This window comes from Cavia porcellus, unplaced genomic scaffold (assembly GCF_034190915.1).
Source record: "Cavia porcellus strain 051 isolate PalLab524CR breed Dunkin Hartley unplaced genomic scaffold, mCavPor4.1 scaffold_8, whole genome shotgun sequence".
NCBI classification, from domain to species: domain Eukaryota; kingdom Metazoa; phylum Chordata; class Mammalia; order Rodentia; family Caviidae; genus Cavia; species Cavia porcellus.
The window spans coordinates 19,841,990-19,914,078 of record NW_026947491.1 but is presented as its reverse complement, the minus strand read 5'-3'; the positions used below and the strand labels follow the sequence as shown (position 1 = coordinate 19,914,078).

General features: G+C 39.9%; 1 pseudogene and 1 gene segment (V, D, J or C); both read right to left on the bottom strand.

The window, feature by feature from the left end:
* Window positions 1–3,242: 3,242 nt before the first annotated feature.
* LOC100714837 (oxysterol-binding protein-related protein 9-like) lies at window positions 3,243–13,971 on the bottom strand (annotated as a pseudogene).
* Window positions 13,972–53,650: 39,679 nt separating this feature from the next.
* Window positions 53,651–54,160, bottom strand: LOC101787848 (immunoglobulin heavy variable 4-59-like). The segment is given in 2 exon segments: window positions 53,651–53,970; window positions 54,053–54,160. Coding segments are annotated over 2 exon segments (366 nt in total).
* Between the last annotated feature and the right edge of the window lie 17,929 nt (window positions 54,161–72,089).

The window sequence follows — 72,089 nt, the reverse complement described above, 5'->3', positions numbered from 1 at the left end:
GCATGCCTGGGATGCATTCCACTTGGTCATGGTGTACAATCTTCTTGATGATTTTGCTATATATTATTTGCCAATATTTTATTGAGGATTTTTGCATCTGTGTTCATTAGTGAGATTGGCCTTTAGTCCTCTTTTTAGTTGGGCCTTTTTCAGGTTTTTGGTACTAGAGTAATATTTGCTTCCAGGAATTACTTAGGAAGGATTGCTTCCCTTTCAGTTTCACTGAAGAGTTTGAGGACTGTTGCCATTAAGTCTTCTTTGTATTTCTTGTAAAATTCCGCAGTGAATCCATCTGGGCCTGGGCTCACTTTTGTAGGTAAGGACTTAATTACATTTTCAATTTCACTAATATAAATTAGATTATTCAGCAGTTTTACATCTTCTTGCGCTACCTTGGGTACTTCATATGTTTCTAGGAATCTGGCTATTTATTCTGTGTTATCAAACCTATGAGAGTAGAGGTTTTTTAAATAAGTGTTGATGTTCTGTATTTCTACAGAGTCTGTAGTGATTTTGCCTTTTTCATTCCTTATTGCACAAATTTGAGCTTTTTCTTCTCTTTTTTTATAAGGTTGGCTAAGGACATCAATTTTATTTATTCTTTCAAAGAACCAACTCTTTGATTCATTGATTCTTTGGATTGCTTTCTTAGTCTCTATTATATTAATTTCTGCTCTGATTTTTATATTTTCCTATCTTATTTTGGCTTTGGGCTTGAATTGCCCTTCTTTTTCTAGATGTTTGAGGTGTGGCATCAGGTTATTTATTTGTATTCATTCTGTTTTCCTGATGTGGGAATTCAGTGCAATAAATTTTTCTCTGAGGACAGCTTTCATTACATCCCACAGATTCCGGTAAGATATATTTGTATTTTGGTTTGCTTGTAGGTACTATTTAATTTTGTCTTTAATTTCCTCTGTGTCCTACTGATTGCTCAAGAGTGTGCTATTCAGTTTTCATGTGTTTGTGGTACTTTTGCAGTTTCTTTTATCATTGATTTCTAGTTTCACGGCGCTATGATCCAACAACATGCATGGGAAAATTTCAATTTTTTTCCATTTATTTAAATATGTTCTGTGGGCTAATATATGGTCTCCCATTTTTAGAGAATGTCCCATGTACTGCTGAAAAATAGGTGTATTCTGATGTTGTTCGATGGAACACCCTGTATATGATTATCAAGTATATTTTTTCACAGGTGTGATTCAGTTCTGTTATTTCTTTGCTAATTTTCTGTCTGGTGATCTGTCCCTTGAAGTCAATGGTGTACTAAGGTCTCCTGTTACAATTGTGTTATTGATAATTTGATTTTTCATTTCTATTAATACTTGCTTTAAATAACTAGGTGCTCTGGAATTTGGTGCATATATATTTAAGATTGTTATCTCTTCCTCTTGAAGTTTTCCCCTAACCAGTATGCAATGACCTTCTTTATTTCTTCTGATCATTCTTGGTTTGAAGTTCACAGTGTCTGCAAACAGACACAAAACCCATCTACTGCCGCTTTTCTTGGGGGGGGGGGGTTCCTGTTGCATGAATTAGTGTTTTCTATCCTTTGACATTCAATCTGTGTGTATCCTTTTGGTTTAGATGGGTTTCTTGTAGACAGCATGTGGTTGCATGTTGTTTCTTGATCCATTCTGCCAGTCTGTTTCTTTTAATTGGTGCACTGAGACCATTTACATTAATGGTTATAACTGTTATATATTGGTTTATTGTTGACATGTTATCTTTCTGTTGTTGCATCTTTATCTTCTGTTCTACTTAATTGTCTGCTTGTTTAGTGGTTTTTTTCCTAAGTGTATTTAAACTGTCATTTGGTATTCTTAGCTGGGTTGACTTGGTGATAATGAAGTTCTTCAGCTGTTCTTTGTCATGGAAGTATCTTATTTCTCCATCAATTTTGAAGCACAGTTTTGCAGGGTACATCAGTCTAGACTTGAAATCATTTTCCTTTAGGATCTGAAATACTTCACTGCATGCTCTTCTTGACTTTATTGTTTGTGTGGAGAAGTCTGCTGTGATTCTGATAGGTTTTGCTTTATAAGTGATCTGTCTTTTCTCTCTGACATCTTTTAACATTCTATTCTTATGTTGGATTTCTGGGATGGTGATTATTATATGTCTGGGTGTAGTTTTATTTTGGTTATGGCTATTTGCAGGTCTATATGCTTCACTGATCCTGATGTTAATTTCCATTCTCATGTTTGTGAAATTTTCAGCTATTACTTGTTTAAATATCCACTTACATCCTGTATATTGTCCCCTTGCTTTTCATTTATCCCGAACATATGTTATTTTTCTTTGCATCATTGGGCAGCTGTTGAATTGTTATTTGCTGATTACTTGTTATTTTTAAAAGATCTTGCTTTTCCTCTTTACAAGCTGCAATCTTTTTTTTATCTTTTTCCTTTTTTTTTTTATTGGTACCAGGGATCGAACTCACGACTGCCTGCTTGCAAGGCAGGCACTTACGCTGCTGAGCTAAATCCCCAGCCCCACGAGCTGCAATCTTGTCTTTGAGTTCTGAAATTCTGTCTTCACTTTCACTTTCATTGAGGCAGTTTTTACAGCTTTCAATGGAATTTTTGATTTCCTGTATATCTCTTTGCATCGGCTCCATGTATTCTGTTTGTTTCTTATATTGTTCATCCAGGGATTCTACCTTTTTGTTTATTTCCTCCAATTTTTTTTAACTGTGTCTTATTTAAATATGTTAAACATCTCTTTCATTTCTTTTATCAATTTTTCTTTTACCTGGGAGATTATTTCTAGTTTGAAGTCCTTTAAAACTTTCCAGAGTTGCTTCTTTATTTCAGTTGCTATTATTGCAGGTATTTCAGGTGTATGGCACATGTTGCTTCTATGTACATAGCTCCTAATGTTTCCTGGGATGAGCTTGAGGTTTGAGGTTGTACTTTGGTCTTTCATTTTGTCATTTTCCTATATTTCTGTGTTTCCAAGACTTCCCCTGGGCCTGTGGGAAATCCTCTTCTATTACCTTGGCTCCTGAAACTCTGACTTTCCAGTCCCCTAGATTGAGAGAGGGTCACTGGAGGTGGGCCAGGGAGGCCCAAGCTCTGCAAGGCTGGTCACGGGTGGCAGGAAGCCTTGAAGTTCCTTGGCCATCCAGGAGCAACTAAATTATACTCCCGGGGCTTGGAATGGTGTAGGGATGCTCACCCCAAGCCACTCAGCCTCCAGAAATGATGGTGCAGGCAGGTGCAAAATCCAATAAAACCCTATTCTATACTGTGAACCCCAACTGACATCCTAAGGATCTTTGATTTGGCCCCGATAGGAGCACTGCACTGTATCTTATTTTTAAAACACTCAGCATAAAAGACTGAGATTGGTGGGTGAAGGGAAACCTGTTCAAAATGAAAAGTTATGCCAAGTTAAGAGACCCAAGGAACTGGTCCTTCTGAAAATAGCTCTGTGTTCTACTCGGCATTATTTGGTAACATCCAGTGACCCTGAAAGATCTCACTGCAAGTGGTATTTTACAGCTTTTTGGAAACTGACCCTTTCCTTCCTACATGAAAGGCCAAGAGGTACCATTTCAGGCCCTCAACCATTCGATTCCTGGGATACATCTGCTAACTAACACTAATAAACAGGTTTGATGTTTGAACAGTCTATACACATTTCTACAAGAGATCTTATATCACGAATACATGTTGGAAGAACTACCTTCATAAGGTCCATTCCAAGCATAACCTGTGACAGGAGGTGTATAATAACACTACTTGTGCTACTCCATCAATGCGGCCACACCATCTCCGTCTGTCATTGGGTGAATCAAAAAGGTCCACATCACTTGTTCCATTAGATAGGGAGGAGTTCTGTGGCTTTGGTGTGTCCAGGTGATTTGGACTATTTCCCAGGATGCTGTGGGTCAAGACTGAGGCAAATCCAGAAGAATCTTCCAACCTCTCTGAGGATGAGCTGCTTTGATGAAATTCAGCAGACCTTCATACTGGAGCATGAGAAATCTGGGAAAGTATTTGTAGACAAGTTGACATGGCTTGGACACCTCAGACTGGTACTAGGGGTGAATGTCCCCTGCCTGGAGGTGAGAGAGCCTGGGAAGGCATGGTACTGATCACAGGTTCTGAGGGAATAGGGTGATACACTGCATCCACAAGGCTCATGGTACTTACCGATCCATCTGCATGCATCTCTACATCACTCTGCTCCTTAGCAATCTGCAGCAGCCCAAAGCAGTGTTTACTGGATTCTATCATGCTGTGTTGTCTCTATGAGAGTATAATTTTTTTCTTTCTCTGTTTATTAACTTTATAGTTTTGAAACTTGTCAAAAAGCTTTAGTTTTTCTATCCAAATCTAGAGGTAAGCATCAGCCAGTTTTTGTCAAAGTATGGCACACTAGGAACAAATGCTGAATCTAAACCAGTCTTTGGAGGTTTTGTTACTCAGAATCAGCTGGTTCTCAGATGGTGGTTAGGCAGAGGTGCAGCAGTTTATGGCAGCATAGATTACAAAAGCAACTATAGCAAAAGCAAGAAAAGAAAAAGAAGTTGGATCACGTTCAGATGATTACTGTGATTAGACATTCAAAGGAAAACTAACTTAACAACTTTATAATTTATTTTCACATTGGTACCAGTCGTGTTTACCCAGGAAGTGAAATTCCTATGCAATAAAATGAAACAGATGATCTTTACTTGGACTAAAATACTTCATTACCGTTCATGCATTGTCAGGTCTGCTCAGGTGCTATGATTTAACACAGAAGGGAAACCCCAGAGGCCCCCAGAAAGCCCTCCTTCCCCTGCTTCCTTCTAACCTACTCTTTGGCCCTGCCTGCTTCCCTCGGGGTCACAGTGACCTCTCTTGGCCCTGAAGGCCCCTAGAGGAAGGTTTTTATCTAGACTTAACCTGACTTAAACTCACCATGTCTCTCATATAGTAATACATGGCTGTGTCCTTGGGTCTCAGGCTGCTCATCTACAGAAACAGCATGTTCTTGCCATTGTCCCTGGAGATGGTGCATTGGCCCTTCACAGAGTCTGCATTCTACACGTAACTACTATACTCACTGATAGTTAAGATCCACTCTAGCCCCTTCCTATGAGCCTGGAAGTTCCAGTTCATTCAGTAACTATGGAAGGTGAATCACAAGGCTATGCAGGAAAGTCTCAGGGAACCCCCAGGCTGCACTAAGCCTTACCATACACTACCAGGTGCTCCTCACACAAGACACCTGCAAACAGAGAGACATCCTAGTCAGGAAACCATCTCAGACTTCCCATGTTTATCGTACTCATGTACACTGACAAGCTCAATAATTTTTCTTTCTGAATAAATTACCTTTCAAAATTGCAAACAGCAGAACCCAGATCAGCCCAAGCTCCATGACGAGCTGCCTACCAAGTCTCCACCAGCTGTTCCATAGCCTGGACTCCTGCAAACACAGAGGCATCCTACTTAGGAAACTGTCGCATATGTCCCCTGTTTGCCACACGCACATTCACTCACACACTCAGCATCAGCCCAAGCTTCATGTGAGCTGCCTATATTCACCACTGATCATTAATTAACAATATCTGGGCATCTGAGGCTTCAATCTAATCCACAGACTCTGGATCAAACTGGGCTGGTTTTCATCAGCACAAGGAGGCCCTATTTGCATGGCCTCCTGCTATAAATTCAGTTCTGCAAATGGAAAGATCAGATAAGGCAGTGCTCAGCTCTGATGTGAAGGTCTTGGGGAAGTTTGGTACCAATGATCTGATTTAAAAGAATTTGAAATCTCATTATGAGACAGTGCAGTGGTATATAACTATGTGTTTGCCCACCTTTATTTTTCATATACAAATGACATACAGTTTTGTAATAAATTGGTCTGCTTTGGAAGCAAACATTTATAGAATGTGACAAATTCTGTACTTTTCTTTAAAGGAGCTGATGTGCTATAAATGTTTCCCCAGATACGGGGCCTATACTACCCTAAGTTTCAATTGACTTCTTCCCATGCCAGGTCCTTGACCATGCACACACCTGGTGATGATTCTCTTCCCTTCTTCTTGTAATGAGAATATAGGTGACTTTGCTGCATTCTGCTGTTTGCTGAGAGAAATTAGAACTTCTTATTTTCACCTGTCATGAACTCAGTGTGTTTCTAAATGGAGAGTTTTTTGCATTCGGGAAGACTAATGCAGGGCATGGGGCTTGCCAAGCATCAGCTCTGAGCTATGTTCCAAGCCCTTATTCTAAGGTAATGTTTATCTGAGCCTGGTATAACACAAAGATGCCCATATACAAAGTTCACACATGTGACAAGTGTGAACACTTACACCAATCAAGCAGGGAGAACACGTATCATCTTCAGTCTGTCCTGTGGCTCCTCAGTAACCCCTCCTTCCATTACTTCCTCCCACTTTGGTCATCTTTAGCTTGCTTTACATAAACTTCCCTATTTTGACATTTATTTAAAATGTACATACCCTATCACTGAAGTCATGTTAAATATAGGATACTTATTGGAAACATTTATGTGTCATTATATGATTCAGCATTTTTAGATATTTGTGCTGATTAATTACCCAAGACATGAAAAGTGATCTGGGACACAGCTCAGTGGAATGCTTTTTCCCCATTGATTCCCCATTGATTGTGAGGCCTTTTAATCCCCAGTGAGGGAAAAACAAAAAGAAAATGAACAATCCAACAAGAGCAAGCTAGAAAATATTTCAGTTTAATTCTTAAAATGGTTTCTTAATGGTTATTGGAAAGTTACAAGCTTTGATTAGTAAAAACAAATCTGCAGACTATCTTGCAAATCTTTTTAAAAGAAAAAATACAACCATAAGAAAAATGGATGAAATATTTAAAACAAATGAATTTTAAAACTGGCTTTGCATTCAGGCAGAACTGCTCCATAAGCTTCATGGTTCTCGAAATGTTTTGTCTGATTATTTTGGCTTCATTTATTGAAATGGATGTGGACATAAATGATTGATTTAAATCTCCTCATACTGTGAGCAAGCTGAAAATGACAGCAGTGCTGTCCCATGCCAGTGCTTCTGGAGGCAGTTTCTGCATGATTTCTAGCCAGTTCTGACCAAATCCACAAAGCAATGTGGCCAGGAGAAGATGGGCCAATGCCCACAGTTTCTCTGGGGAAGGGCAGGCTCAGAAAGAGCAGGATTCAGGGAGAAGGGGAGGCAGAATGTAAAATTAGCTTGGAGATGGCCAGGAAGCTGCTCTGAGTTACAGGTGAACCTCTTCATTCTGGGTGATCTGTGATCTGTGTCAACTCCTCAGAGGAAGATAAAGCTCCTTTAGCAATGTGTAGACAACACACCCACATAGAGATTGTTTCCCAGACATTCTGAGCATATGGCTTTTTGTGAACCAGCACTGGATAACCTGGAGATGCATCTGATGGTGGATGATGGATGTGCACCTAACAAGGGGATCACTCATCATAAAGTATTTTTAGACCAAACAGTGAGTTACAATGATCAGTCACCTGGCTTGTACAAAACAATATCATTGAAAACTACTAAGTGCATTTTGTCATGAGCTAAATGTTAAAAAAAAATAAGTCTAGTTCCATGAACACACAATGTTTTAGGATTACAAACAGAAAAATTCCCTGAAACTTTTATGCACAAATGTTTTGGGAGAGAGGACAATCAAGTGGACAGACAACCCTTCAATTTTTCTCACCTGCTCTAAAAGTAGATTTCTGTGCTCCATGTGCCTGGGCACCACCTTCTGGTCCCAAGCATCTCTTCAGTTTATTTTGATAGTGGGCTCACATGGAGGAGCCTTCTGTGTATCTCACAGAGTAATGTCTGGCCCTCTTCCCAGCAGTCATTTGTAGGAAAACCACTTCATGTCTCTGTTTCTTTAAGTGAAGATGCAGCCAGTAAGAGAAGGACTGCACTTTCTGACACCATCATCAGCTACTTGTCCAATCCACTCAGACCTCTTTCCTGAATTCTGGCTGATCCAGTAAAAGTGGTAAGCACTGCTTATGATGGGGAATCCAGAGACTGAGCAGGCAAGGAGCAGAGTGGTGAGGACTTCAACAGGCCAGATTCACACTCCTATAGCTACATCTTGGATGTCAAACATGCAGACAAGTATCATTCATATGTATTCGTTCCCTGCTTTCACTCTGACCATCTGGGTCCATTGGACCACACTGATGTTAACCTCAGAAAACTGTTCCCAGGCTCAGGAAATCCCTGGCAGGCTCCTTTTATAGACCAGCGCTCTACTTTTTCCAGCCAGATCTAAGCAGAGTTCTATGAGCTCCCATCGCCCAGAGGAGGTATTTGAACCTAGATCTTGAATGATAATTTGCATATAAAAGTTCATTAATATAAGGGGACAGAGTGAGAATTGCTCTTATACTTTCTCTGTCTCATGAGACTAATTCTCTTAAACGGAAGTTGTGTTTAATTCTGATATGACATTCTAAACTTAGTGTTGGAAATTAGTTTAAGCCAGATCCCAGCCTCATGAGATCAGAGTCTCTTTGCACACCTGAGAACCTTGTCAGCTCTCCAAATCATTGCCCTTTCTGATCCTTCTTTCCTTGGTGCCAATTCCAGCACAGCTCCTGCCTCTTCTCTGTTCTCTACCTGTTATGTTTGATACATTTTCTCAAGTAGAGGTCAGAATTTTGACTATGGGATTCAGCTCAGCCAAGGTCCTCCTTTTATAAAAGGCTCAACCCATGCAGGAGGAGAGCACGCAGATGGTGTGTTAAATGTCCACCCCTGAAGGGAGAAACCAGTTATTTGCCTGAGATTTCTGTCCATGCCTCACTGAGGCTCAGCCTCATAGAGAGAGACACAGGTTTTCAGGTTGTCAGAGAGCTTCCTACCCACTGGACACTCATCATCCCATCTCTCACCCACTGTGGGGTCTCTGACTTGTTTCCAAAGCCTGTGGAAAGCAGGGGTTGTGGATCCACCCTGAGCTGATTCCACCCCTGCACGTTGCTCTCTGATCCCCACCACTACATCAAGGCTGAGGAGATGCAGGAGTTAGAGCAGGGGTCATTGGGGCAGAATCAACATTACCCTGGGCCAGGGCTCACCCAGGCTGTGCCAAGCCTAGAGCAGTAGATCCCAGATGGCAGCATGCAGAGACCGGGGACAGGCAGGTGTGGGGGAGGTGGGATTGGTGGGCTCCCTAGGAATGTATTGTGTTAGAGTAAGAATTTAGGCAATGCAAGCAAGAAAGGGTTATTGTTAGAAATGTTTATTTAAAGTTCCATCAGCACTGTCAAGTACACTATTAATTCTTAAATACACTTAGATTGCTATTTTTGAAATTGTATTGTATTAGTACCTGTTTAAATTACTTAACATTTATATTAATCATTAATTGCTTTCTTGGCTACAGAGGTTGCTTCAACTCACTCTCTCCAAACTGGCCAAACTATGACTGGCTATTTCCGATATGTTGCTGTGGAATTAGTGACTCCAACTCATATTGATTACAAAATGTTACAGTTTTCTCATCTTTGAAACAGCTGTCAACTGGCTTGGCGAACAACACTAAATCCAGTTGATACACAGTCAACCTAACTATGACACTGTGATCTGTTTACTGTACATTATTCCTATTCCTTTTAATAATTTTGAGTCTTGGGAGGAGTTTTGTTGTCCTCTCCAGGGTCTCTTTCATAAAACTCTGGATGGGAACATTGCTAAGCTCCAGGATTGCTTCTGGAAAAACATCATACTAAATATAGGCTCACAGCCTTACAGTGGATCCTCTCAGTGATACAGTTTACAGGCCACATCCTAAACAATGGCTGCTGATCTGAACATTGACACTTTGAGTCTTATAGGAATAAATATAATCTTTGTACAGCTCTTGGTTTTTTGTTTTGTTTGGGTTTTTTTGTTTGTTTTTTGTGGGTTTTTTTTTGTTTGTTTGTTTTGTTTGTTTGTTTGTTTGGGTTTTTTTTGCAGTTCCAGGGGTCATTTATGTGCTGCTCCAAAAGATCTTCTCTGTGGAAACCAAGACAACCTTCCTTCATCAACCCTTTATCCTTCCCAAATTCCCAATATGAACTGTAAATCTAAAGAAAGGGGACATTTTATGGATAAAACATCCAAAATGGAATGTGAGAACTGGAAAATATTCTGTCAATGAAAGTTCAGAATCTTCAAATAAAAACCTTAGCTTTAGAGCAGCTCTGCAAGACAACACTCGGTAATTAAAGCATTTTATTTGAAGACAATGTTTGCTTCAGCCAGTGTGTCCTTATAGCCTCCAATAATCCAGCAGGAATTAGAGATACACAGGGCATGGAACAGATGATCCTGTTCCCTCTCTATCCTGTGCCCAAAGCTCTTGAGGAAAAGTTTGCTTCTCATTCTTCTTCTTACATCCTTGACTTCCAAATCAAAAAGTACAAACAGCTCAGATCACATCTCATTCCCTAAGGCTGAACTGAAGATAAGCAGCTACTGCGGGATTACTAGATGAGGTCAAGGTCAGCCTATGCCATGGAATTGGAAGATTAAGTTATAAGAAATTCAAGGACTTATAAAGGCTGTGTGTGTTGAAGCTTCTGAGTATAAATATAGCAAAGTGCAAACTGAGATATGTGTATGTCTGCTGCTGGTGCCACAAAGACACACATAACGAGCAGTTTTTCTTTCTCATGTACAGGTTTTCCTCATATTTCTGAATCTCCCACCTTTCAAGAACAGGCAGTGACATATTTGATATCTGTGATGGATATCTGCATGCCTCCAAATCTTGTCTACTTTCTGCAAAATCAGGTGGCAGAAGAGACACAAACTGTTCGCTCCACTGCAGAAAATGAAATAAAGCAATCAGCTCCTGTCTCAAGAGCCTTCATACCATATAGGAACACAGATCCTTTTACATGAATTTCCCAAAAGGTTATGTGTTCATGAAAACTTTAAGGGCACAGATGATTTCTAGTGTAGAAACAAGGAGGGGTTCTTGGCCTCAAATCATAATTTTCCATCCTGTGGTCCATCCTGTTTAGATTGCACACTAAAGTAATTTTACTCTCTCAAAGTGGCTTCCAATTTAGAAATTGGTTGTAAATTCCATTAGGCATGAGAATTGGGGTGTGACTTTGCAGTGTATATTTACAAAATTTGACAAGAAAAATGCATGCAAAACACAATGTTGGGCTGGACATAGGATGGACACTCACAGTGGAAAGAGATGATACAAAAAAGTAAGAAATGGAAACAAAAACAAAAACCGACTAGACCAAGATTATACTTAAAGACTCTGATTAACCCTCTTTGACTTCAAGTCACTGATATTTTAATTCAAAGCTTGACAAAGTCTTGGAGATCCCATCCAAAGTTCTTCAGGGACTCAGAGGTTGGAAGCCTCTCTATGGGAGTGAACTGGAGCCTGCAGCGCTCCCTCCTATACTGAGGCACAGCAGCCTGAGGTCTTGTGGAAAATGGGGCAACACAGGTCTGCAAGGGATGAGGCTCTGGGGCCACCCTTGATGGTTCTCACCCCATACTTGTGCTGTGCTGCCTGTGTGAGGAGTTTCTGCAGCTTTCCTTTCTGCAGGGCTCACTGCCTACACCTGCAGTTTTCTCGGGCTTGCTTTGGAAACCAGATGGAGCCATCCATGTAGCATACCCTTCCGAATTCCTGAACCTGAAGAATGAATACCCAGGGACACCTACTATCCACATTGACACATACTATCCACATTGTCACCACTGCAACTTACAAAGCTCATGGACAAGCAGGAGCCACACTTCCCATCACTAAAGAAACGCCCCCTCCCAAGTGCATGGGGCTGAATCCTGAGCACACTGGGAAATGAGACTTGAGGTCACACATGATCCTCCCTGGCCTTACCATGCCCTCCAGTCCCTGCACTCTGGGCCTGTTGTGGGAGTGACAGATGCTAAAGACAACTGGAATCATTATTCTATTTTCCTGCTGAGGTCTCCGTGCCTCTCAAAGTCTCTGCCACTCTCCTGATCACATATGCTCCTTTCACCTGAACTCAGTGTTCACTCTGCTAAATCTTATGTCATGGATAACTGGAGCAGTCAGTGAAATTTCTGAATTGTTTCCTTTCCTTTGCGTTAATAGTCCAGCCTATCTGTTGCTGTTATCAGGCATTGTGTCATTAGAAACAACCTTCATTGTGCCTTTAGTATTGACTAGTTTTGTCAGATGACTTGAGGAAATAAATAACTGGGGAGTGGCTGTGAATACTACTTCTGATCCTCAAAGGTAATGTCCTCAACAGCAGCTTCCAATGGCCACAATCCCTGTGACTCCCAGGATGTCAGTCAGTTCACAAGGAGTGAACTGACTGGTCCAACCTGACCTAGCCTTGTTCTCAGAGACTCAGTGAGCACAGAGAGACCTGACATCCAAGGTTCCCACATGGGGCATCTTGGCCTTCTCTCCGGCATGAGTGTGCCATGGATATCTTCTTCCTTCATGGATCATGGTCATTCATCTCCTTGTTCCCACAACCATTAACAGATGAGCAAGAATTGGCCAACAGTGCCCCCAGTCATGCTGAAAGAACAATTTTTAGACATCCAAATAGTATTCAGGGAAACATAAGTATAGCAAACACTCAGAAATATTAACAGACACAGTGTTTCAGAATTTACATCACAGTTAGTGAGACTCTGAACTACTAACACTGCCAGCTAATGAAACACTTGCTCAGGCAGTGCCATGTGACTGCAAGATGTGTGACAGCATGACAGTCTCTACCAATGAGATTCTTACAGACAACCCTGCACAGAGGAATCCACCCACTATCTGGGGCATCGCCTTATATTGTAAGGTGTGAGAAAATGAACCATCCTAATAATAGGTGAGCACTCAGATCAACACAGTAAATGATGTGCAGCCATTCATACAAAAGGCTATATATGAACAAGAACTGAGATGTGACCTTCAGGATAAGATGACCTTCAGGTGCATCTGAGGGTGGAGGTAAGACCTTCAGTGAACACAGAAATAATGTTCATGCTTATGTGTTTCTACATTTAAAAACTAATGAGACGTTCCCTCGCCTGGGGGCCAGGCCGCAGCTTCCTGTTGGGACCAGGGAGTTGAGCAGAGGCAGGAAATTCCATCCCAGCCTGCCAGAACTCTCTCCCTTCCCTGGGGGCAAGGCCTGGGCTTCGTTCCAGGAACAGTGAGTCCGACCAAGCCACAGAACCCCGGCCCAGCCTGGTGGACCTCTCTCCCTCACTTGGAACAAAATTTGAAGCTCGAAAATATAGGAAAATGACAAAACAAAAGACCAAAATGCAATACCAAAAATCCAGCCCTACCCAAGAAGCCTAGGAGTCATGTGCATAGAAGAAAATACATGCCACATACCTGAAATATCTGAAATAATAGTAACTGAAATAAAGAAGCAACTCTGGGAGGCCTTAAAGGGATTCAAAATAGAAGTAATCTCTCAGCTAAAAGAAGAAATGATAAAAGAAATGAAGGAGGTGCTGAACAAATATAAAGAAGACACATTTAAAAAATTGGAGGAACTAAACAAAAAGATATCCCTGGATGAACAATAAAGAAACAAACAATATATAAAGCAGATGCATAGAGATATACAAGAAATCAAAAACTCCACTGAAAGTTGTAAAAACTGCCTCAATGAATATGAAGATAGAATTTCAGACCTCGAAGACAAGAGTGTAGTGAGTGAACAAGAAAGAAAAGATCTTTTAAAAATAACAAGAAATCAGGAAATAACAATTCAACATCTGCAAGATGACACAAAGAGGAACAACATAAGGTTGATAGGGACAAATGAAAAAGAAGGGGACAACATAAAGGATGTCAAGAGGATATTTAGATAAGTAATAGCTGAAAATTTACCAAACATGACATTGGAAACTGATATCAAGATCAGTGAAGCATGTAGAACTCCAAATAGCCAAAACCAAAATAAAACTACACACAGACACATGATAATGGCCATCCCAGAAATCGAACAAAAGAATAGAATATTAAAAGCTGTCAGAGAGAAAAGACAGATCACCTGGAAAGGAAAACCTATCAGAATCACAGCAGACTTGCCAGCACAAACAACAAAGTCAAGAAGAGCATGGAGTGAAGTATTTCAGATCCTAAAGGAAAATGATTTCCAACCTAGACTGATGTACCCTGAAAAAGTGTCCTTCAGAATTGATGGAGAAATAAGATACTTCCATAACAAAGAGCAGCTGAAAAACTATATGATCCCCAAGCCAACCCTTCAAAGAATACTGAAAGACAGCCTAGATATATTTAGGAAAAAACCACTAAACAAAGCTAACAAATAAACAGAACAGAAGATAAAGAGGCAACAGCAGAAAGATAACATGTCAACAATAAACCAATATATAACAGTTATAACCATTGATGTTTATGGTCTCAATGCACCAATTAAAAGAAACAGACTGGCAGAATGGATCAAGAAACAAAATCCAAACTTATGCTCCCTACAAGAAATCCATCTAACCCAAAAGGATACTCACAGACTGAAAGTCAAAGGATGGAAAACAATACTTCATGAAACAGGAACCCAAAAAAAGTGGGAGTGGCTATTCTGTTTGCAGACAATGTGAACTTCCAGCCAATAATGATGAGAAGGATAATGAAGGTCACTACATGCTGGTTAGAGGAAAACTCCAAGAGGAAGAGATAACTATCTTAAATATATGTGCACCAAATTCCAGAGCACCCAGTTATATAAAACAAGTACTAACAGAAATGAAAAAACAAATTAGGAGTAACACAATTCTAACACAAGATCTTAACACACCATTGACACCAATGGATGGATCAACCAGAAAGTCAGCAAAGAAATAAAAGAACTGAATTGCACCTGTGAAGAAATGGACTTAATAGACATATAAAGAGTGTTCCACCCAACAACAACACAATACACATTCTTCTCATCATTACATGGATCATTCTCTAAAATAGACCATATATTAATTCACAGAACATATTTAAGTAAGTGCAAAAGGGTTGAAATTACCCCTTGCATGCTATCGGGCCATAACGCTATGAAATTAGAAATTAATGATAAAAGATACAGCAAAATTCCCACAAACACTTGGAAACTGAATAACACCCTCTTGAGTAATCAGTGAGTCACAGAGGAAATTAAAGAAGAAATTAAACAATACCTACAAACAAATGAAAACACAAATACAACTTACCGGAATCTGTGGTATGCAATGAAAGCCGTCCTCAGAGGAAAATTTATTGCACTGAGCTCCCACATAAGGAAAACAGAAGGAATACAAATAAATAACCTGATGTTACACCTCAAATATCTAGAAAAAGAAGAGCAAGTCAAACCCAAAGCCAAAAGAAGAGAGAAAATTATAAAACGCAGAGCAGAAATTAATACAATAGAGACTAAGAAAACAATCCAAAGAATCAATGAATCAAAGAGTTAGTTCTTTGAAAGAATAAATAAAATTGACAAGCCCCTAGCCAACTTTATTTAAAAAAAGGGAAGAAAAAGCTCAAATGCACGCAATAAGGAATGAAAGAGGCGAAATCACTACAGACCCTATAGAAATACAGAAGATCATCAACACCTATTTCAAAAACCTGTACTCTCAAAAGCTTGATAACACAGAGGAAATAGAAAGATTCCTAGAAGCATACGAAGTACCAAAGTTAGATCATGAAGATGTAAAACTGCGAAATAATCCAATTTCTATTAATGAAATCAAAAACATAATTAAATCTTTATCTACACAGAAGAGCCCAGTCCCAGACAGATTCACTGCAGAATTCTACAAGAAATACAAAGAAGATCTAATGCCAACACTCCTCAAACTGTTCAATGAAATTGAAAGGCAAGCAATCATTCCTAGAAGTAAATATTACTCTGGTACCAAAACCTGAGAAGGCCCCAACTAAAAAAGAGAACTACAGACCAATCTCCCTAATGAACAGAGATGCAAAAATCCTCAATAAAATATTGGCAAATAGGATGCAGCAAATCATCAAGAAGATCATATACCATGACCAAGTGGGATTCATCCCAGGCATGCAGGGATGGTTCAATATACGTAAATCAATAAATGTAATACACCATATCAATAGAGCCAAAAGTAAGAATCACGTGATCATTTCTGTAGCTGCAGAAAAAGCTTTTGATAAGGTCCAACATTCATTTATGATAAGAACCATTCAGAAAATTGGAATAGATGGTCTTTATCTCAATATAATAAAGCCTGTGCATGACAAACCAACAGCCAATATCATATTAAATGGCCAAAAATTGAAGGCCTTTACTTTAAAATCAGGCACAAAACAAGCGTGTCCCTTATCACTGCTCCTATTTAATATAGTACTGGAAATACTAGCCAGAGCAATTAGACAAGAGAGAGAAATAAAAGGCATGAAGATAGGAAAAGAAAAAGTTGTTATCATTATTTGCAGATGACATGATACTCTATATAGAAGATCCCTAAACTCCTTTGAAAGACTGCTAGATATAATAAATAAATTCAGTAATGTAGCTGGATATATAATCAATACTCAAAAATCAATAGCATTCATATACCCTAACAACAAATTCACAGAGAGAGAAATAAGAGAAGCCACACCCTTCACACTAGCCACCAAAAAAAAATGAAATATTTAAGAATTACTGTCATGAAAGAAGTGAAAGACCTGTAGAGGGAAAATTATAATACACTGAAAAGTGAAATTGAAGATGATCTCAGAAAATGGAAAGACATCCCTTGCTCATGGATAGAAGGAATAAATATTGTGAAAATGGCCATTCTCCCAAAACTTTTATACAGATTCAATGCAATCCCAATAGAAATACCGTCAACGTACCTCATAGAACTTGAGAAATCACTCCTAAAATTCATCTGGAGCGAGAAGAGACCTAGAATAGCAAGAACAGCTCTAAGCAGCAAAGGCAAGGCAGGAGGTATCACAATCCCTGTCCTGAAGTTGTACTACAAAGCAACCATAGTAAAATTAACATGGTACTGGAACCAAAACAGAGCCAAAGATCAGTGGAATGGACTAGAAGATACAACCACAACTACAAACACACTCAACAACCTTATCTTCGATAAAGGGGCCAAACATGTTCACTGGAAGAATGACGGTCTCTTTAATAAATGGTGTTGGAAAAACTGGCTCTCCATACACCAAAAACTAAAACTAGACCCATGCCTATCACCATGTACTAAAAAAAATCTAAATGGATCAAAGATCTAAATATTAAAACAGAAACACTAAAGCTATTGGAAGACAAATTGAGTAAAAACCTTGAAGACATAGGAATAGGTAGAGAATTCATGAACAGGACTCAAAAGGCACAGGAAATACTTCCCAGGGTCAATAATTGGGATCACCTCTTATGAAAAAGTTTCTGCCTATCAAAAGAAATCTGCAACATAGTGAAAAGAAAACCCACAAAGTGAGAAAACAATCTTAGTGAACTCCCCCTCAGACAAAGGACTTCTGTCTAAAACATATAAAGAATTTTAAAAAATCAGACCCCCAAAATTCAAAGACCCAATCCAAAAGTGGGCATCTGAGATGAATAATTAATTTTCAAATGAAGAAATACAAACAGCAAACAAATATATGAAAAAATGTAAATCACCTTTAGTCATTAGAAAAATGCAAATTAAAACCACATTGAGATTTCATCTCACTCCTGAAGGAATAGCCAGGATCAAGAAAACCATCAACAACAAATGCTGTGAGGTAAAAGGAACTCTCCTGCACTGTTGGTCGGAGAGTAGACTAGTGCAACCACTGTGGGGGTCAGTCTGGAGATTTCTCAGAAAGCTGGGACTGGAAGCCCATTTGACCCAGCTATACCACTTCTAGGCATATTCCCTGAAGAACTGAAAACATCACACCACAGTGATATATATGCTCCCATGTTTAGAGCAGCACAATTTGTAATAGCCAGACCTTGGAAACAACCTAAGTGTCCATCAACTGAGGAATGGATAAAAAAGTTGTGGTATTTTTATACAATGGAGTACTACTCAGCTATAAAGAATGATCACATTGAGACATTTATAAATAAATGGACGCAGCTTGAGACCATACTCATAAGTGAAATAAATCAAACTCACATGTATAAATACCGAATAGTTTCCCCAGTGTAAGAAATGATAAGGATACATAAAAGTATGTGGTAATCATGATTCCCAATCGTATAGGTTTGAAGCCATATAACGTTTTCACTCATTAATTGCAATGGTTTTAACCTGAGTTGTTCGATTTTAGTATCTGTGATAGTACGAATAGCTATTTTGAAGAAAACAACACAACATAAAAGCTAGTGCTGATTTAATATCATCTTATTTTGAAGTCCATCAAGCTGTTGTACATCTGTTTCCACTAGTTTTAACATGTATCTTAATATATTTTACTATATGCGATAGTATAAACAAAATTTTTATAGGCAAAGAGATAATATAAAAACCGTTGTTCATTTTCTGTTAGCTGGTTCTTAATACCCTGTAATTCTTTCATTTTCTTGAATGGCTTCACACTGTCTTGATATGCTTGATTCTATATCATATAAAGTTATACTCAAATAATTCAAGGAAAGAAGCAATATGGTGACTATTATTATGTTAGATTATCTGGTGGTGAAACACAATGATGCTTAAATTGTTCGGTTCTGACCTGTGTTGTTCTATTACAATGTCCTCTTTTATCTCAATCTCCCCCCCTTTTTAAATTAATCTATTTTTTCTCATTTATTTTCAATTAAGGGAAAACTAAATTAAGAAATTGTGGGATATATTGTAGCCATTTTTTGTTTTCCTATTAACCTAATTTGAACCCCAGTATTGCTCTCCCCATCTTGTTCTGTCTGATTATACTATATTCTATCTTGTTTGATAGTACCAAGTTTGAGGGTATAGGCAACCACTTTGAAGACAATAAGATATACTATGATGCCCATTATGGTTTGACTATTATCTTTTTTTGAAGTCCTGTAAGGTCTCCAGTGTAGGTTTTATTGGTCTTGTTCTGTACTGTTTTGATCAATTCTATTATAACTGATGATATAGAGAACTCAATTTAAAAATAGCAAGAGGCACAATGGTAACCACTTGATCACCTGTATTCTATTTTTGCATCAGATACTATGCTCATCCTCTGTTCTGACTGTTTGCTTAGTCATGTTTGGTTTTATTCTCTTCAAAAAAAAGTAATAAGAACTGTGGGAGTAATAAAACCCAAAAAGTGTTAGTTATTGTAAAAAAGAGAGGAAAGGAAGGTAGACTAAGGGATATAACTGCATGTATGTTTGAGTGTATAGGATGGAAAACCATATTACTGAGCTTTTGTTGAATCATTGAACGGAACTGTCTCCAATCTCACTGTATGAATGTCACTTTAGATGCTTTAATTTTATAATTTGGACAACTGTTTCTAAGAAGACAATATGAACCTATTAACTAGTGATTTCTTACTGTATATTTTTTTCTTGAAATTCTGTATTACTTGTACCCTTTTACTGCTTTGTTTTTTATATCTTTTTTTCTCTTTAAATAAAAAAAGATTTTAAAAATAATGAAATTGTGCAATCATCTTAGTAATCGTTTCATTGAAAATTTATTGTGCAATACAAAAGGAAATATTTGGAAAACAAAATCCTAATTCTTGAAAACATAACAGTTGAGGATCCGAAATGTAAAAGATTCCTGGGATCTCTGTGTCTGGTCTAGTGATGGAGTCGCCAATCACGTAGAAGCTGATTCCCTAAAGCAGTGTGTTCAGCGCGCCCCCTGCTGGTCATGATTTTCCCTGCAACTGTATGATCTCACAATTGTATGAAATCTGATCTCACAATTGTATGAAATCACTGTGTCTCTTGCGCAGTAATAGGTGGTTGTGTTCTCCGGTGTGACAGAGTTCAGCTTCAGGGAAAACTGGATCTTGCCTGCATCTCTGGACATGGAGATGCTGCTCTGGAGGGGTGGGTTGTAGCTAATGTATACTGGTGTATTGTATGTAACCCATCCACTCCATGCTCTTTCCTGGACACTGATGGATCCAGCTCCAAAAGTAACCACGAGTGATGGAGTAGCCAGAGACTGTGTAGATGAGCGACCGGGTCTACGAGGGCTTCACCAGGCCAGGTCCTGACTCCCTGGCTTTGCCTGTGACAGGACACCTGGGGAAAATAAAAACCTTCCAGTCAGTAACCTGCTTTCCAAACCTTCTCATGGACTGAAGTCCCACATTGAGGACACTCACCATGAGGACCTGTCAAAAAGCACAGGAGAAAACCCAGCAGTCTCATCTTCAACACCACACCCCTGCTGCCTGAGGGATCTCAGCCCTTTCTGTGGATGGAGCTGTGAGCACTCACAACCTATGAGTGGATTTTAATCAAGAGCTGGAGTATGATTTTGCATGTAGGGTTCACAGTTCACATGTGAAGGGGAAAATGAGGTCGGGACATTTCTAGTCCTTTGCACTGCTGAGAACAACTTCTCATCCTGCATTCTGCTTGGGTTAGAATCTATGATAAGTGGTTTCACAGGAATAGGGGAAGCAGGGCAATGAATACTCCAACTTCTTGTCCCAGAGGAGCATCCCCCAAACTCTTCTCCCTGCCTTTCCCTTGGCCTGAGTATCTTTCCATCAAACCTCTGGATCTGCCTCAGGATGAATATGATCAAGTGTCATTCTGTGTCTCTCTGGTCTCTCTCCTTCGTCGCCACTCATGCTCTTGTTTCAGCATCACTGTGGTCAGCAGAGGTTCATTTGCCACCTGCTCTAAGATACTCTGTGACCCAAGTCCCACCTGACCAGATCCAGCAGGAACTGGAAATAAGGCTGTGGGTTCTGTGCTTATTCTATAGTGATGATTTGGATAATTGGGAAAGTAAGATGCCTGTGTGAAAGACTTGTCCTCTTGTGACCTTGTGCAGCTGCTGAGTGTTCACTCCCCTTCTAGGTCCACCTTTTCCCCTTGCTCTCTGGAGGTTATTCCTAAATACAAAATGCCCATTTCTTGATAGCTATCCATTGACAAATAATTATGTATTATGGAAATCTTGTACACAATAAAAGTAACCCCAAATGTTTCACCTGAACCTGCACTTGCTAATCACATTATGTCCATCATTCTTTGTGTTGGTTCATTGGTTCTTTCCCAAGAACACCACTCTGTAGCCCAATACTGAAGCTGAGGCTGACTGAACTCTCTAGGAAGCCAAGGCTACACTCAAATGTACTGCAATCCTCTGCCCTCATCTTCCTGATCACATTGAATTTCACCTTAGTCTTGGTATTGTGATTCTATCTCATCAGAATCCTATTTGATTGCAGTATGCATGTGTACCCCATTTTGGGGGCCTCATTCTTCTTTTAGACATCCTAGGAAATTGAGTGCCATCTGCAGTGACTTCCCTCTGTTTTTATCTTTTATTCTCTGTATTTCTATTCCACATTTAACAACTTCAGGGTTCATACAAACCTGACAATGATATTCATCAGGAATGGAGAGCTCAGGTCCATTTAATGAATTCCTCACCAGCAAGACTAACAGAGCTCACTGCATCCAAGAGCTCTGAGGAAAAGAAACTCACTATTGAGATACACATAAATATTGGACCAAAGATGAGTGGTCAGATCTGGACTTAATTCAGCAAATTTTTAAATTTTCTGAAGTTTTTTATTTGATTTTACATTCCAGAACACCATGAAGAATAGTTACAATGTCGTAGCCATATCCACTTCAGAGCACCACAATCAGAACTAGCAAAGGACTTTTGAGGCTTGGCCTTTTTGTGCAGGACCCAGCTCTCATATGCGCTGTGGAATTTTGGGAAATACCTACTGAGTTTCTTTTGGGAATCGCCCAAAAGCTGAGAGAGTCTCTCTATCTGTCTTGGGAAGCAACCTGCACCTCTGCTCATGTGCCACTCTGGCAGATAGTTTTCTGTGGTGTCAGGCATTGTTTGTGGGAGGAAAAGTGAAAGCCCAGGTCTTGTCACAAGCCTAAAGCTCTGCAGCTTGCTCACTGGCAGGTCCCCTGGCTCAGATGTGAGCTGCCCGTGTGTGATCTGTAAGTGTCAAACATCTACTCCTTTCCTGTGCTTCACCTGCTGCCCTCCGCCCTCCACTGCTTCCTTGGACACCGTGTGTGACTGCATTTACTGCTCAAAAAGTCTAAGTTTCAGTCTCAGTACAGGCCAAAGGTGGGAAGCCATTCACAGGATGGAGGAGAACATGTGGCCACAGGGGATGACTCTTTAGAAAAACGCTCTTCTGTTGATTCCACAACAGACAAAAACCACGGGATTCATCCTGTCCTATCACTTTATAGATGAACTTTTGTGAGTTTTAGTAGATCTCTGTAACACAGGAATTATTTTAATGTTCATCAGCAGGGAATTGTGAAACACTGATTTGTGGACAAGGCAAGAGTGCTGCAGAATAAAAGCTGTAGACAGGAAGTTAGGCCCTTTGGGCAGAGCTGTGTCCTCACAGATGAATATATTGCCTGCGTCAGGTCTGCACCTGAGATCTGTGCACCACATGAAATTATTCAGCCTTTCTGACCCCCCTAATCACAGGTCATAAATCATAGAGTCTTTGCTGAGTCTTTATGAACTGATAGACTGTGGAGTAGTTTCTAAATTTTTGTTAACATTAAATCACACACCAATTTGCAAGATTTTGTGCAAACGAGAAATTTTGCTAGTCTTAAAGAATTATCTGATGATAAAATCAAATGAGTTCATTGTGTTAATTTTAAAAGACCCTAAATTATTCATAGAATACTTGCTACATCCCAAGATCTCATCACCATTTTTGAGGCCTCTTGTATTTCCACATTCTCATCAGAATGTGTATTGCCTATAACTTTTAAATAACCATGGAGGGTTAAAACATAAAACTAAAATTATTTTTTGCTCATCAGTGAATTTAGATTCAAGACTCTCTATTCCTTGAAGCTTAAGAAATTTTTCTAGCAATGGCAAATCCAAAAACACACAAGTGGATTTTTACTCCTTTTCATTGAGTCAGGGATGGGAAATGCAGAAATGGAAAAGCACAACTAAAAATGCTTGGAATCGCTTTAGAATACAGAAAAAATGATAATGACATTATATTGATGACTGAGTTTAAGGATATATACTCATGACTAGTGAACTTTTAAATTTTGATTGGTAATATTATTGATACCTAAATCATTTAAATACATTTGTTATTTATTCTCAGATTTATAGTTATAAAATGTCATTAACTTAACATACATAAAGATGGTTTAATGAAAGACACACAGGCCCATTATTACTCTACTTACACAGAGGGAAGTAGGTCACAGGAGGCTGAAGGGAAAGGAGGATCCAGGGTTTCAGCAGCTAAAGTCCCCCTAGGATCTCTGTGCAGCTGCTCCTGCTCTAGGACCTGGATGTGCTTGCTCCTGGGCAACGTAATCACCCTGAGTGTTTCTTGACTCCCTCTGAAGGGACTTCACTCCTGGGCTCTCTGGTTGCTAAAGCAGTGTCTGCGGGTCCTGATCCCTGCAGAGGTGAACGTTGTGGCTGGGCTCACACTGACCACCCCTCACTGTGGATCCAACTTCCATCCAGACCATCACCAGGTTCCCTGAGCTTCACTGGGACCTGGGTCAGATGAACCCAGAAGAATCTTATTTGACCCAAGTGATGATTTGAGTCCTGCAGAGTGACACTGTGTTCTTTCATTAAAAATAAAATGAAACTTTAGAGGCAAGAAAACAAAATCAGAGCTTTAGAGATAAGTCTTACATGTAGAAATCTGGGTCCTGGCAGAAAACTACTTTTAATTTTGCTGTAAATGTGCTCTTAGGCTTAACACATGGAGTGAAATTGGAGGTAAAGTGGAGTGCATTGAAACAAATGAGAAAAATTATGTTTTTATTATGGAAGATTTCTAGTGAAGAAAAACATATGTATGTTTAAAATATAAATAGGCATAATGAAAATACAATATTTTATGATTTCAAATGTTACTGAAGAAAAACTACTTTCTTAGAGGTATTTTTCTGATAGTTGTAAAAAAAATCTGTTGTCTTACTTTTTTAGACTTTTAAGTGTAGCAATAATCCTGATGAATATGAAAAGCCTTATTTTCTTCCTGGTCTTTAGTTCAGTGTCTATGAAATTGGCTCTGCTCTCAGAATAAAAGCTCATGCAGATTACTCAGTCACAGGGCTGTGTGTGAACAAAGACAGCAGTGTGGGGAAGTTAATTGACACTGTAGCCTTGTTATCTTAGTCAAAATTTGGCAATTCTGCTACTGTGCTCAAATTTGATAAATTTTCTAATGTTGGGCTATTTAGTTTTTAAAATCTCCTTCTTTAAACATCCAGATTGAGAACTTTGATTTGCTACAAACTTTCAGGTTAGTCTAAAGGATTCTGAGATAAAAATTCAGTATGATCTGAAGGTCACAATAAATATAACAGATATAACTGGAACTTCATTCTATTTGAAGTAGGAGAATGCAGTGGGAGTTTTCTCAGGTGGAGATAATAGTATTAAAGTTTGTCGCTTCCATGGTAGCCTCAAGATTATCTTATCTTCACTGGATACAGTGATTTGATTTGCTGTGCCATAAAGAGTCACTGTTTTGTACTCAGCTAGCTTCAGTTTCATGTATGACTGCTTTGTCTTTTTGTCATGCATAGAGTTGTGTTGATTTATTGACAATATATCTTGTGCCATTGTGTTTTCTATGGTGTTTTCTTGAGTACATTTGAGGCATTCAAACACCTGAGGTGATAGTGAAAATATTTGATCCGGTTTCATCTGAACCCTCATATAACTGAACATTTTAGATGGTTGATCAATGATCTTTTGTCAGAAAGAAAATAAATGTATGAAATAATAAACATGTGACTGATTAAAGTAATGTTGGCTCAAAATAAACTTTTGAAAACCAGTTGACAAATTTTTAGATCAACTGAAACAAAAGCACAACCATGGAAATCTCTGAATACACCCATTCTCAGTGTCATCATTTGTACTGAACTTATTTCTTATTAACATGACAAGTATTAAGAACTTTTAATGACAGTCTTACATAAAATTTTATTGTAGGGGGTGGGAATACTTCTTCTTCTATATTTTTCTATAGCTGATGTACAGTTTGCGGATTCTGTATTGGCGTAGTATTTCCATGTTTTGTGCGCAAAATAACTTTCTGCAATGAGAAATATGTAAGAGAATAGAGTCACACCCATCAGTGTAAGTCTACACTGTATTTTTCTATGACGTTATTTACGAATATTATGTAACATATGAAAGTAACTTTTTTCTTTACTGAGAGAAAGATACAAAACACAAAATTCCCAATTTTATAAGTGAAAGTTGCGACTGTTATGCAGTATTTTGTTATGCCGGATTTCTTGTCTTTTGGGGGCCTTTGGTAACACATCAGTCATTTTGAGTTTTTTTTTTTTTTTTGTTAGAATTTTACCTGGTGTGGATTTTAATTCTTGGTTCTTTGCTGTTTCCATTATCTCACAGAATTATTGTAATAAAAGTTAAATATCAACCTAAAAATATTTTTAAATGTACTTTTGGGGTAGACTGTGTCCTTTGAATTCTATTTTATTCTATTCCATTCTGTTCCATTCCATTCCATTCCATTCCATTCCATTCCATTCCATTCCATTCCATTCCATTCTACTCTATTCTACACCACTGCATTGTGTTCGACTTTTTCTTTTCTTTTGTTTTGTTTTTTAAACTGTAAATAAAACTCAGGACCTTGAGCTGGCCAGGCGGGCGCTTTTGCCACTGACTTCTGTCCCTGACCCAACTCTGTGATTTGTATGTTCAGCCTGACTATTAGCAGGGATCACCCCCTGCTGGTCGTAAGCACCTCCTGCATCAAGGGTTGTGTCTGGCAGCACTGAGGTTTCCCTCACTGGGTCTCTGACACAGCAGTGCATGGACCAATTATCAATTCTCAGATTGTTCAATCTCAGATTTCTGTGCTTCTGCTAATGGCTCTGGAGATGATGAGTTGGCCCTTAATAGAGTCACTGTCCTGCACTGTAGTGTCTTCCTAAGTGAACAAACACTATCCTTTTCAAGAATGTGTTCAGGAGTCGGGCATCTCTTCTTACCTTGACACTGAACACAATACTGTAATTTCCCTAATATACAAAATATAGTTTAATATGTGTCAATGTGAATGTAAAGTTCAAGACATACATTTTCACATATGTAGAAAATTTATGAAATATTGACAAAATAACACCCATGTTCATGATATGGAATGGAGCAGTACTCATAAATTAACCAGTGGTTTTCAACAAATATCCTTGCTGTAGCCTAAATTCTAGTTCTCCCTAAATTAAAACAATTTTTACTGCATGAGTCTGTCCCTCCTTGTGGGAATGAACTTAGCAATTTAATGTTAGATGATGAAGATGATGATGCTCAAGATAAGTGGGAATTCCAAAGCATCTGAAATTTAAGGATTCACAGTCTTGTTTCCAGAATGTACAGGTCGTTGTTGCTTCCCTCAGAAAGTCACATGAAGGAGATGAAGATGTACAAACACATTCTGTTCTCTGAAGTCTGGAAATTTCCTGTGTGAATTGGGAAAGACACACAGTATGTTCCCCTGCAGTGTACATGTCATGCTAACAGAGGGGAAAGTCACACTAACATGAAGGCTCCACTCCTGACCTCCTTTTCGGCTTCTCCTCCCAGGGCCATTCCTGATCCTCCACAAGTCACCAGGGTCTTGTGCTATACCAGAGCTCTATGAACTGGTCGTGAGCACCCCTTCTTGCTTTCAGGTAGCTCCCTTGCCTTCACCCTGGCCTTCCCCAGCTGTTCCTCACTATGCCATGATGCTCCCCAGGAACCAGTGGGTACCTTTGTGCCTGGGTATACAGTGGTGTCACCTCAGAATATGACTTGGACAATACTGCATCACTGTGATGTCTATGGATAATGAGGACTGCTGCAGGGACAAATAGACCATGAGTGTGTCTTTAAAGATTCTGACTTATCAGTTTTGAATTTTCTTCTATGTCACCTCTATTATCATCCTGCCACATTCACTCAGTTTCCTTACGGGGTGCCCACAGATCCAGTTCCAGTGGCAATGTGCCACAACTGCACTAGGCAGTGTCAGTGTAGGAATTGAATTAAGATTTCAGCTACAGAGGCAATGAGCACTTCACCAGGGTAGGTCTGGTTTTTGCATCTGCACATGGGATAGGACAGTGAGAGAATACAATGAGTCCTGAGCTCAGAGGCAGCATCTACCCATCATCCTCTCTGAAATTTCCAACACTTTCATTTTGGAACTTCTGCCAGAGAGAGGAGAGAGCATAGTCCCAGGTGCTTGAAGACTCTAGGAACCCTAGGAAACCTTATAGAGAGTTAAAAGTGGATTTTAAGCCAATATATAATATGAATTTATGTGAATTTGTGAAGGTTTTGCATGTCAGAGGCACTCTTGATTAGGAAGGGCTGATAGAATCAGAGGATGAAAAAGTTTGGGCATCTACCTGTGGGTGGAGGATGCTGACTGAGCCCCTAAAAAGGTCAGTGTTGGCCCTGAGGTTCATTGCTTGAGGCCCAGGGTCTCCCACTTCAGGACAGAACAGGCAGTCTCCATTTGCTCATTTTAAAGTGGCATGGTCTAAGGATTTGGGGCCCGAAGTTCATGCTGTAATTTCACTGATTTGGGCTTAAATTGTCTCAGGAACTATGGGAGTCATGAATTTTATAAAATTTTAGACTTCTATATGCAGGAATAAACATTGATTTTACAGAAACTGAGTAATTAATTTCTGAGCCTATTTGGGCTTGTACACCTGCTCTTCCTTTGAAAGATATTTTCACCATTTCTAGGTTTCAAAACAAATATTATATTGCTTGTGTTTCAGGTTTCTAATTGAAAATAAAATTTTACTCTGATGTATGAAAAAATCAGGACACAAAATGCTAAGCTGAGTTTTAAATACAAGATGAAGTTTTTGAGAATAAGGTAAATCTTCCCAGTGCAGTGCTGTCAGTTGGTTGTCTTGAGGAAGTAAAACACTGGGGAGTGGTCTTGTGGATTTTATCTCATTCTGGGCCTCTTAGTAAATCTTCTCAACAGCATTTTCCAATGTCCTCAGTCCAAGTGATCGCAAGGCTCTCAGTCAGTTCATGGGAGGTGACAGTCTTAGCCCAACCTGAACAAGCCCAGTGAAGGAGAGCTGACCAGCTCCTAAAGAGCTGATGTCCTCATTGACATCTGGGAAGATCTTGGACATCTGTCTAGTCTTGACTCTAGGTTAGGCATCTTGCTCTTTCATGGATGGATGGCCATTCCATTCACTTTTCCAGGATGAAACTAACAGATGAGCAAGTAGTGGATGACAGTGTCCCCCAAAATGCTAAGATCAGATTTTGTAGATGGCCAAATTTTACTGACAGCACTGTCAATATGGCAAATCCACTTTGTAATACAGATAGAATGTTTGAGACAATGCATCAGAATTTCTGAGATTGAGTAACTATTCACATCTAGGTCCAGACAAATACTTGCTCAGGCAGTGCCCTATGATGGAAAGGTGTGTGACAGCATGACAGCCTCTACCAGTGAGTCACCCACAGAGCATCCTCCGCAGCAGAATCCACCCACACTGTGAAGGACATTGCTCTCTATCCCCTGCATGGGGAAAGGAATAGCCCCACTAACAAGTGAGCACTCAGATCATAGCACAGTGACGTCCAGCCATTCAGAGAAAAGGGCTTTGCATGAAGAAGATCTGGGAAGGGATCGCAGAAGAAAACACTCTGGATGCATCTGATCATGGATGGCTGACTTGCTGCCAATAGAAATAATTTCCACAGTTAAATAGTTCTGCACCTAAACACTAATGAGGCTGTGTCATCAGCTGAAATGTGAAAAATGCTTTCACTAAAAATTTATTTTGCAGTCTGTAAGGAAATAGATAGGAGAACAAAAGCCAGATTTAAGGAAACATAACCCTTTGGAATCAGACATGTAAAAGCCTGGGCTACTGATGGAGATACTGATCATGTGGAGAGAAAGCCCTCCAGGCTGTCAGCACAGGGCTGAGAAGTTGTCTCCCTATGGCACTGTGTGCTGAGCACCACCTGCTTGTCCTGAGTTTCCCTGCTAAGCGGTTTATTACTGGGCGCAGAGTTATAAGAAATCACTGTCTTGTACAGTAATAGGTGGCTGTGTCCTCCACAGTGACAGTGTTCAGCTGAAGAGAGAACTGGTTCTTGCTTTTGTCTGTGGGGATGGAGGTGCGGCTCCGGAAGGACAGGTTGTAGCAAGTGCTACCCCCACTATTTGTGTATACTCTATACTCCAGGCTTTTTGCTGGAGGCTGCCGGATCCAGATACAACCTAATCACTATTTGTGATGGAGAATCCAGAGACCATGCAGGTGGGGGACATTGTCTGCGAGAGCTTCACCAGGCCAGATCCAGACTCCTGCAGCTGCACCTTGTGGGAAAAAAAAGACCTTCTTGTCAGTCACATGCTTTTAAACATTCCTATGTACCTAAATTCTACACTGAGGGCACTCACCAAGAGGATCTATCACCAGGCACAGGAAAAGGTCCAGAAGTCTCATCTTGTAGACCTGAGTGCTGCCTTCCTGAGAAACCTCAGCCCAGTCTGGGGATGGAACTGTGAGCTTCCACAAACCGTAAGTGGATTATGAATCTAGTGTTGGGGGATAAATTTGCATGGGTGTGTACACTTCATATATAAAGAAAATGAGGTCAGGACATTATATTCCTTTGTGCTTCTGAGAGCAACCTCTCATTCTGAATTTTTGCTGGGTTAGAATCTGTGATTTTGGAATTGATTTCACAGGAATAGTGGCAACTGAGCAATGGTGATCCCAGCTTCCTGATCCCAGATCAGTGTCCTCCAGCCTCTTCTCCCTACTAACACGCCTGCCACAGTCTCTTCAGTCTCTTCTCAGCCTGGCTGTGCTGCTTCTACTTCAGGATGAACAAAAGCACAGGTACCTCTGTGTCTCCATGACCTCCTTCCTTCAGGGCCATCCGTGATGCGTGAGAGCTTGCTTAACCCTCATTAATGCTGTCTGATGAAATTCATTTTCTGTAAGTAATTTTGTGATCCCAGTTCAACCTGACCAGACCCAGAAGGAACTGGAAATAAGGATTTGGTTTCTGTGATTATTCTGTAGTGCTGTTATGTGACATTGGAGAAGAAAGATGCCTTTGTGAAAGATTTTCCTCCCATGACCTTGTACAGTTACTGAGTGAGCACTCGCCTTTAAGGTCCTACTTCTCCTTTTGTCCTCTGGTGGTTATTACTAAATACAAAATGCCTATCTCATTCTAGGAACTTCACACAGATATTCTTCAGGAATGGAGAGCTGAGGTCCCTTTGACCAGTTCCTTACTAACCAGAATAACAGAGCTCATCCCTTTCATGAGCGCTGAGGACATGCCACTGACTGTTCAGATGTTTATCACTTCTGGACGAAAACAAAGTGGGCTGATGTGGCCTTCTTTCATCAGATTTTCTTGGAAGCCTTTAATATTTCCTTTCAAATGAACAGGAACAACGCTGATAATGTCACTCTCATATCAGTTCAGAGCACATGATTAGTGAGGGTCCTTAATTGACTCCATGCCATTGTGTGCAGGAAAGACCCAGAATCCATGCTGGGTCATGAAGGGAAATATGTGGTGATTTCACTGGGGAACTGTACAGAGGATGATAAGCCTTTCTTCCTCTCCTGTCAGGCACCAGTGTCCATGCCCCACTCAGGGAGAGGTTTGACCATGGTTTAGAGCGTTGGGATGTGAGTGAGGCTGAAAACCAGGGCCCTTGTCTCAAGTTTCAAACTCTGGGGTTTGTTTTTTTCTTCAGGTCTTCTGTGGCTAGACAGAGCTCCCTATGTGAGACCAGCAAACCTAACCCACATGCCTGAATCTTTCCAAAGTTTTATATTCCGCATGTTGTTATTTATGCTTCTCCTTTAAACCAAGTGTTATTTTATTTGTTACACATTAACCTGTGTTTCTATTTCACTAATATTCCCAAGATGGAGGGCTGGGGATTTAACTCAGTGGCATAAGTACCTGCTTAGTATGCATGAGAATGTGAGTTTGATGCCTTGTACAAAAAAAAAAAAAAAAAAAAAAAAAAACCCTCGGCCTGGGAGTGTAGCTCACTGACAGAGCACTTGCCTATCATACACATGGCCCTAAATTTTCACCTTAGAACTGAAAAACTGTTCCCAGGATAAGAAGCTACTCACAGTGTGGATGATGATGCATGGCCACAGAGAATCACCCTGTAGGACATGGTTTTTTTGGTTTTTCTTCAAGGGACATAACTGTTGCATTCTGTTCTGACCAATTACACATGCACTTATGATTTCAGTCAGATCTGTATGAAACAGGAATTATTTTATTGCTCCCTATATATAGTAGTAGGCAACCGTGTAACAAGAATTTGTGGACAAGCCAAGAGCTCTGCAGAATGGAAGGTTCAGTCAGGAGGGGAATGCAGCACTACAGGCAGAGCTTTTGTGCTCACACTTCTATATCCTGGGTACTTCAGGTCTGCACCTAAGATATCTGTGTACTACATCAAGTTACTTAGCTATTCTGAGACTACATGAATCACAGATATTATGGAGTTAATACTGAGAAGTCATAATATATTCTTTGATGTAACCTGTGCATAATGGTTCTAAGGGAAAATGGAAAAGTGAGGAAGAATTGACACCTATATGTTCCACCAAGTGCCTGAGTCCTGCCACTATCCCTAGATGAGCTCCTGGGTAGGATCCTCTCCAGGAAACACTATCGGCTTTTCTAATGGGGTAGAGAAGGAGCTGCCACTACCACTGTTATTTGCTCACCACACATGGGACGCTGTCACAAGCACAAGAGTAGTCACTGTCTGCATGGATGAGCAGATACCAGTGAGGTAAAGTAGAGCCCATACTGTTATGAGGAGGCACCTCTCATACACTACAAACCTTGGATCCAAAGCATGAGACTCCCCAATGCTCTGTGTGTGCTCAATGCAAACTCTGGCCAAGGCTGCATCTGCAGCTTCACTCTGGATCTGAAGTCAGGAATCCTAGCAGATGCTCTTCGTCAGCTTTGGAATTGCTGAAATGTTTGTCTACTTACTTTTCCTCATCAATTACTACACACTAGGACATACATGATGGATTTAAATCCCATATTTTGAGTTAACTTGAAGTGACAGTAGTCCTGTTCCATGCTTTTGCTGTTGGAAGGAGTGTTTGGATTACTTCTGCCCAGTGTTCATCATAAGGACATAGAAGTGTTGCCGCATGCAAATGTACAAGGTTCCATATCCTACTGGTGAATAACAGGGCTAGAATAAGGACAGAAGGAGAGAGGTGGGAAGCAGAAAGAGCATGGGGATGGCTTGGAGGGTACAACTGAGTCCACAGGAGAACCCTCTAATTTGGCATTTTCTGTATCCTCTGTAATGTCCTCAGAGAACTGGAAAATATATCCACTCATGTGAGGACAAATTTATCAACAGAGGGATTGCTACCCAAACATTCTGAGCACAGAGCTTTGTGTGCATTAGGACAGGATAACACGGAGATGTGTGTAATGGTGGGTGGCACATGTGCACTTAACAAGGGGTCATTAATCTGTGGGGATTTCTAGGCCACTGAGAGCAATACACTGTGTACTCACCGGAGTTGTAAACAAGGATTTCATTGAAAATTACTGAGTGCATCTTGTCTTGAATTAGATGTTAAAATCAAAAAGCCTAATTTTGCAAACACACAACATTGCAGCATTAAAGTCAGAGAAGTTCCATGGAAATTTGGTGCCAGGCTTCTCAGATAGAAAACAATCTAGTGGAGAAGCAATGCTTCACTTTTTTCAACTTCACTCATTTGATTTCTATGCTCCATGTGTCCTGTGTACCCCATGCTGGTACCATACATCTTTTCAGGGAGTTTTTAGTCAGGGTTCAACGTGTGGACACATGTGTGTGTTTCTAAGCAGTGACAGAGTTCTGTTGTGGAAAACCTTGCTATAGGCTGTATCTCTATACTGGAGGTACAGTCTCTCTGGTGAGAGACTAGTTGTACTCTTGATGGTCTCATCACTTATTCCTTCTGTCCACTCAAGACTCTTCCCTGAGGTTTTGAAGATCCAGGGACACCAGTAAGCACTGATGGTATGGAGAATCCAGGTACAGAGCAGGTAAAACAGTCTGTGAGGACATAACTAGATCTTCTCCACACTGCTGTAGCTGAACCAAGGACATCGTACCTGTGGTCAATACTCATTAGTATATATGACACCTGCTTTCACCACCTCCACCTGGAACCATTGGACCTCACTGAAATTCACCTCAGCAAGCTCTTATCAGAGTTCTTCCTTTCTCATTCCAGAACTGACATTGGACTGTGAGCTCCCACAGCTCAAGATGAGTATCAGAGGTTGAAGTTGAATAATAATTTCCACATGTGTACTCTTTGGTATGAGGATAAAGCGTAAGAGGGACTCTTATACTTTCCTTGTCTCTCAGGGCCATTTTTCTTAAATTGCAGTTGTGTTTAACAATGGAGTTCATGTTCCAAACATAGTGTTGGAAGTCAGCGAAAGTGAGAAACCGTGTTGATGAGATCAGAGGTCACTGTCACTCAGTCCCTCTCAGTCCACAGCCTCACCCCAGTTCTCCACTTCCTCGCTGATTCTGGTCCTTGCATCCTCAGTGCTGATGTCAGCATAGCCCTACCCTTTCTTTGTATCCTGCCCTACAGTCTGGTCCCCATGTCCACAGAGATCTACTTCTATTGTCACTTTGCTGTTGTCATGAAAGTCCAGGCTGCCTCCTTCACTATCACATCCTGTGATCTCTGACAGTGCTGTTCTGAACAGAAGCTAAGCTGGATAGAATGAGGCTTGTCCTGAGATTCACCAGGAAAGATAATCATAGAATTTTAGAAAGCAAAATAGGTAATCTTTTTAATGATCCATGGCACAGAAGACAATTGTACATAATAATCAATAATAAGAAATCAAAGTTCAACTTTACTTCTACCCATGATGTGAATTTAAACTTCTTCCTTCATCACAGATTGAAGTTTCTGGAAACTCATTCAGAACTCATATCATGTGTGCAGTGATAATGTGCCTAAAACCTAAACTTGGCTCATAGCAGTTAGATAGCACCTTCACTTCTTCTTTAAATTAAGGCAAGGAATTTGTCTACATGCCACTCAGATATCACTGATCTTGTTATTAAGGTAGCCAATTTGGATTCTCTGATTTAGGCTGGTGAGAATTGAAGTAAAGCCTAATGAAAACATTCTTTCTCCAAGGAAATTTAGTGGTTGTGTCTTAGTTACTTTATGCTCATCTCTGAGACAAAATACCTGATGCCCAAGTTGGGAAAGGAAAGGTTTATTTCTTACAGTTTTTGGAGGTTTCATTCCACACTCAGTTGGCTCCCAGGTGGGCGGACATGGCTGGGCCGACTTTCATGGTGGCTGCAAACAGCAAGCTGGAACCAGCAAAGAGCAAGACACACCTTCTTCTTGCCATTCCATCACATCCTGGCTCCACCCCTAGGAGGGTGGAGCACTGACACCATCAATCCAAGCACTAGACAATGAACCAATCAGAAATACACAATGCAAACTCATGAGGCCTGGGAGACACAGACATAAACCGTGACAGGTTGTGAACTATTTTACAATTTTTCACAAGAAAACTAAATTACATTTTTTCACTATAAAAACAAAATTACCAAATGATTTGAGGACAACATGTTTTCTGCTTACACTCAGGTAACTTATGAATCAAAGTGCAGACGTTGGTTCTATCTTGTCTCATGCAGGTGTCCGTGTAAAGACAGCATAGTTTTTCCTGAATAACATCTGGGGCACTGCACCCATCATGGTATAATCCATGTTCAGAATGAAGTTAAGAAAATAGGTGAGGATTTGTTAATTCTTTACCCGACATTGGAGATTCTGGTAACTTCATGCTTTGCTGTGAACGGAGGTCAGACAAATTGGCTCCTCCTTCCCTGTGCAGCCAGGAAGACTGGGATTCATGCTCTTCTGAGGCAAGTATTTGTCCATTACACTGAAGGAAGGATGGTGACATCCCACACCATTGTCTCGGGGTTGAAATTCTGAGCTTGTTAATGCCATAATACCTTGGGAATCAGAGCCTGGCATGCCTAGAGCCAGTCAGAGGGTTACTCATTTCCCTGCCCTTGATTTACTCTCCTTGTATCCTTCATGACTTTTCCTGCAACTTGTGGAGTCCCTTTCTGTGATAGCTCAGACCCTGGAATAAAATCCAAATAAGCAAGAAGTTAAATGTGGAGAGCAAAGGCTTTATTTAGGCCAGGCCTGGTGACGAGTCTCTGGGAGCCAATTTGGAGACTGCATGCCAGAGACTGATGGAAGGGCTTTAAAAAGGCTGGAGGAAAAAGGGGGAGAAACAAAAGAAACCCACAGAACCCTTAAACTGTTGACCCAAATCTGGAAACTGTAAAGCTGTCCACTTAGTTCTGACAACACTGGGAGCCTTTGGCACCTTTTGAGTTACTCCTGTCCTTCAGATAAGCATTATCTTGGAATGGCACATCTGCAATAACATTTGGAGAAGAAAGTAGAAAGTTAATTATCTCAGGTCAGCTCGTTAACCCTAACATGTGGGAAGGGGTCAAAAATTACAAAAAGCTGAAACTTAAGTTTTTACAAGGATTTGGAACTTAACCCTTTTGGTGCATTAGGGTTAAGTCACAACATTTCTTTGAAGTTGAGCATTTCTTAAGAACAGCACAATTAGCACATTTTATGACAGACCAGGTAGGGAAAGGGGGAAGGCACTGCGGCACATTAAAGAACAGAAAATATGGCAAGATTACATTTCTTGGGGAGAGCAAGGTCAGGTAAGGGTTGTGCTAACAAGCAAGTCTCCCTGGTAACAAACAAGTTGCTGCAAACAAGTTTAAATCAGGGAAACATCCTGGTTTTCCTCAGCAGAGAATAGAGAAGTCTAACAGTGATTAATAACCCGTTAGCTTGTTTTAGCACCACATCTGTTGTTTGTAGAGAGCAACACTGGTTAACATATCAATTAGGTGAGATCATGCAGTTCTTTACAGAGGAGAGCATTGCTTAACATATCAATTAGGTCGCCCAGAGGGAAAAGGTAAACACATACAGTAAGGCCGCATTACAGGTATTTTGCTATGATACAAATATAACAAAGCTATTTTTCTTAGAGTGAAACACTTTCCTACAGATTAATTTGTTTTTCCAGTTGAAGAATACACTAAAGGCAGTGCTCCTTAAGGGAAGGTGCCAGATCCTTTTGCCGAGAACAGCTTAGAGTTGGGTCCATCTCAGTCAAACATGGTGGTGGAGTCAGTCTCACTGACTGTTCCAGTGTAAGGGGAGGATGGAGCCTCACAGAGACTCCTGTGGGGAGAAGCCAGCACTGAGGCCTCTTGCCTGCCCTCTTCTTCAGAGTGCTGGCCTCTGCTGTGATCCTTGTTGAAGTCAGGGTTTTCAAAGAACAAGACCAGCACTGTTACTCCATTGACAGCTGCAGCTGTGGGCCCCATGCTGCCTTCTTCCCTCAGTCCTTCCATGAGTTCTGCAGGGTTTCCTTCACTCAGTGCCTGCTGTGACAAATCCACATTTGTTCAGCGGAGTCTTGGGTGTTTCTAAGACATGTGGGAAGCACGGGTTGTGGATCCATGCTGAGCTGATTCCATATCTCTGTGCTTCTCTCTGATCCCCACTGTGCACTGAGGCTGGGGAGATGCAGGATGCAGAGGGGGGGGTTCTAGGGGTAGAACCAGTAATAGCCTGGGCTGAGGTTCAGCCAGGCTGTGCCCAGCCTAATGTGGCAGGCCCCAGATGACAGCATGCACAGAGAGTGCAGGGGTCTCCCTAGGCTTGTAGTGAGTTAAAGTAAAAATCTAGGCAAAGACAACATGAAAGGATTATTTGGAGAAAAACATTTAAACCTCAATGAGCAAAAATACACTATTGATTCAGTAACAGAGTTAGATTGCTACTTTGAAAATATGTATTATATTCACCTATGTTTACATAATATTTACAAAACTTTAGTACATGTGTAATAAAGTTGCATAATATTTACATTCATCAATAATTGTTTTAATGGCTACAGTAGTCTCTTTAACTCACTGCATCCAAACTGTTGAAGCTATGATTGGCTACTACCAAAATGATACCTTAGAATTAGTGACTCCAAAAGAAGATAATTATCAAACCAGAATGGGCATCTGGTTTGACTATTATCTTCTTTTGAAGTCCTGTAATGTCTCCCAAAGTTCATGGCTCCTGGAATGAATGGGCTTAAGTTAGAGCAGATCTTTCAGACAACAGTCAGCAGATGTGAGCTAGTTATGTTCAGAAAATATTTCCTTGGTGCAGGGTGTCCACAGGGCCTCCACTCAGCTTGAGTCAGTACAAGGACCTATGTCCCGTAACACACGACCTCCTCCCTCACTATCTTGTGCCCAAAACTCCTGAAGAAATGTTTGCTTCTTTCATCCCACACCCTTGAGTTCCAAATCAACAAATTCAAACGGTTCAGATCACATCACATCCCCTAAGGCTGGACTGAGCATAAGTCACGGCTGTGGGATTTCTAGACTGAAGTGAGTCAGGACTCCACACAATGTTTCTTGTCCTCTAAGCAACCAACGCTGAACATCATGAAGGTGGGGTGGAAAGAGGGTTGGCAGTGGCAGCGACTCTTAGGCCTCTTCCTCAACACAGCTGCACACAAAAAATTCTCTTAGGGTACAGTCTTCAAAATAGAAACAAGACAGTTTCTGTAGTCTCTTAAGGTGTGAAGTTACGTTGCATGTGGTTCCAGGGCTGATCCTGGCTAGCTGATCTCTTGTGTTGTTCCAGGGAGGAGAAATCTGCATAGTCTCAGACAGAATAGGGAAAGATGTAGAAGTTTTAATTTCCTAATCTGAAACATTTAATTATGCACAAGGCAATGACTTATCATTAAGGTTAGATTAGTAGGTTCATACTTAAATGATGATAGTTAATATATGTTCAAAAAACCTAACTCACAGCCGGGCATGGTGGCTCACTCCTGTAATCTCAGCACTCGGGAGGCTGAGATGAGAAGATCATTGCTAGTTCGAGAACAGCCTGGGCTACAAAGTTCAAGGCCAGCCTGAACTTCATAGCGAGACCTTGTCTCAAAAAAGACCAAAAAAAGACAAAAAAAAAAAAAAACCAACTCCCAAAGTTTCCAAGTTTTTTGACAATGGCACAAATCATGATAACCCATTAAACGAAATTCCTATGCAACTGCAAGGAACAGGTGACTTGGACACTTCATTGCACTGAAGGGTCGGCTCAAGTGCTATAATTTAATGCAGACAGGAAACCTCAAAGGCCCCCAGGAAGCCCTCACCCCCGGCATCCTTCTCTGCACCTGCTCCTGGGGCCCAGCCTGGTTCTCCCTGGACCACAGCGATCCCTGCTGGCGAGACCATCCCTAGAGTGAGGTTTTATTCTGGGCTTTCATTAATGTCCCCTCACAGTGTTTGTTGCACAGTAATACACGGCTGTCTCCTCGGGTCTCAGGCTCCTCATCCGCAGGCACACCATGTTCTTGCCATTGGAGATTGTGAATCAGCCCTTCATGGAGTCTGCATAATACGTTTTACTACCGTCGAACCAGATCACTGATATCCTCTCCAGCCTTTTCCCCGGAGCCTAATGGATCCACTGCATGCCATAGCTAGTGAAGGTGAATCCCAAGGCCAATCAGTATAGTCTCAGAAACGCCTGCCAGGCGGCACCAAGCCTAACCGGGACTCTACCAGCTGCTCCTCACCCAGGACACCTGCAGACACTGAGACATCTTAGTTAAAAAAGTGTCACATAAATCCACTGTTTATCACACTCATGTCCACTCATACACGCAGTATCTTTTGTTCTGAATAATTTACCTCTCAAAATCGCAAACAGGAAAACCCAGGACAGCCCAAGCTCTACCCGGTGAGCTGCCTATGTTCAGCACTGATCGCTAATGGGCAACAGCTGGGCATCTAAGTCTGCGCTCTAATACAGAGACTCAGGGTGAAGGTGTGCTGGTTCTCATCAGGATAGGGAGGCCCTGTTTGCATGGAATCCTGTTCTAAAGCCAATTGTGCAAATGGATAGCGCACAGACAATGGTGCCCACATCTGATGTGAGTTTATTGGGGAAGTCTGGTACTAATGATCTGTTTCAAGAAAATAAGAAATCTGATTATGAAACAATGTAGTAGTATTTACCTATCTAGTTGCCTACTTTTATTTTTCATGTACACATGACATACAGTTTTCTAATTGACAGGTCTGCTTTTCAAGCAAAGATTTATATAATTGTGACAAATTATTTCTTTTTCTGTAAGGGACCCGATGTGCTATCAATGTTCCCCCCAGGTTTGGAGCATATACATCCCTAAGTTTTCAAAAAACATCTTCCCATTCCAGCTCCTGGACAGAACACACACACACTTGATATTGATTCTCTTCCCCTCTTCCTGTGCTGAGACTATGGGTGACTTTGCTGAGTTCTGCTGTTTGCTGAGAGAAATCAGAACCTCACATTATCACCTGTCATTAACTCAATCTGTTTCCAAATTGTGTTTTTTTTTTTTCTGGTCCTGAAGTGAAATTCAGAGAATTGTGCTTGCCAGGCACAGGCTGTGTGACTGAGCTCTGGTGCAGGCCCTTTATACTAAGGTAGTGTTTATCTGAGACTGACGTAACACAAACTACCCATATATAAAGTGTGCATCTGAGAAGTATGAACACATCTGGCCACTTGCACCAATCAAGCAGGGGACACAAGTGTCATGCTCAGTGTGTCCTGTGGATTCTCTGAAATCCCAACTCCACTACTCCTTCCTGCTTTGGTCACCGTTAGGTTGCTTTACATTAACTTTCTTATTTCAACATGTATTAAAAAGCACACATGCTATCACTGCAATAATACTTGATGGGTTTTTTTGTCTTTTTCCTTTTTATCAGTACCAGGGATCGAACTCACAACTGCCTGCTTGCAAGGCAGGCGCTTATGCCGCTGAGCTAAATCCCCAGGCCCAATACTTGATACATTTGCATGTGATTATTTGAGTCAGAATTTTTAGATATTTGTGCTGATTAATTTCCCAACACACAAAAAGAGAGCGGGGGATACAGCTCAGGAATGGGCTATTTGCCTATGATGGTGAGCCCTTTTCATCCCCAGTAAGGCCAAAACAAACAGAAACTGAACCATCCAACAGAAATAAGGCAGAAAACACTTCAATTTAATTCTTCAAATAGTTTGTTAATGGTTACTGAAACATTACAAGCTCTGATTAGTAAAAGGAAAGCTGTAGATTATCTTGCAAATTTTTTTCACAAGAATAAAATACAACCATAACAATGGATTAAGTGTTTAAAACAAATAAATTTTATATCACATATAATGAATGGACTCACAAGGTAAGTACTAATAAGGAATCTGAAGACACCAGGCTGACACAAAGAAGGCCAAGATATATCTACCTGAGACCAATGTGAACCAATGAAATGGGACTTTGTGGACAAGCCAAACCCTTGCAGAATAAAATGTGGAGACAGGAGGTGAATCCAGGCCCTCTGGGCAGAGCTACATCCTCTGAGTGTTATATACCGAATACACTGGTCTGCACCTGAGAGACCCGTGAACCATACCAAGTTATTCCAATTTACTGTTCCCCAGAATTTAAAGGTTTTAAGTCATAGAAACCATGGAACTAACACCTAGAAGACATAACATGCTCCCTGAAGTAAAACTTGCACAGTGATTCTCAGGGAAAGTAGAAAAGATGGGAAGGACTTGAACCTCCATGCCCTCAGCAGGCCCTGACCCCTACAGCTCTCCAAGACATGCTCCCTTTTGGACAACAACACCGTAAAGCACACAAAGCCTAATCTGCCTTTCTAAAATTGTACTGACAAGATGCTGCTGCTACTGCTGCTACTGCTGCTGCTGCTGCTGCTGCTGCTGCTGCTGCTGCTGCTGCTGCCACTGCTATTTGGCAAACTGCACAGAGGACTTGGTCCCAAGTACAAGTGTAGCCATTGCCAACTAGTATGGGCTTGTGTCAGTGTCATGATGTGCACCCTCAACCGTCATCAGGAGAAGACTTACTCCACTGGCCCCCTCTAACCCACAGCCCTGGCCTCCCAAACTCTACCAGGAGATCAATATATGCCCCACTGGAAGCTGCATCTGGAGTTACTTGTTGCTTCTGATGCCGAGAATTGAACAGATCCTCTTCATAAGCATCATGGTTCTGGAAAGGCTTTGTCTGCTTCTTTTGGCTTCATTACACAAATGGACTCTGACATACATGCTTGATTTAAATCTCCTCATACTGTGAGCAAGCTGAAAATGACAGTGGTCCTCCCCAATGCAAGTGCTCTTGGAGGCAGTGGCTGCATGTTTTCTAGCCCATGTTGATCAAATTCACACAGCAACATGGCCAGGAGAATATGGGCCAGGGTGCACAGTATGCCTGGGGAAGGGCAGGCTCAGAAAGAGCAGGATTCATGGAGGAAGGAGGAAGCCAGGAAGAAGAATGTGCTAGACAAGTGCAGGGAAGGTGCTCCTGAGTCACACACAGGTAAGCCTCTTCATTCAGTGTGCTCTGTGACATGATCAAGTCCTCAAAAGAAGATAAAGTTCCTCCAGCAGTGTGTGCAATGTGTAGACAAGCACATCAACATAGAGATTGTTCCCCAAGCATTCTGAGTGAAAGGGTTTTTCATGCACCAGGAATGGATGAAATGGAGATGTGCTGATGGTGGATGGCAGATGTGCACCTAACAGAGGCATGGCTAATCATCAAGTATTTTTAGACCAAACAGTGAACTACACTGTGTAGTTACCTGCATTGTACAAAAGAATTTGGTTAAAAAAAAACTACTAAGTGCATCTTGTTGTGAGCTAGATGTTTACAAAAGAACAATAAATCTAGTTCCATGAACACACAACATTTTAGGATTAGAATCAAAAGCTTTCCTGGAAATTCCATGCACAAGTGTTTTGGGAGAGAGGACAATCAAGTGGACAGACAACACTTCAATTTTTCTCAACTGCTGTACAGTGATTTGTGTGCTCCATGTGTCCTGCTAGTCTCAAGCATCTCTTCAGTGTATTTGGTGTATGGGTTCACATGGAAGAGCACTTTGTGTGTCTCACAGAGTAATGTATGGCACCTTCCCAGGGTCATTTGAAGGAAAAGCACTTCTAGGCTCAGTTTCTATACGTGAAGATGCAACCAGTGTGAGAATGATTGCACTTTCTGACACCATCATATCCTGTTTCTCCAATCCACTCACACCTCATTCCTGAAGTCTGGCTGACAAAGGCCACTAGTAAGCACTGGTTGTGATGCAGAATCCAGAGACTGAGCAGGTGAAAAACAGAGCTGTCAGGTCTTCACCAGGACAAGTCTACCCTCCTGTATCTACACTTGGGACATCACACATAGAGACAAGTGTCATTCATATGTGTAGGTCGCCTGTGTTCACTACAAGTACCTGGGTCTCTTGGAGCTCACTGGCATTCACCATAGGAAGCTGTTACCAGGCACATAGAAAGGCCTGCCAGCCTCCTTTTCTACACCAGAGCTTCATTTTTTCCACCCAGGTCTTGGCAGAGTTCTATGAGCCTCCACCGCCCTGAGGGGCTATTTGAACCTAGAGCTTGAATGATAATTTGCATATCAAGAAAATTCACTATGAGGGGACAGCTTTGAATTTCTTTTATACTTTCTCTGTCTCATGAGATCAGTGCTCTTAAAAGGAAGTTGTGTTTAATTCTGATAAGAGATAAGAGAGCACACATTCTAAATCTAGTGTTGGAAGTTTGTTCAAGTGAGATCCATGTTGCTCTCTGATCCCCCCCCCCCGCCCCATGACACTGGCTGGGGAGAGGCAGGATGCAGAGCAGGCGTCCTTGGGGGCAGATCCAGCATTAGGCTGGGCCAAGGCTCAGCCAGTCTGTGCACAGCCCAGAGTGGCAGAGCCTGATAAAAGTGTGCAGAGAGGGGACAGTTGGGTGTGTCAGGCTGGCTGGAGGGCTCCCTAGGGATGTGTGAATTACAGTAAACACTTAGGGAAAGTTGACATTAAAGCGTTATTGGTAGAAATATGTAAAGTTCCCCCAGCAATATAAAATACACCATTAATTCTTAGATAGAGTTAGATTGTTACTTTTTAAAATTGTATTATATTAGTATGTTTAAAATACTTAACAATTATTTTCATCATTAATTGCTATTATGGCTACTGAGGTCACTTCAACTCCTTCTCTCCAAACTGCCCAAACTATAACTGGCTATTTCCAAAATGTTGCCTTAGGATTAATGCCTGCAACTCATATGGATAACAAAATTTTACAAACTCTTCTCACCTTTGAGGCACCTGTCACGTGGCTTGATGAACAACACTAAAAACAGTGGACACATGGGCAGCCTACCAGTGATGCTGCATTGTGTTTACTGTATATTTATCGATATTCTTTTAATCTTTCTGAGACATGGGAAGAGTTGCAAAGTCTTCTTCAGGGTGCCTTTCATAAAAATCTGGATGAAGACATTGCTAAGCTCCATGGTTGGCTTCTGGAAAAACATCAAGGTCTTCAAATAAAGGCTCATACTGCATCCTCTCACTGATACAGCCTACTGGTCACATTATTAGTTCCCGGACTCAACATTGACATTTGGATTTTTATAGCAGTCAAGATAATCTTTGTTTGGCTCTTCTTTGCAGTTCCAATTGTCATTTGTGTCTCTCCCAAAAGATTTTCCATGTGTAAGCCATCAAACCCTTCCTGCATCTAATCTACACTTCCACTTTCCCAATCTGAATGATTAATCAAAAGAAAGGGGAAATTGTTGTGAGAAAAAAGACAAAAAGAGAGTGTGAGAACTGGAAAAGATTCTGTCCACAAAAGTTCATACTCCTCGAATGAAAAGGTTGACTTTATAGCAGTTCTACAAGATGCATTCAGTGATTTAAAGCAAGTCTTTACCTTCAGAAACAGTTTGCTTGAGCCTGTTTAGCTGCCGCGCCTGGCCACAGGTCTGCAGAGGAGGAGCTGGGCAGATCTGGGGTGCCCTCACTGGCCTCTCTGCGTGTCTGGAGGACTCTGGATTTCTGCGCCCAGACTGCTGGAGTTCCCTCAGGCTTCCAGGTGCAGTGAAGGAGATAGGTGGGTTTAAGGCTTCCACATCAGCCTCCCCCATTCCAGGCTTCATTTGGAGACCTGCTGAGCTCCCAATAGGTGGGCTGGCCCACACTACCAGCCTAGCCCAGCCTGTTTAGCTGCCGCGCCTGGCCACAGGTCTGCAGAGGAGGAGCTGGGCAGATCTGGGGTGCCCTCACTGGCCTCTCTGCGTGTCTGGAGGACTCTGGATTTCTGCGCCCAGACTGCTGGAGTTCCCTCAGGCTTCCAGGTGCAGTGAAGGCGAGAGGTGGGTTTGAGGCTTCCACATCAGCCTCCCCATTCCAGGCTTCATTTGGAGACCTGCTGAGCTCCCGATAGGTGGGCTGGCCCACACAACCAGCCTAGCCCAGCCTGTTTGGCAGCCGCGCCTGGCCATAGGTCTGCAGAGGAGGAGCTGGGCAGATCTGGGGTGCCCTCACTGGCCTCTCTGCGTGTCTGGAGGACTCTGGATTTCTGCGCCCAGACTGCTGGAGTTCCCTCAGGCTTCCAGGTGCAGTGAAGGAGAGAGGTGGGTTTGGGGCTTCCACATCAGCCTCCCCATTCCCGGCTTCATTTGGAGACCTGCTGAGCTCCCAATAGGTGGGCTAGCCCACACTACCAGCCTAGCCCAGCCTGTTTAGCTGCCGCGCCTGGCCACAGGTCTGCAGAGGAGGAGCTGGGCAGATCTGGGGTGCCCTCACTGGCCTCTCTGCGTGTCTGGAGGACTGTGGATATCTCTGCAACCAGGGAGGGTCCACAGGTTCCTGAAGCACTGCGGCCTGTGGTGAGTACCCTAACCCGGCTGCGATTGAAGAACTGTGGAGCTTCCAAGGGGCAGGTGGGCGCACAGTGTCCCTGAGGCCCAGCTTGTCTGGAACTGCGGAGTTCTGAGCAGGCAGAGGAGGGCCACTGGTTCTGTAGGCCTAATGGCTTGGAGTAGCGCGGCGCCAGAGTCCCAGTAGCTCCAAACATAGAAGGGGATTTTCAACAGATCCAGAGGAAGCTTTCAAGTAACACTTGAAACACAGAAATATAGGAAAATGACAAAACGAAAGACCAAATTACAACCTCAAACCTCCAGCCCATCTCAAGAAACCCTAGGAGCGATGTATATAGAAGAAAATATATCCCATCCACCTCATATATCGGACACAATAGCCACTGAAATTGACAAGCAACTCCAAGAAGCTTTAAAGAAATTCAAACTCGAAATAATCTCCCAGATAAAAGAAGAAATGATAAAAGAAATGAAAGAGATTCTAAATATATCTAAAGAAAACACAGATAAAAAATTGGAGGAACTAAACAAAAAGATAGAATCCCTAGACGAGCAATATAAGAAACAAACAGAATACATAATGCAGATGCACAGAGATATACAGGAAATAAAAAACTCCACTGAAAGTTGTAAAAACCGCCTTAATGAAAGTGAAGATAGAATTTCAGACCTTGAAGACAGGATTGCAGCTAGTGAACAGGAAAGGAAAGATCTTTTGAAAATAACAAGGAACCAGGAAACAACAATTCAACAACTGCAAGACGATGCAAAGAAGAATAACGTAAGAATGATAGGGATTAATGAAAGAGAGGGAGACAACATGAAGGATGTCAGGAGGATATTTAGAGAAGTAATAGCTGAAAATTTCCCAAGCATGAGATCAGAAACTGACATCAGGATCAGTGAAGCATATAGAACTCCAAACAGTCATAACCAAAATAAAACTACACCCAGACATATAATAGTCACCATCCCAGAAATCCAACACAAGAATAGATTATTAAAAGCTGTCAGAGAGAAAAGACAGATCACTTATAAAGGAAAACCTATCAGAATCACAGCAGACTTCTCAGCACAAACGATAAAGTCAAGAAGAGCATGGAGTGAAGTATTCCAGATCCTAAAGCAAAATGATTTCCAACCAAGACTGATATATCCTGCAAAACTATCATTCAAAATAGATGGTGCAATACGATACTTCCATGACAAAGAACAACTGAAGAACTTCATGAACACCAAACCAACCCTGCAAAAAATATTGAAAGACAGTTTAGATACACAAAGGAAAAAACCACTAAGCAAAGCAAATAATTAAACAGAACCGAAAGATAAAGATGCAACAGCAGAGAGATAACATTCCTACAATTAACCAGCATTTAACAGTAATAACCATTAATGTAAATGGTCTCAATGCACCAATCAAAAGAAACAGACTAGCAGAATGGATCAAGAAACAAAATCCAACCATATGCTGTTTACAGGAAACCCATCTAACCCAGAAAGATACTCACAGACTGAAAGTCAAAGGATGGAAAACAATTCTTCATGCAGCAGGAATCCAAAAAAGGGCAGGAGTAGCCATTCTGTTTGCAGACAACGTGAACTTTAAACCAACAATGACCATAAAGGACAAAGAAGGTCACTACATACTCGTAAGGGGAAAACTCCAAGAGGAAGAGATAACTATCTTAAATATATACGCACCAAACTCCAGAGCACCCAGTTATATAAAACAATTATTAACAGAAATGAAAACTCAAATTATCAGTAACACAATTGTAACAGGAGACCTTAATACACCACTGACACCAAGGGACAGATCAACCAGACAGAAAATGAGCAAAGAAATAACAGAACTGAATCACACCTGTGAACAAATGGGTTTGATAGACATATACAGAATGTTCCACCCAACAACATCAGAATACACATTCTTCTCAGCAGTACATGGATCATTTTCTAAAATAGACCATATATTAGCTCACAGAACATATTTAAGCAAATGCAAAAGAGTTGAAATCATCCCTTGCATATTATCGGATCATAGCGCTCTGAAATTAGAAATTAATGACAAAGGATACTGCAAAAATTCCGCAAACACATGGAAACTAAATAACACACTCTTGAGTAATCAGTGGGTCACAGAAGAAATTAAAGAAGAAATTAAACAATACCTAAAAGAAAATGAAAATGCAGATACAACTTATCGGAATCTGTGGGATGCAATGAAAGCCGTTCTGAGAGGAAAATTTATTGCACTGAGTTCCAACATCAGGAAAACAGAACGAATATAAGTAAATAACTTGATGCTACACCTCAAACAGCTAGAAAAAGAAGAGCAAGTCAAGCCCAAAGCCAAAAGAAGAGAGGAAATTATAAGAATCAGAGCAGAAATCAATGCAATAGAGACTAAGAAAACAATCCAAAGAATCAACGAATCAAAGAGTTGGTTCTTTGAAAGAATAAATAAAATCGATAAGCCCCTAGCCAACCTTATTTAAAAAAGGAAAGAAAAAGCTCAAATTCATGCAATAAGAAATGAAAAAGGAGAAATCACTACAGACCCAATAGAAATACAGAGGATCATCAACACCTATTTCGAAAACCTCTACTCTCAAAAGTTTGATAACACAGAAGAAATAGACAGATTCTTAGAAGCATATGAAGTACCAAAGCTAGATCAAGAGGATATAAAACTGTTGAATAACCCAATCTCTGCTAATGAAATTGAGAATGTAATTGGGTCCTTGCCCACCAAGAAGAGCCCAGGCCCAGATGGATTCACTGCAGAATTCTACAAGAAATATAAAGAAGACCTAATGCCGACACTCCTCAAACTATTCAATGAAATTGAAAGGGAAGCAATCCTTCCTAAGTCATTCCTGGAAGCAAATATTACTCTAGTACCAAAACCTGAGAAAGACCCAACTATAAAAGAGAACTATAGACCGATCTCCCTAATGAACACAGATGCAAAAATCCTCAATAAAATATTGGCAAATAGGATCCAGCAAATCATCAAGAAGATTATACACCATGACCAGGTGGGATTCATCCCAGGAATGCAAGGATGGTTCAACATACGCAAATCAATAAATGTAATCCACCATATCAATAAAGCCAAAAATAAGAATCACATGATCATCTCTATAGATGCAGAAAAAGCCTTCGATAAGGTCCAACACTTATTCATGATAAGAACTTTACAGAAAATTGGAATAAATGGTCTTTACCTCAATATAATAAAGGCCATTTATGACAAACCAACAGCCAGCATCATACTAAATGGCCAAAAATTGAAAGCCTTTACTTTAAAATCGGGTACAAGACAAGGATGTCCTTTATCACCACTCCTATTTAATATAGTACTGGAAGTACTAGCCAGAGCAATTAGGCAAGAAAGAGAAATAAAAGGGGTAAAGATAGGAAAAGAAGAAGTTAAATTATCATTGTTTGCAGATGACATGATACTCTACATAGAAGACCCCCTAAACTCCATTGAAATACTCTTAGATACAATAAATAAATTCAGTAATGTGGCTGGATACAAAATCAATACTCAGAAATCAATAGCATTCCTATACACGAACAACAAAATTACAGAGAGGGAAATAAGAGAAACTGGACTATTCACATTAGCAAGCAAAAAAATGAAATATTTAGGAATTACTCTTACAAAAGAAGTGAAAGACTTATACAGTGAAAATTATAATACACTGAAAAAGGAAATTGAAGATGATCTCAGAAAATGGAAAGACATCCCTTGCTCATGGATAGGAAGAACAAACATTGTGAAAATGGCCATTCTCCCAAAACTGCTATACAGATTCAATGCAATCCCAATAGAAATACCATCAACATACCTTATAGATCTAGAGAAATCACTCCTAAATTTCATCTGGAACCAGAAGAGACCTAGAATCGCAAAGGCAATTCTAAGCAGCAAAGACAAAGCAGGAGGCATCACAATCCCTGACTTGAAGTTATACTACAAAGCAACAGTAGTAAAATCAACATGGTATTGGAATCAAAACAGAGCTGAAGATCAGTGGAATAGATTAGAAGATACAACCACAACTACGAACACACTCAACCACCTTATTTTTGATAAAGGAGCCAAGCAGGTTCACTGGAAGAACGACAGTCTCTTTAATAAATGGTGCTGGAAAAACTGGCTCTCCATTTGCCGAAAACTAAAGCTAGACCCATGTCTATCACCATGTACTAAATTAAAATCTAAATGGGTCAAAGATCTGAATATTAAAACTGAAACACTAAATCTATTGGAAGACAAAATAGGTAGAAACCTTGGAGACATAGGAGTAGGTAAAGAATTCATGAACATGACTCAAACCGCACGGGAAATACTTCCCAGAATCAATAACTGGGACCACTTCTTATTAAAAAGTTTCTGCATGTCAAAAGAAATCTCCAGCATAGTGAAAAGAAAACCCACAAACTGGGAAAAGATTTTAGTGAACTCTCTCTCAGACAAGGGCCTCTTGTCTAAAACATACAAAGAATTAAAGAAACTCAGACCTCCGAAATTCAAAGATCCAATCCAAAAATGGGCATCTGAGATGAATATGCAATTCTCAGATGAAGAAATGCAAATGGCAAATAAATACATGAAAAAATGCTCATCATCATTGGTCATTAGAGAAATGCAAATTAAAACCACACTGAGATACCATCTCACTCCTGAAAGAATGGCCAGGATCAAGAAAACCGACAACAAATGCTGGAGAGGCTGTGGGGAAAAAGGAACTCTCCTGCACTGCTGGTGGGAGTGTAGACTGGTACAGCCTTTGTGGAGATCTGTCTGGAGATTTCTCAAAAAGTTGGGACTGGAAATCCCATTTATTCCAGCTATTCCACTTCTAGGCATATTCCCAGAAGAACTGAAAGCATCATACCACAGTGATATATGTGCGCCTATGTTTATAGCAGCACAATTTGTAATCGCCAGATCTTGGAAACAACCCACGTGCCCATCAACTGAGGAATGGATAAAAAAGTTGTGGTATTTCTATACAATGGAGTATTATTCAGCTATAAAGAAGGATCACATTGAGATATTTATCAATAAATGGGCACAGCTTGAGACCATACTCATAAGTGAAATAAATCAATCTCGCATGTGTGAATACCGAATAGTTTCCCTAATGTAAGTAATGATTCAAATATATAAAAATATGTGGTAATCATGATTCCCCATTAGGTGGCCTTGAAGCCTTATAAAGTTTTCACTCATTAATTAGAAAGGCTTTATTCTGGGCTTCTTGATATGAAAATATTTGAAGCTAGAGTATATGAAGTTTTACCCAAATATTTCAAGGAAAAAGACACTATGGTAACTACTATTTAGTCAGGTTATAAGGTGGTGAAGTACTAGGTTATTGAAACAGTCATGCTGTGACCTCTATTGTTATATTGTTATGTCCTGTTTTATCTCAATCTCCCCCTTATTGTTTCAAAAAAAATTATTTAGTCATTTCTTATGTTTGTCTTAATTAAAGAAAAAAATTCAAAAAAATTAGGATATATAAATAGTAGCTCTTTTCGATTTCCTATTAACTTGTTTTGAAGTCCTGTAGTACTCCCACGATCTTGTTTTGACTGATTAGACTCTGTTCCATTCTATATGATAGTATCAAGTTTGAAGACATAGGCAACTACTTTGAAGACAATAAGATTCACTAAGATACCCATTCTGGTTTGACTATTGTCTTCTTTGGAAGTCCTGTAATGTTTACAATGCCTAAGTTTTATTGGTCTTGTTCTCTACTGTTTTGTCCAACTTTATAATATCTAATAAGATAGACAATTCTTTTTAACGAAACAAGGGACAACGTTGATAACCATTGTTGATAAACTTGTACTCTGTTCTACACCATGTGCTACGTCTATCCTTGGTATTGACTGACAGCTTTGTTTTGCCATATTTGACTGTATTCTTCCCCCCCCCCCAAAGAAAGTAATAAGCACTAAGGAGTAATAAAATCTAAGATGTGTAAATTATGTTGTAAAAAAGAGAGGGGAAAAAAAAAGAAAGAAAAGGAGCTCTAACGGATATAACAGCAAGTGTGTTTGGGGGTGTTAAATAGCTGACTTTATCAATGTTTTTGGAACATTGAACACAGCTGTTTGCAGTCTCCCTGTTTGAATGTCCACCTTGTGTTCTTTGATACTGAGATTTGAGGAACTATTTTCAAGAAAATAGTGTGTAATCTACTAGCAGGTAATTTCTTACTGTTATGGTTTTTTTGTTTTGTTTTGTAGTTCTGTATTGTGTGTACCCTTATGCCGCTTTGGTTTGTTTTGTGTTTTTCTCTTTTTCCTCTTAAATAAAAAAAAAAAAAAGAAACAGTTTGCTTCAGCCAGTGTGTTCTCACAGCCTCCAATAACCCACCATAAATTAGAGGGGCACATGGCATGGAACAGATGATCCTGTTCCCTCCCTATCCCATGTCCAAAACTCCTGAGTAAATGTTTTCTTCTCATTATTACTTTTCACACGCTTGAGTTCAAAACAACAACCACAGATGGCTCCGATCACATCTCCTTCCCTAGGGTTGCACTGAGCATAAGCAGGTGCTGTGGAAATTTTGGAAAGAAGAGAGTCATGTCAAAAAGTAACCTTTCTTATCCTCTCAGCAGCCAGGGCTGAACATTGTGACAGTGCACTAGAGATTGCGGGCTGTGCTTCTTCTACTACACACCTGTCCGCACAAACCTTCTCTAAGGGTGCATCCTGCAAAACAGAGAGACAAGGCTATTTCTGCAGGCCCTTAGGGTTTGAAATCATCTTCCGTGTGCTTCTGGGGCTGAGCCCACCTCACTGATCTTTTGTGCTGCTCTTGGGTAAGAGGGAGCTGCAGGCTCTCAAAACGGAGAGGGATATGAAAAATTTAATTTCCAGTCTGAAGCATTTATTGATGCACGAGACAATTCCTTATCACTGGGATGCAACACACATGTATATTTTTAAATGGTGCTGACGACTAGATATTCAAAAGAAATCTAACCACAAAATTTGCAAGTTAACTTCAGGTTGGTACAAGTCATATCTACACACTAAGTGAAATTCCTATGCAATTAAATGGAACACATGATGCTGACTTGGACTTGGATACTTTACAGCAGCTCGTGCATCGCTGGGTCAAATCAAGTGCTGATTTAACACAGAAGGGAAACTGCACGGCCCCCAAGGAAGCCCTAAACTACCCCCTGCTTCCTGTTCTGCACCTGCCCCTTGGCCTTGCCTAGTTCTCCATAGATCAACACGCCCTCTGCTGGGAGATGGCGCCCTTGCACGGAGGTTTTTTCTGAGCTCACACTGAAGTCTCCTCACTGTGTATGCTGTGCAGTGGTACAGGGCTGTGTCCCCCATTCTGCAGATACAGCGTGTTCCAGCCATATTGACTAGTTTTGTCAGATGACTTGAGCAAATAAATCATTGGGGAGTGGCCGTGAATCTGATCCTCAAAGGGAATGTCCCCAACAGCAGCTTCCCATGTCCACAATCCCTGTGACTCAAATGATCTCAGTCAGTTCACAAGGAGTGGCAGTCCAGGTCCAATCTGATCCAGTCTTGTATTCAGGAACTCAGAAAGTACAGAAAGACCTGACATCCTAGTTCCCAAGGGATTTTGGACTTCCCTCTGGTATGTGTGTGCTATGTACATCTTCTTCCTTCATGGATCATGCTCATTCCTTTGACTCTTTCCATATCCACTATCCAATAGGCAAGAATTGGTCAATAGTGCCCCCAATTTGTAGATGTCCAAATAATGTTAAGGGAAATGTAAGTATAGCAAACACACTTTGAAATATGAACAGACACAATATTTCAGACATTACATCAGAGTTAGTGAGACTCTGCACTATTCACACTGAGGGGCACAGAAACACTTGCTCAGGCAGGGCCATATGACTGCAAGATGTGTGACAGCATGATAATCTCTACCAATAGTAGGCCTACAGAGGATTCTGCACAGGGGAATCCACCCACACTATCTAAGGAATTGGCCTGTAATGGCAAGGGTGAGGAAATGAACCCCTCTAATAATAAGTGAACACTCAGATCAACACAGAGAATGATGTCCAGCCATTCCAAAAAAAATAAAAGAGCTCTGTATGAACAAGAACTGGGAAGTGACCTTCAGAAGAAGGTGACCTACAAATGCATCTGAGGTTGGAGGTAAGTCTTGCAAAGAACACAGAAATAATTTTCATGCTTATGTGTTTCTACATCTAAAAACTAAGGAGGCTGTGCTATCATCTGAGTGACAATTTCATTGAAAATTTATTGTGTAATCCATAAGGAAATATTTGGGAAACAAACCCCTAATTCTTGAAAACATAACACTTGAGGAAAAGAGATACAAAAGATCCTGGGATCCCCTGTGGCTGGGCTTGGGATGGAGGTTCTAATTACTTGGAGAGAAAACCCTCCAGGCCCTCACCCGTGGGGTGAGAAGCAGGTTACTTACAGCAATGTGTATCGAGCGCCACCTGCTGGTTCTAAATTCCCCTGCAAGGCGGTTTATGTCTGGGCTCACAGTTGCATCAGAGCACTGTGTCTCTTGCACAGTAATAGGTGGCTGTGTCCTCCGCGGTGACAGAGTTCAGTTGCAGGGAGAACTGGTTCTTGCCTGTGTCTATGGAGATGGAGATGCGGCTCTGGAGGGACGGGCTGTAGCTAGTGCTACTACTAGGATATATGTACCCCATCCACTCCAGGCTCTTTCCAGGGATCTGACGGATCCAGCTCCAATAGTAACCACTAGTGATGGAAGAGCCAGAGACCGTACAAATGAGAGACAGAGTCTGCGAGGGCATCACCAGTCCAAGCCCGGACTCCTGCAGCTGCACCTGGGAAAGGACACCTAAAGAAAAGAAAACATTCCGGTCAGTCACTTGCTTTCCAGACCTTCCCATGGACCCAGTTCCCACACTGAGGACACTCACCATGAGGACATGTCACCAGGCACAGGAGAAGACCCAGCAGTCTCATCTTATATACCACACCCCTGACCTTCTGAGACACTTCAGCCCTGTTTGGGGATGGAGCTGTGAGCTCCCACAACCCATGAGTGAATTTTAATCTAGAGCTGGAGTGTGAATTTGCATGTGGGGTGCCCAGTTCTTATGTGAAGGGGAAAACAAGGTCAGGACATTTTTATTCTTTTGTGCTACTGAGAGCAACCTCTCATCCTGAGTTCTAGTTGGGTTAGATTCTGTGATAAGTGGTTTCACAGAAATAGTGGAAGCAGGGCAATGAACACCCCAACTTGCTGTCCCTGATCAGCATCCCACAGCCTCTACCCTCTACTTTTCCCCCAGCCTGAGTCTCTTCCCATCAGAGTTGCATCGTTGCTGCTGCAGGAAGAACATGAGCATGGGCCCCCATTGTCTCCCTGATCTCTTTTTGGTGTCATCCATGCCCTTGCTTCACCATCATTGTTGTTGTCAGCAGAGGTTCATTTGCTACCTCCTCTATGAAACCCTGTGATCCAAGTCCCACCTGACCAGATCCAGCAGGAGCTGGAAATAAGGATGTGGGTTCTGTGCATATTCTATAGCAATGTTTCAGATCATTGGGGAAAAAAGACGCCTGGGTGAAAGAGTTTTCTTCCTATAACCTTGTACTATTACTGAGTGGGAAATGCCCTTCTACATTCAGCTACTACTCTTGTTCCCTGCCGATGATTCTTAAATAGAAAATGCCTGTCTCTAGCTCACTATCCATTGAGAAACAATTATGTATTATGGACATTGTGCACACAATAACAATATCTCCAGAAGTTCAACCAGAACCTGTGCTTGCTAATCACACTGTATCTGTCATTCTTAATGTTTGTTCATTTGTTTTCCCCAAGAACACCACATTGTGGTCCAGTGAGGCTGAGGTTGACCTTGAATTCTCTATGTAGCCACGGTTATGCTAAAATGTATGGCAATTCTCCCCTTCATCTTCCTGAAGATACCATTAGAGACTTGTGACCCGATGGCTGACTCAAAACATATATTGGCATTCTTTTGTTTTGTGAATACGACTCTCATATTGATGTTCACCTTAGTCTTGGTGTTGTGATTCTATCTCTTCAGAATCCCATTTGCCAGCAAGATGTATGTGTACCAGTACCCTGTTTGGTGGCCCCATTTTTCTTCTCCTTCTAGACATCCTAGGAAAATTAACGCCATCTCTAGTGACTTCCCTCAGTTTTCATTTTATATGCTCCTCATTTCTATTTCACATTTAACATCTTCAGGGTTCATACAAACCTGAAAGTGATATTCATCAGGAATGGAGAGTTGAGGTCCATTTAACAAATTCCTCACGAGCAAGACTAACAGAGCTTATCACATCCAAGAGCTCTGAAGACAAGAGACTCATCATGTATACCACAAACCTGACTTTCTGAGAGACTTCTGCCCTGTCTGGGGATGGAGCTGTGAGCTCCCACAACCCATGAGACTCAGTATTAAGATGCACATAACTTCTGGACCAAAGCCAAGAGGTCCCACATCCAGCCTTCATTTAGTATACTTTCAAATTTTCAGAATTCTTTGATGTTTCATTCCAGAACAGCATGAAGAATAGTTATATTGTCACTGTCATATCCAGTTCAGAGCACAACAGTCAGAACTAGCTAAGGACCTGGAGGCTTTAAGAACCAGCTCAGATATGCACTGCGGCATGAGGGAAATATCTAGTGAGTTTCTTTTGGGAATCATCCAAAAGCTGAGGAAGTCTCCCGGTCTCTCTTGGAGAGCAACCCACACCTCTTTTCATGCCCCACTCCAGCAGATACTTTTCCGTGAGGTCAAGTTTTGGTGGTCGGAAGAGGAGTGAAAGCCTAAAACTTTGTCACAAAAGTTCCGCAGCTTGCTCACTGGCAGGTCTCCTATGCTCAGGTGTAATCTCTCTGTGTATGATCTGTGAGTGTCACACACACACATCTGCTCTTTTCCTGTGCTTGACATGCAGCCCTCTGCCCTCCTCTGCTTCCCTTGACACCATGTGTTACTGAATTTACTGCTCACTATGGTTCAGTCTTAGTAACAGTCCCGAGATGGGAAGTATTCACAAGACGGAAGAAGTTGTGTGGCCACAGGGGATGACTCTTTAGGAAAACACTGTTTTGTTGACTCCACAACAGACAAAACCACCAGTTACATCCAGATCTATCACCTTATAGATGCACTTGTTTTGGTTTTTGGCAAATCCCTGCAACACAGCAATTATTTTAACATTTCCCCAATTCATCAGCAGGGAATTTTGAAATGCTGATTTGTGGACAAACCAAGAGTGATGCAGAATAAAATGTGTAGACAGGAGGTTAATCCAGGCTTTCTGGGCAGAGCTGTGCACTCACAGATACATACACTGGGTGCCTCAGTCTGTACCTGAGAACCCCATGCACTGCATGGAATTATTCAGCATTTCTGGGCCCCTTATCCACACATCATCAATCATAGTGTCTTTTCTCAGCCTTTATGAACTTATAGACTTAAAGCAGTTTCTAAATGTTGGTTACCATGGAGAATTGAATCCACATACCAACTTGCACAATTTTGTGCAAATGAGACATTTTTCTAGTATTAATTAATTATTGGATGATAATATCAAATGAAGACTTCATTGTGTTAATTTCAAAAGACCCTAAATTATTTATAGAGCACTTGTTACATCTCAAGATCTCATCAACATTTTTTTATTTAAGGAGAAAAGAAAAAGAAAGTGAAAGGGTACAAGTTATACAGATTTACAGAAGAAAAAAATGAACAGTAGGAAATCACTAGTTAATGGATTACATATTGCCATCTTAAAAATAATTGTTCAAGTCACAAAATTAAAGCTTGTAGAGTGGACATTCCAACAATGATACTGCAAACAGTTCTGTTCAATGATCCAATAAAACTCTGTGATATCATTTTCTATCTTATACACTTAAATATACATGCAGTTATATAGTTTAGAGCACTTTCTTTTCCTCTCTTTTGTACAATGACTATTATACATTTTGGGTTTCATTGCTCCCACGGTTCTTATTGCTTTTTTGGAAGAGAGTAAAACCAAATGAGACATAACAGGACAGAATCGGTCAAGCCAAAAGGGTGGACATAGTAGATAATATAAAAACATAATACAAGGTGATCATCAATGGTTACCATAATGCCTCCCGCTAACTCTAATAGAATTGCCTATATCATTAGTTATAATACAATTGAACAAAATAGTAAAGAACAAAACCGACAAAACCAAAACATTGGAGACATTGTAGGTCTTCAAAAGTAGATAAAAGTCAACGAGAATGGGTTTTATAATGAATCTCATTATCTTCTCAGCTGATGCCTAAACTTTCGAACCTGATACTATCCATCAAAACAGAATAGGGGAACATCAGTCATAAACAAGATGGTGAGAGTAATACAGGGCTTCAAATCGAGATAATAGAAAGTCAAAGTGGTTACTATATTATATCCTGCTATTTTTTCCCTTTAATTAAATGGATAAAAATAAAAAAGTAAATAATGGCGTGGAGATTGAGAAAAAAGAGGGCATAACAGCAAAACAGCGCAGATCAAAACATAACCATTTAAGCAGAATAATGTTTCACCACCAGATAATTCCGACCTAAAAGTAGTTACCATATTGACTCTTTCCTTGAAGTCCTTGAGTACAACTTCATATACTGTAGCATTAAGTATATCAAAACAATGTAAAACCATTTAAGAGAATGACAGCATTACAGAGTATTTAGAATTGACTAACAGAAAATGAACAATGGTTTCTGTATAATCTCCTTGTCTTTAAAAAGGTTTTTATACTATCGTACATAATAAAAACCAATAAGATACAACCTGTTTAGACCATTGGAGACAGAAGAACAAAAGCTAGATGAGACTTCAAAACAAGATGATACTAAATCAGTATTACCTATTAAGATGTCATTTTCTCTAAAATAGCTGTTCCTATCATCCAATCTTCTCTGTCTCATTTCTGTTGAGCTCTTTTTCTGTCAGTAGCTGTCAGTTTGTCTTCTTCATTTTGTTCTCTGCTCCATTCATTGTGGCCTCCCCGCCACTATTTCTGGGTTCTTTGTATTTTTCTTTTTTTAGAATATCCTGCAATACTTTCTGTAGAGTTGAATTGGTGGTTGCAAATTCCCCCAGTTCCTCTTTATCCTGGAAGCACCTTGTTTTTCCATCAATTTCCAGGGACAGTTGTGCAGGATATCTCAATCTTGGCTGGAGATTATTATCTTTCAAAGCTTGAATTATTTCCCCCCATGCTCTTCATGATTTGATGGTTTGTGCAGAGAAATCTGCTGTAATTCTGATGGGTGTTCCCTTGTAAGTGGTCTGTTTCTTGTCTCTTACAGCTTTTAATATTCTGTTCTTTTATTGAATTTCTGGAATTTTTATTATTATATGCCTGGGTGTTTCTCTGTTAGGGTTGTAGGTAGCTGGGGTCCTGTATGCCTCATACATCTGAGTATCTTTACCTTTTGCTAAATTAGGAAAATTCTCCTGGATTATTTCTGTGAGTAGATTTTGTAGTTCACTTGTTTGTGTCCCTACTTCTTCTTTTATGTTCTTAATCCTTAAGTTATGGCTCCTCTTATCATCTTCTTGTCTTTGTATTATTGCTGTTTGTTTCTTTGTTATTTTTAAGAAGTTTTTCATTTCATTCTCCCATATTACAAGTCTTCCCTCCAGCTCAGATAGTCTGTCCTTACTTTCTTTCAAGCTGTTATGCCAGTCTTGGATAGACTTCTTAATTTCTTGATAGTCCCTTTGAACCTGCTTCACGTACTCTATGCTTTCTCTGTTTTCTCCATCAAACAATTCTCCCCTCTTTTTCTGTTCTTCCATTCCACCATCTGTTTTTTCCTGAGTGGTGCTTAGCATTTCTCTAACTATTCTGCATACTTCTAGCTTCAGGTCATTGATAACTTCATTCCTGAATTGGTCTATGAGGCTCTCTATATGGTGCTTAATGTCTATTGGTGCGGTGTCCACTATTGCCTGTTTCTCAGAATTGGGGGCCGAGGAGCCTTTCTTGTTGCTTCCATTCCCCATATTCTCTGTTCCTTATATATATGCAAGCTTACCTAGGAGGCCCACCTTCCCTGCCGGTCAGCCACAGCCTGATCAAATTGCGCTGGCTAGGTGTTCCCGCCCACCGCTGTGCACCAGGGAGTTACGGACTAGGCAGCCTACGCGGGAGTCAGTCGCCCCTCCCGGCCACTGTCATGCTCTGGGATCTGGGTTAGGCCAGCCTACCAAGTCCGCCCGCAGTGTCACGCAGGCCAGGCACTTTTCACCAATCCCGTTCAAGAGGGGAATGTGTGGCTGGAGTCGCCACTGCGCCCTGCTCTTACAGGACTGCCCGAGCCCAGAAAGTCCTCCGCTGGACTCAAACTGTGGTGGAGTGTCAGTTTCTCTCACTCACCTCGCCACCAGTCAGTGTACGCCTCCTTGTCCATCCTGTTTTCGACTCCATTCGCAGACTCCCATTCCCAGAGCTTCTGCGCGTCTCTCCTTGCCGAGCCGCTGTGGAGGCAGTCAGCCACCGAGCGGCGGGAAATCCAAACCGCGGTTTCCAATGGCGCGGAGTCCAGCCTCCACACCGAGACTTTTCTGTTCCTATTTTAGCCCCAGGACTGCATTCCAAGTTGGTTTCTCTCAGCCCAGTTCATTCCTGAGTCAGCAGAGCATATCTCTACCGGCTCATGTCTCCTTAGTCTGCATCATTCCTGATTTCTGAGCCGAGCCTTTCAGAGAGCCTCCAGTAGTTGCTGTTAACTATCCGCCATGTTCTCCCAGAAGTCTCATCAACATTTTTGAGGCTTCTTGTATGTCCACATTCTCATCAGTATGTGTATTGCCTATAACTTTTAAATAACCACAGTGGGGTAAATGCATAAAGCTGAAATTATTTTTTGCTAATCAGTGTATTTAGATTCAAGAACTCTCTATTCCTTGATGCTTAAGAAAATTTTCTAGAAATGACAAATCCATAAAGCACAAATGGATTTTTAACCCTTTTTGATTGAGTTAGGGGTAGGAAATGCAGCAATGGAAAAGGACAGTTAAAATGTTTGACATCTCTTTAGAATACCGAAAAACAACGACATTATATTGATGATGGGGTTTAAGTGTATATACTCACCACTAATGAACTTTTAAACTTTTGATTGGTAAAGTCATTAATACCTAAATCATTTATATAAAATTTTGTTTATTCTGAGATTTATAGTTATAAAGTGTCAATAGCCTAACATGGATGAAAAAGATGTAATGAAGGACTCACAGGGCCCATTATTACTTCACTTCTATAGAAGAAAGTGGGTCACAGAAGGATGAGGAGTGAGGAGGACCGGGGTCTCAGCAGCTAGAGTCCCCCAAGGTTCTCCATGCAGTTGCTCCTGTGCTGGGACCTGGAAGGCCTGGCTCCTGGGCAACAGGACCACCCTAAGTGCTCCTCTGCTCTCTCTGAAGGGACTGAACATACCAGGACTGTGAGGAACAGGGTGTTTTGAGCCCAATCCCTGTAGAGGTGAGGGTTGTGCCTGGGCTTACAGTGCCCGCTCCTCACTATGGATCCAAATTCCATCCAGACAGTTACCAGACTATCCTGAGCTTCACTGGGACCTGGGCCTGATGAACACTTATTTGGCACAAGTGATGATTTGAGTCCTGTAGAGTTACAGTGTGTTCTCTGACTAAAAATAAACTAAGACTTCAGAGGCAAGGAAACAAATAAAATCAGAGCATCACGGATAAGTATCACATGGAGAAATCCTGATCCTGACATGAAACTACCTTTCACCTTCCTTTAAATGTGCTCTGGGTTGTACTTTCCTTTAAATATGCTCTGGCTGGAGTGAAATTGGAGTTAAATTGGAGTGCATTGAAACAAATGAGAAAAACTATATATGTTTAAAGCAGATTTCTAATGAAGAAAAATATTTAAGTTCAAAATATTAATATGTATAATGAAAATACAATATTCTATGATTTCAAATGTTACTGAAGAAAAAACTATTTAGTCAAACACTATTTTACAACTGACAGTTGTAAAAAAAAAGAACAAAAGAGTGTACTGTCTTACTTTTTTTAACTTTGTCAGTATTGCAATAACTATAATAAATGTAAAGAGCCTTGTTTTCCTTCCTGGTCATTTAGACAGTGTCAGTGAAATTGGCTCCTCTCACAGAATAAAAGTTCATGCAGGTCACTCAGTCACACAGTTGTGTGTGAACAAAAACAACAATGTGAGAAAAGAGTTGACAGGTTAGCCATGTTACCTTAATGGAAATTTGGCAATTCTGCTACTGTGCTCAAATTTGGTAACTTTTCTAATGTTGGAGAAGTTAGTTTTAAAATCTCCTCCTTTTAAACATCATGACTGAGAACTTTGATTTACTATAAACTTTAATGTTAGTCTAAAGGATTTCAGATATAAATTCTGTAAGAGCTGAATATCATAACAAATATCACAGATATACTGGGAGCTTTATTCTATTTGGAGAAAGGTGATGCAGTGGATGTTTTCTTAGTTGGAGATAATAGTGTACCTATTAAAAGTTTTCACAAAATAAATCTCTTTACTTTAGTTTTTGTGGAAATCATTCATTTTAATAACCCAAATTTAATCAGACTCCTTCATTTCATACCAGATAACTGTGCAGTGCATATGGTGACTTCAGTAACGTCTCTCCTTCCACATACATCTTTTGTTCCCTATTTTAAATTAATGGGAAGAGTAGCATCAATGTGTGTGTAAACATTCAACTGCATTTCAAATGAAGCTTACAATGAATTCGTGAAACACTCTGTGTGCTAAGACTGCATCGAAACATTTGAGAAAATCATCATCAATTCTTTAACGCGAGACTAGAAAATTCTCAAGGGGAAGTAGGCTTCAGCTAATCAATTTGTTACATTACCCACAGTTTCACAGCCTCATAGCCAAAGGCATCCAAGGTGAGTAGGAAGCTCTGTGGACACCTGCATAGTAGCCTCACAATTGTTTCTCTCCCCTGGAACCATTGTAACCTGATTTGCTGTGCCATAGACAGTCACTGTTTTGTACTCATCTAGCTTTGGTTTCATGCGTGACTGCTTTGTGTTTCTGTCATGCATAGAGTTGTTTTGATTTATTTGCAATATATGCTGTGCCATTTTGCTTTCTTTTGTGTTTGCTTGAGTACATTTGAGACATTCAAACTCCTGAGGTGATAGTGAAACTACTGGACCCAGTTTCTTTTTTTTAATATTTTATTTAAAAGGAAAAACAGAAAAAAAAAGCAGAACAAAACAAAACAGTGTAAGGGTACAAGTAATTCGGAACTACAGAAAAGCAAAAAAACAATATGCTATCACCAGTTAATAGATTACTCGCTATCATCTTAGAAACGGTGTTTCAGGTCACAGGATCAAAGCACACAAAGTGAACATTCAAACAGTGAGACTGCAAACAGTTGTGTTCAGTAATCCAATCCAAACTATCAATATTGTCTTCTATGTAACACACCTAAACACCCTTGATGTTGTATCCTTCAGGGCACTTTTCTTTCCCATCTTTATTACAACAAAATTTACACATTTTGGGTTTTATAGATCCCTTAAATCATATTGCTTTTTTGTAAAAAAATAAAATCAAGCATGATAAAACAAAGCTGTCAGTCAAAAACAAGGATAGACATAGAACATGATGTAAAAACAGAGTACAAGTTTATCAACAATGGTTACCATAATGCCTCTTGTATCCTTAAGAAGAATTGTCTATCTCTTTAGGTATTATAAAGTTAAACATAACAGTAGAGAACAAGACCAATAAAACCTAAACTTTGTAAATCTTACAGCACCTCAAAAGAGGATAATAGTCAAACCAGAATGGGCATCATAGTGAATCTTATTGCCTTTAAAGTAGTTGCCTGTACTCGGATACTTGATACTTTCATACAGAGCAGAATAGAGTCTAATCAGTCAAAACAAGATAACGGGGGTATTACAGGACTTCAAGTTGATAGGAAATCAAAAAAGTTACTATAATATATCCTGCTAGATTTTTTATTTTTCCCCTTAGTTTAATAAAGGAATTTTTAAAATTATATAATTTTTTAATGAATGAGGGAGAGGATGAGATAAAAGGGGGCATAACAACATAACAATACAGGTTAAAGCGTGACACTTTCAGCAGCCTAGTGCTTCACCACCAAATAACATGACTTAATAGTAGTTACCATAGTGTCTTTTTCTTTGAAATATTTGAATATAACTTCATATGCTATAGCATCAAACATATCAAGACTGTGTAACACCATTCAAGTGGATGAAAGCATTGTAGAGTATTTAGAACCAGCTAACAGAAAAAATGATCAATGGTTTCTATATTGTCTCTTTTCCTATAACAATTTTTGTTTATACTACCACATATGATTAAATCCAGCAAGCTACAACATGATAAAATCAATGGAGACAGAAGAGCCATAGTTTGGTGCGGCTTTAAGACAAGATGGTATTAAATCAGCATTAGCTATTATGATGTCTTATTTTCTTCAAAGTAGCTGTTCATTGCATCACAGGCCATAATATCAAACAGCCCAGAATAAAGCCATTGCAATTAATGAGTGAAAATTTCATAAGGCTTCAAGGCCACATAATGGGGAATCATGTTTATCACGTACTTTTATATATTTGAATCATTTCCTACACTAGGGAAACTATTCGGTGTTCACAGATGCGAGTTTGATTTAGTTCACTTATGAGTATGGTTTCAAGCTGCGCTCATGTATTCATAAATACCTCAATGTGATCCTTCTTTACAGCTGAGTAGTACTCCATTGTATAGAAATACCACAGCTTTTTTATCCATTCCTCAGTTGATGGACATTTGGGTTGTTTCCAAGATCTGGCAATTACAAATTGTGCTGCTATAAACATAGGTGCGCATATATCACTGTATGATGCTTTCAGTTCTTCTGGGAAGATGCCTAGAAGTGGAATAGCTGGATAAATGGGATTTCCAATCCCAGCTTTTTGAGAAACCTCAAGACTGACCTCCACAAAGGTTGTACCTGTCTACACTCCCACGAACACTGAGGAGAGTTCCTTTTTCCCCACAGCCTCTCCAGCACTTGTTGTTGTTGGTTTTCTTGATCCTGGCCATCCTTTCAGGAGTGAGATGGAATCTCAGTGTGGTTTTAATTTGCATTTCCCTAATAACCAATGATGATGAACATTTTTTCATGTATTTATTTGCCATTTGTATTTCTTCCTCTGAGAAGTGTGTATTCATCTCAGATGTCCATTTTTGGATTGGGTCTTTGAATTTGGGGGGTCTGATTTTTTTTAATTCTTTATATGTTTTAGACAAAAGTTCTTTGTCTGAGTGAGAGTTCATTAAGATCTTTCCCCAATTTGTGGGTTTTCTTTTCAATATGCTGTAGATTATTTTTGACTTACAGAGATCTTTTTAATAAGAGGTGGTCCCAGTTATTGATTCTGGGAAATATTTCCTGTGCAGTTTGAGTCCTGTTCATGAATTCTCTACCTACCCCTATGTCTTCAAGGTTTGTACCTAATTTGTCTTCCAATAGATTTAGTGATTCTGTTTTAATATTCAGATCTTTGATCCATTTAGATTTTAATTTAGTGCATGGGGATAAGCTTGGGTCAAGTTTAAGTTTTCGGAAAATGGAGAGCCAGTTTTTCCAACACCATTTATTAAAAAGACTGTCATTTTTCCAGTGAACCTGATTGGCACCTTTATCGAAGATAAGGTGATTGTGTTTGTAGTTGTGGTTGTATCTTCTAATCTATTCCATTGAACCTCTGCTCTGTTTTGATTCCAGGACCATGTTGATTTTACTATTGTTGCTTTGTAGTATAACTTCAAGTCAGGGATCGTGATGCCTCCTGCCTTGCCTTTGTTGCTTAGAATTGCCTTTGATATTCTAGGTCTCTTCTGGTTCCAGATGAACCTTAGGAGTGATTTCTCTAGGTCTATAAGGTATGTTGATGGTATTTTTATTGGGATTGCATTGAATCTGTATAACAGTTTTGGGAAAATGGCCATTTTCACAATGTTTATTCTTCCTATCCATGAACATGGGATATCTTTCCATTTTCTGAGATCATCATCAATTTCTTCTTTCAGTGTATTATAATTTTCCCTGTATAGGGTCTTTCACTTCTTTTGTAAGAGTAATTTCTAAATATTTCATTTTTTTGTTTGCTAATGTGAAGAGTGTGGCTTCTCTTATTTCTCTCTCTGTGGTTTTGTTGTTAGTGTATAAGAATGCTATTGATTTCTGAGTATTGATTTTGTACCCAGCTACATTACTGAATTTATCTACTTTATCTAAAAGTCTTTCAATGGAGTTTAGGGGTCTTCTATGTAGAGTATCATGTCATCTGCAAATAATGACAATTTAACTTATTTTCCTATCCTTACCCCTTTTATTTTTCTCTCTTGTCTAATTGCTCTGGCTGGTACTTCCAGTACTGTATTAAATAAGAGAGGTGATAAAGGACATCCTTGTCTTGTGACTGATTTTAAGGAAAGGCTTTCAATTTTTGGCCATTTAGTATGATACTGGCTGTTGTTTGTTGTAGACAGCCTTTATTATATTGAGGTACAGACCATCTATTCCAATTTTCTGTAAAATTCTTATCATGAATGAATGTTGGACCTTACCGAAGGATTTTTCTGCATCTATGGAAATGATCATGTGATTCTTACTTTTGGCTTTATTGGTATGGTGGATTACATTTATTGATTTACGTATGTTGAACCATCCCTGCATGCCTGGGATGAATCCCACTTGGTCATGGTGTATAATCTTCTTGATGATTTGCTGCATCCTATTTGCCAATATTTTATTGAGGATTTTTGCATCGGGGTTCATTAGGGAGATTGGTCTGTAGTTCTATTTTTCAGTTGGGTATTTCTCAGGTTTTGGTACTAGAGTAATATTTGCTTCCAGGAATGACTTGGGAAGGATTGCTTCCCTTTCAATTTCATTGAAGAGTTTGAGGAGTATCGGTATTAGGTCTTCTTTGTATTTCTTGTAGAATTCTGCAGGGAATCCATCTGGGCCTGGGCTATTCTTTGTAGGTAAGGAATTAATTACATGTTCAATTTCATTGATAGAGATTGGGTTATTCAGCAGTTTTACATCCTCTTGATCTAGCTTTAGTACTTCATATGTTTCTAAGAATCTGTTTATTTCCTTTTTTTTTTTGTCTTTTTCCTTTTTTTATCGGTACCAGGGATCGAACTCATGACTGCCTGCTTGCAAGGCAGGCACTTATGCCGCTGAGCTAAATCCCCAGCCCCGAATCTATTTTGTCTCTGTTATCAAACCTTTGAGAGTTGAGGTTTTCAAAATAGGTGTTGATGATATTCTGTATTTCTTTTGACTCTGTAGTGACTTCACCTTTTTCATTTCTTATTGCATGGATTTGAGCTCTTTCCTCCCTTTTTTAAATAAGGTTGGCTAGGGGCTTATCAATTTTATTTATTCTTTCAAAGAACCAACTTTTTGATTCATTGATTCTTTGGATTGTTTTCTTAGTCTCTATTGCATTGATTTCTGCTCTGATTTTTATAATTTCCTCTCTTGTTTTTTTTTATTTAAAAGGAAAAAGAGAAAAAAAACAAAACAAATAAAGCGGTGTAAGGGTACAAGAATACAGAACTGCTAAAAAAAAAAAAAGTAAGAAATCACCAGTTAATAGATTACATATTATCAACTTAGAGATAGTTGCTCAAATCATAGTATCAAAGCACACAAAGTGGACATTCAAACAGTGAGACTTCAAACAGTTGTGTTCAATGATCCAACCAAAAATGTTAATATGGTCAGCTATTTAACACCCTAAACACACTTGCTGTTGTATCCTTTAGAGCTCTTTTTTTCCCTCTCTTATTTACAATAAAATTTACATATTTTGGGTTTTATTACTCCTTAGTTCTTATTACTTTTGGGGGGGGGAGAGAATAAAGTCAAATATGGCAAAACAAAGCTGTCAGTCAAAACCAAGGATAGACATAGCACATGATGTAAAACAGAGTACAAGGTTATCAACAATGGTTATCAACAATGTCTCTTGTTTCCTTAAAAAGGATTGTCTATCTCATCAGATATTACAAAGTTGAACAAAACAGTAGAGAACAAGACCAATAAAACTTAAGCATTGTAAACATTACAGGACTTCCAAAGGAGACAATAGTCAAACCAGAATGGGCACCTTAGTGAATCTTATTGCCTTCAAAGTAGTTGCCTATACCCTCAAACTTGATACTATCATACAGAATGGAACAGAGTCTAATCAGTCAAAACAAGATAGTGGGAGTATTACAGGACTTCAAAACAAGTTAATAGGAAATCAAAAAAAAGTTACTATTATATATCCTGCTAATTTTTTTTAATTTTTCCCCTTAATTAAAAAAAACATAAAAAATAACTAAATAATTTTTTTAAGAATAAGGCAGAGATTGAGATAAAACAGGACATAACAAAATAACAATACAGGTCAAAGCACGACTGTTTCAGCAAACTAGTGGTTCACCACCAAATAACCCGACTTAATAGTAGTTACCATAGTGACTGTCTTTTTCCTTGAAATATTTGAATAAAACTTCATATAGTATAGCTTCAAGTATTTCCATATCAAGAAGCCCAGAATAAAGTCTTTCCAATTAATAAGTGAAAACTTTATAAGGCTTCAAGGCCACATAATGGGGAATCATGATCACCACATATTTTTATATATTTGAATCATTGCTTACATTAGGGAAACTATTCGGTATTCACACATGCGAGATTGATTTATTTCACTTATGAGTATGGTCTCAAGCTGTGCCCATTTATTGATAAATATCTCAATGTGATCCTTCTTTATAGCTGAATAATACTCCATTGTATAGAAATACCACAACTTTTTTATCCATTCCTCAGTTGATGGACACTTAGGTTGTTTCCAAGATCTGGCAATTACAAATTGTGCTGCTATAAACATAGGTGCACATATATCACTGTGGTAAGATGCTTTCAGTTCTTCTGGGAATATGCATAGAAGTGGAATAACTGGAATAAATGGGATCCCAGCTTTTTGAGAAATCTCCACACTGACTTCCACAAAGACTGCACGACTCTACACTTCCACCAACAGTGTAGGAGAGTTCCTTTTTCTGCACAGCCTCTCCAGCATTTATTGTTGTTGGTTTTCTTGATCCTGGCCATTCTTTCAGGAGTGAGATGGTATCTCATTGTGGTTTTAACTTGCATTTCTCTAATGACCAATGATGATGAGCACTTTTTCATGTATTTATTTGCCATTTGCATTTCTTCATCTGAGAAGTGCGTATTCATCTCAGATGCCCATTTTTGGATTGGGTCTTTGAATTTTGGGGGTCTGAGTTTCTTTAATTCTTTATATGTTTTAGACAAGAGTCTCTTGTCTGAGAGAGAGTTCACTAAAATCTTATCCCAGTTTGTGGGTTTTCTTTTCACTATGCTGGAGATTTCTTTTGACATGCAGAAACTTTTTAATAAGAGGTGCCCAGTTATTGATTCTGGGAAGTATTTCCCATGCGGTTTGACTCCTGTTCATGAATTCTCTACCTACTCCAATGTCTTCAAGGTTTCTACCCAATTTGTCTTCCAGTAGATTTAGTGTTTCAGTTTTAATACTCAGATCTTTGACCCATTTAGATTTTAATTTAGTACATGGTGATAGACATGGGTCTAGCTTTAGTTTTTGGCAAATGGAGAGCCAGTTTTTCCAGCACCATTTATTAAAGAGACTGTCATCCTTCCAGTGAACCTGCTTGGCTCCTTTATCAAAAATAAGGTGGTTGAGTGTGGTTTGTAGTTGTGGTTGTATCTTCTAATCTATTCCATTGATCTTTGGCTCTGTTTTGATTCCAATACCATGTTGATTTTACTACTTTGCTTTGTAGTATAACTTCAAGTCAGGATTGTGATGCCTCCTGCTTTGTCTATGCTGTTTAGAATTGCCCTTGCTATTCTAGGTCTCTTCTGGTTCCAGATGAACCTTAGGAGTGATTTCTCTAGATCTATAAGGTATGTTGATGGTATTTTTATTGGGATTGCATTGAATCTGTATAACAGTTTTGGGAGAATGGCCATTTTCACAATGTTTGTTCTTCCTATCCATGAGCAAGGGATGTCTTTCCATTTTCTGAGATCATCTTCAATTTCTTTTTTCAGTGTATTATAATTTTCACTGTATAAGTCTTTTGCTTCTTTTGTAAGAGTAATTCCTAAATATTTCATTTTTTTTGCTTGCTAATGTGAAGAGTGTAGTTTCTCTTATTTCCCTCTCTGTGATTTTGTTGTTCATATATAGGAATGCTATTGATTTCTGAGTATTGATTTTGTGTCCAGCCACATTACTGAATTTATTTACTGTATCTACATGTATTTCAATCGAGGTCAGGGGGTCTTCTATGTAGAGTATCATGTCATCTGCAAACAATGATAATTTAACTTCTTCTTTTCCTATCTTTACCCCTTTTATTTCTCTCTCTTGCCTAATTGCTCTGGCTAGTACTTCCAGTACTATATTAAATAGGAGTGGTGATAAAGGACATCCTTGTCTTGTGCCTGATTTTAAGAAAGGCTTTCAGGTTTTGGCCATTTAGTATGATGCTGGCTGTTGGTTTGTCATAATTCGCCTTAATTATATTGAGGTAAAGACTATCTTTTCCAATTTTCTGTAACTTTCTTATCATGAATAAATGTTGGACCTTATCAAAGGCTTTTTCTGCATCTATAGAATTGATCATGTGATTCTTACTTTTGGCCTTATTGATATGGTGGATTACATTTATTGATTTACGTATGTTGAACCATCCTTGCATTCCTGGAATGAATCCCACTTGGTCATGGTGTATAATCTTGATGACTTGCTGCGTCCTATTTGCCAATATTTTATTGAGGATTTTTGCATCTGTGTTCATTTGGGAGATTGGTCTGTAGTTTTCTTTTTCAGTTGGGTATTTCTCAGGTTTTTGGTACTAGAGTAATATTTGCTTCCAGGGCTTGGGAAGGATTGCTTCCCTTTCAATTTCATTGAAGAGTTTGAGGAGTGTCGGTATTAGGTCTTCTTTGTATTTCTTGTAGAATTCTGCAGTGAATTCATCTGGGCCTGGGCTATTCTTTCTACGTAAGGAATTAATTACATTTCCAATTTCATTAACAGAGATTGGGTTTTTCAACAGGTTTACATCCTCTTGATCTAGCTTGGTACCTCATATGTTTCTAAGAATCTGTGTATTTCTTCTGTGTTACCAAACTTTTGAAAGTAGAAGTTTTCAAAATAGGTGTTGATGATTTTCTGCATTTCTATTGGGTCTGTAGTGATTTCACACTTTTCATTCTTATTGCATGAATTTGAGCTTTTTCTTCCATTTTTTTAATTAGGTTGGCTAGGGGCTTATCGATTTTATTTATTCTTTCAAAGAACCAACTCTTTGATTCGTTGATTCTTTGGATTGTTTTCTTAGTCTCTATTGCATTGAATTCTGCTCTGATTTTTATAATTTCCTCTCTTCTTTTGGCTTTGGGCTTCACTTGCTCTTCTATTTCTAGCTGTTTGAGGTGTAGCATCAAGTTATTTATTTGTATTCGTTCTGTTTTCCTGATGTGGGAACTCAGTGCAATAAATTTTCCTCTCAGGATGGCTTTCATTGCATCCCACAAATTCCTGTAAGTTGTATCTGCATTTTCATTTTCTTTTAGGTATTGTTTAATTTCTTCTTTAATTTCTTCTGTGACCCACTGATTATTCAAAAGTGTGTTATTCAATTTCCATGTGTTTGTGGGATTTTTGCAGTATCTTTTATTATTAATTTCTAATTTCAGAGCGCTATGATCTGGTAACATGCAAGGGATGATTTCAAATATTTTGCATTTGTTTAAATGTGTTCTGTGAGCTAATATATGGTCTATTTTAGAGAATGACCCATGTACTGCTGAGAAGAATGTGTATTCTGATGTTGTTGGTGGAAGATTCTGTATATGTCTATCAAATCCATTTGTTCACAGGTGTGATTCAGTTCTGTTATTTCTTTGCTCATTTTCTGTCTGGTTGATCTGTCCCTTTGTGTCAATGGCATATTAAGGTCTCCTGTTACAATTGTGTTACTGATAATGTGAGTTTTCATTTCTGTGAATAGTTGTTTTATATGACTGGGTGCTCTGGAGTTTGGTGCATATTTATTTAAGATAGTTATCTCTTCCTCTTGGAGTTTTCCCCTTACGAGTATGTAGTGACCTTCTTTGTCCTTTATGGTCATTGTTGGTTTAAAGTTCACGTTGTCTGTAAACAGAATGGCTACTCCTGCCTTTTTTTGGATTCCTGCTGCATGAAGTATTGTTCTCCATCTTTTGACTTTGAGTCTGTGAGTATTCTTCTGGGTTACATGGGTTTCCTGTAAACAGCATATGGTTGGATTTTGTTTCTTGATCCATTCTGCTAGTCTGTTTCTTTTGATTGGTGCATTGAGACCATTTACATTAATGGTTATTACTGTTAAATGCTGGTTAATTGTAGGAATGTTATCTCTCTGCTGTTGCATCTTTATCTTTCTGTTCTGTTTAATTATCTGCTTTGCTTAGTGGTTTTTTCCTTTGTGTATCTAAACTGTCTTTCAATATTCTTTGCAGGGTTGGTTTGGTGTTCATGAAGTTCTTCAGTTGTTCTTTGTCATGGAAGTATCGTATTGCACCATCTATTTTGAATGATAGTTTTGCAGGATATATCAGTCTTGGTTGGAAATCATTTTGCTTTAGGATCTGGAATACTTCACTCCATGCTTTTCTTGACTTTATTGTTTGTGATGAGAAGTCTGCTGTGATTCTGATAGGTTTTCCTTTATAAGTGATCTGTCTTTTCTCTCTGACAGCTTTTAATAATCTATTCTTGTGTTGGATTTCTGGGATGGTGATTATTA